This window comes from Chiloscyllium plagiosum, unplaced genomic scaffold (assembly GCF_037043375.1).
Source record: "Chiloscyllium plagiosum isolate Xiang-an unplaced genomic scaffold, Cpla_swu_hap1 HiC_scaffold_35, whole genome shotgun sequence".
NCBI lineage: Eukaryota > Metazoa > Chordata > Chondrichthyes > Orectolobiformes > Hemiscylliidae > Chiloscyllium > Chiloscyllium plagiosum.
The window spans coordinates 14,851,383-14,908,761 of NW_028270173.1; the positions used below are offsets into that span (position 1 = coordinate 14,851,383).

At 44.4% G+C, this 57,379-nt stretch overlaps 1 protein-coding gene and 2 pseudogenes across 3 annotated transcripts; all 3 read right to left on the bottom strand.

The window, feature by feature from the left end:
• Window positions 1-3,273: 3,273 nt before the first annotated feature.
• On the bottom strand, window positions 3,274-23,360 carry LOC122541446 (zinc-binding protein A33-like; annotated as a pseudogene). The gene is made up of 6 exons (XR_015753043.1): window positions 22,373-23,360; window positions 22,214-22,309; window positions 21,886-22,119; window positions 21,333-21,355; window positions 11,216-11,328; window positions 3,274-5,912 (listed from the first exon to the last, which is right to left on the bottom strand). The product of XR_015753043.1 is annotated as a zinc-binding protein A33-like (transcript).
• A 1,217-nt stretch (window positions 23,361-24,577) lies between these two features.
• LOC122545863 (zinc-binding protein A33-like) lies at window positions 24,578-34,179 on the bottom strand. The gene is made up of 6 exons (XM_087979297.1): window positions 32,681-34,179; window positions 32,522-32,617; window positions 32,194-32,427; window positions 31,641-31,663; window positions 29,260-29,372; window positions 24,578-26,694 (listed from the first exon to the last, which is right to left on the bottom strand). The coding sequence occupies exons 1-6, from the start codon at window positions 33,113-33,115 to the stop codon at window positions 26,144-26,146; spliced, it is 1,452 nt and encodes a 483-aa protein (XP_087835423.1). The 5' UTR covers window positions 33,116-34,179; the 3' UTR covers window positions 24,578-26,143.
• A 659-nt stretch (window positions 34,180-34,838) lies between these two features.
• LOC148140094 (zinc-binding protein A33-like) lies at window positions 34,839-45,668 on the bottom strand (annotated as a pseudogene). The gene is made up of 6 exons (XR_015753039.1): window positions 45,106-45,668; window positions 44,921-45,016; window positions 44,594-44,827; window positions 41,939-41,961; window positions 39,482-39,594; window positions 34,839-36,956 (listed from the first exon to the last, which is right to left on the bottom strand). The product of XR_015753039.1 is annotated as a zinc-binding protein A33-like (transcript).
• Window positions 45,669-57,379: the final 11,711 nt, after the last annotated feature.

A 57,379-nucleotide genomic window follows, 5' to 3' on the forward strand; every position in this document is an offset into this window, starting at 1 on the left:
TTCGGGCACATGCCCTTCTTCAGGAATGAGCAGAGAGTGTTCAGCAGGAGAAGATAAAAGGTAGGGAGGAGGGACTTGGAGGAGGGGCGTTGGAAATGTGATAGGTGGAAAGAGGTCAAGGTGAGGGTGATAGGTCGGAGTAGGGTGGAGGCGGAACCTCCAACACACCCCGTCCACCTGGACACCCCGTGCTGGCCTCCTACCTGCCCTCGACCTCTTTATTGCAAACTGCCGCCGCGATATTAACCGCTACCTGAACTCCCACACCCCTCCCACCCACTCCAACCTCTCCCCATCGGAACGCGCAGCCCTCCACTCCCTCCGTTCCAACCCCAACCTCACCATCAAACCAGCTGACAAGGGAGGCGCAGTAGTAGTTTGGCGCACCGACCTCTACACCGCTGAGGCCAAACGCCAGCTCGCAGATACCTCCTCCTACTGCCCCCTTGACCATGACCCCACCCCCCACCACCAAACCATCATCTCCCAGACCGTCCATAACCTCATCACCTCAGGGGACCTCCCATCCACCGCCTCCAACCTCATAGTCCCACAACCCCGCACCGCCCGCTTCTACCTCCTGCCCAAAATCCACAAACCTGACTGCCCCGGACGACCCATCGTCTCAGCCTGCTCCTGCCCCACCAAACTCATCTCCTCCTACCTCGACACGGTCCTGTCCCCATTAGTCCAAGAACTCCCCACCTACGTCCGTGACACCACCCACGCCCTCCACCTCCTCCAGGATTTCCGCTTCCCCGGTCCCCAACGCCTCATCTTCACCATGGACATCCAGTCCCTGTACACCTCCATCCCCCATCACGAAGGACTCAAAGCACTCCGCTTCTTCCTTTCCCGCCGTACCACCCAGTACCCTTCCACCGACACCCTCCTTCGACTGACTGAACTGGTCCTCACCCTGAACAACTTTTCTTTCCAATCCTCCCACTTTCTCCAAACAAAAGGAGTAGCCATGGGCACCCGCATGAGCCCCAGCTATGCCTGCCTCTTCGTAGGGTATGTGGAACAATCCATCTTCCGCAACTACACTGGCCCCACACCCCATCTTTTCCTCCGCTACATTGATGACTGTATCGGCGCTACCTCGTGCTCCCACGAGGAGGTTGAACAGTTCATCCACTACACTAACACCTTCCACCCCGACCTCAAATTCACCTGGACAGTCTCGGACTCCTCCCTCCCCTTCCTAGACCTTTCTGTTTCTATCTCAGGCGACCGAATCAACACGGACATCTACTACAAACCGACCGACTCCCACAGCTACCTGGACTACACCTCCTCCCACCCCGCCCCCTATAAAAACGCCATCCCATTCTCCCAATTCCTTCGTCTCCGCCGCATCTGCTCCCAGGAGGACCAGTTCAAAATACGCACAACACAGACGGCCTCCTTCTTCAAGGACCGCAATTTCCCCCCCCGACGTGATCGACGATGCCCTCCACCGCATCTCCTCCACTTCCCGCTCCTCCGCCCTTGAGCCCCACCCCTCCAACCGCCACCAGGACAGAACCCCACTGGTCCTCACCTACCACCCCACCAATCTCCATGTACAGCGCATCATCCGCCGTCACTTCCGCCACCTCCAAACGGACCCCACCACCAAGGATATATTTCCCTCCCCTCCTCTATCAGCTTTCCGTAGAGACCACTCCCTCCGCGACTCCCTTGTCAGATCCATACCCCCCACCAACCCAACCTCCACTCCCGGCACCTTCCCTTGCAACCGCAGGAGGTGCAACACATGCGCCCACACCTCCCCCCTCACTTCTCTCCAAGGCCCCAAAGGAAACTTCCATATCCGCCACAGATTCACCTGCACCTCCACCCACATTATCTACTGCATCCGCTGCAGCCGGTGTGGCCTCCTCTATATTGGGGAGACAGGCCGCCTACTTGCGGAGCGATTCAGAGAGCACCTCTGGGCCACCCGGACGAACCAACCCAATCACCCTGTAGCACAGCATTTCAACTCCCCCTCCCACTTCACCGAGGATATGCAGGTCATTGGACTCATCCACCGCCAAACCACAACGCGACGGTCGGAGGAGGAGCGTCTTATCTTCTGACTGGGAACCCTCCAACCACAGGGGATGAACTTGGACTTCACCAGTTTCTTCATCCCCCCTCCCCCCACCTTGTCTCAGCCGAATCCCTCCAGCCCGGCACCGCCTTCCTGACCTGCAGTCTTCTTCTTGACCTCTCCGCCTCCACCCTACTCCGACCTATCACCCTCACCTTGACCTCTTTCCACCTATCACATTTCCAACGCCCCTCCTCCAAGTCCCTCCTCCCTACCTTTTATCTTCTCCTGCTGAACACTCTCTGCTCATTCCTGAAGAAGGGCATGTGCCCGAAACGTCGAGTCTTCTGTTCCCTAGATGCTGCCTGACCTGCTGTGCTGTTCCAGCAATAAAGTTTCAGCTTCGAATTGTGACGAGCAATTTCGAAAATAAGACTTATGGGATCGACAGGGGAGATACAGAAAAGACGCTATCCTGTCCTCGGAGTATTATGGAACCAGGAGACACAGTCTCAGCATAAAGAAAAAAAGACAGAGATGTGGAGGAATTTCTTCACTGGGAGGTGGAACATAATGATGGTGGTCTCTCTCCCAGAATGGATGGAGGCTCCATCGTTGAGTTTGTCGACTCATTGAAATCGATGGATTTCAACACATAAAAAAATAAATCAAGGGGTATGGAGATAGTACAAAAAAAGTGTTCAAGTAAATGATCCGAATTGCAGTGCTTGCGAGGCTGAATGGCCTACTCCTGCTCCTAAATCTGTTGTTTTTTGTGTTCTTAAATACTACTTTAGGGTGATTGCGTCCCCCTTTTTGGATTGAAAACTCCCTGGCAAGGGGATTAGTGATTAGGACGCTTTCGACCTCCTTCACCCATGAAAAACATAATACAGTACAATTTGAATAGGTGCTATGTGAAGTATTTAATAATGATTTTCTTTTTTTAAAAAATCAAGTCTGGCAATTGTTGCTGATTTAAGGGATATTTTCGCTGATGTGGACAGTAATGAGAGAACATTAAGCCAGAAATGAAGGTTAACTGTGACTCTATCAATATTCTGCTGGATGTAAACGATACAGTTTTTGTTATCACAGGGAGAAACGCGTTAATTGCCTAACTAACGTGATATGTTGCACATCACATCCAATTCGGTCTTCATTGCATTCTCGTCCCATATAATATTTGAAAATGTTAAAGATAAGTTTGTTATAATATTTTGAAACATAAGTTTCCTTCTCTCTCTTTTTTTTAATAGAATACCCATTTGAACGTGACATTCTAGATACAGACCCGAGCACACCCACTCTCATTTGTCAGTGTTAGTTTACCATACAAGGTGGTTGCTGCAACGCGTGGAGACGGTTCTGGGTAAGTGAAATTGACAGGTTTCTCACCATTGCAGAAAATAACCCCAAAATGATTGAAACACCCAGTGGGCCAGGCAGCATGAGAATAGCTGAGCCCAAAGTGAAGAAAGCCAAATATCACAGCAGCAGCTGGTCTTCCACCTCCTCTTCGACCAAGAGTAAATCCAAGAATTCCTGCTGAAAATCACAACGGTGGGAATCCCAACACCATGAAGAAGGTGAGAATTTGGGAATGTTTGAGGTAAAATTTTTCACAGGGTCTTTTTTTTGCACTCGAGGGTCGTGACATCGCAGGGCGGCCAATAAATGTTGACCAGCCTTAGATGCCCTCCAGAAGGTATTGGTGAGGTGTCTTCTCGAACCGCTGCAGATCCTCTTCTATATTTTGACCGAGAGAGAATTCCAAGATTTTGACCTAGCATTTGACATTGAAGTAATGATGATATATTTCCAAGTAAGGGTGGTTAATTGGCTTGGAAGGGAACTTGCAGATGATGGTGTTCCTATGTATCGAGTGCCCTTGTCTTTCCATATGGAAGTGGCTGTGGGTTTTCAGTGTGTCCTCCAAAGGATCTTTGGTGAATATCTGCAATGTGTTTTGTAAGAGTACACAACTTTGCTTCTGAGCTTCGGTGGAGGAGGGAGTGGGTAGTTGTGGATGTTGTGCTAATCAAAAAGGCTGCTTTATCCTGGATGGTATCAAGCTTCTGACTGTTGGTGGAGCTGCACCCATCCAGGCAGGTTTGGAGTATTCCATCACAGACCTGACTTGTGCCTTGTATGGTAAGGACGTGAGTTCCTAGCCTCTGACATGCTCTTGTAGCCACTGTTTATACGGTGAGTCGAGGTGAGTTTCTGGTCAACGATAATCCCATTGATGATGTTATTCGGGGATCCAGTGGTGCTAACATCATTGAATGCCAAGGTGTGGCGATTAGATTGTTTCTTAGTGAAGATGGTCATTGCCTACCATTGTGTGTTGCAAATGTTACTTGCTACTTGTCAGCCCAAGTCTTGATATTGCCAGATCTTGTTGTATTTGAACATGGACTGCTTCAGTATTTGAACAGTTGTGAGTGGTGCTATACATTGTGAAATATCAGCAACCAGCCCTGCTTGTGATCTTATGATGGAGAGGAGATCATTTACGAAGCAGCTGAAGATGATTGGGCATAGGTCACAGCCCTGAGGAACTCCTGCAGACATGTCCTGGAGCTGAGATCTCTGATTTCCAACAACCATGACCATTCTTCTTTGTGCTAAGTATGACTCCAACCAGCAGAGAATTTCTCCCCCAATACAATTTTGCAAGGGGCTGCTTGATACCACCGTTGGTCAAATGCAGCATTGATGCCAAAGGTAGCACTCTCAGGTCACCATGTCGGAAAACATAAACTCCAGGACACTTATACCACATGGACACTTTTGTTGCACTTTTCGTCTTCCCTCACCACTCTGCCACCACGATTTTCCCAATTATGCTCTGGAGAAATGATATGATGTCCCCCCCTGGAAAGTCTCCACTGATCCTGCAGTGCACTGATTTGGTATCCCCCTGGAAAAACTCCACTGACCCTGCAGTGAAATGATTTGGAATCCCCCGGAAAGACTCCACTGACCCCAGTCTGAGAATCACTGACCGCTTCATCTCGAACACCTTCATGGAGCGCCACCTCCCGCCTGTGGAGCAACATTACAGGCAGGAAGGTCCCCGGGTTCCTGCAGCTCAGCTCATTCTACCTAGTCAGTCCCTTTTCCAACTGAGCTTCTATTTGTTTTTTTTCTCTCCCCTTAATACTTTACCCCAGCCCGACACAGCTCCTTGCTGATCTTTCAGTTCCCAGTTCTGATACAGGGTTTATTCCCGGAATGTTAACCTGGATTCTCTCTCCACCTGTGACTGAGACCGACCCCTATCAGTTGACAGCTGGCAGGAGGCAGGGGGACGGGGTGAAATTATGTCAGTGCCCTTTAACCCTGCAGATTATCAGCGAGGTGGAGATTTTCCCACTGTCATTCCCTCCCGGACTGAAGATGGGAAAGAGCCTCTCAGTGAAAGTGTGGAGATGGGACATGGTGTCCGCATTGTAAAATGACACCGGTCCACCCTCATAGTCCAGGAAAACCCCGATCTTCCGGGGATTCACACTCGGGGAGAGGGGGGTCCGTGAGGGGGAGGTGGCGGCAAAATAACCGCATCCGGGTAACAGCCCCACAATCCAGAATCCGGTCTCCGGGCTCAATCTGATTCTCATTTTCCTCTCCACGGACTCGCGGACCACGCCCAGATACCACCAGGTCTTCTCCCCTACCTCCACCTCCCAGTAATGTCTCCCTGATGTGAATCCCTCTGATCCCAGGCCACCGAGCCAGGAATCAAATCTCTCCGGGGAGTCAGGGAGCGGCTGCTCTGTGTCTCCGAGTCTCACACTAGTCCGGTCCTCAGACAGGATGAGCCGGGGATGCGCTGTGTTCGGATCCAGAGTCAGAGAAGCTGGAGCTGGGGGAGAGATGAAATAATACGGTCAGAGAGGGAAAAGAGAGAGAATAATGGAGGCCATGTGTAGTAAGAATGGGGGGAGGATGGAGAAGGAAGAATGGGGAAGTTGGAAGAAACAGTGGGGTAGGGGTGGTGGAAGACAGAACGGTGTGGTGTGGGTGTACAGAGTGGAGGAAGTGTGCAGAAAGTCAGACGTGTTTAGGGAATTTTGGGGAGCAAACAGAGGTCGATGGCATCTTATAAGAAGAGTGGAGGAACAGAGCGGCAAGAAAGAGTGTTGGAGAAGAAGTGTTATGGTCAAGGCCAGACCACTCAAAACCTTCTTAAGCAGGCAGCCCAAACCATACCTTTGCAATTTGTTTCAGCAATGTACAGCTAGAGAGCTGACCACTCCCCTTTCATTATACAGGTCACTTTTAAAACATGACCACTTTGGCCTGAAGTCTCATCTTTTGTTTATATGTAAACAGGCCTCTCAAAACACTTTTCATCACTCTACCAAACCAGTCTGATCGGATCTCAGCCTGGTTTATTCCCCTCTGAAAAAAAATCAAGGACAGAGTATCCTTGAGCCAAGGAACAGCTTTTAGAAAAAAAAAGAGACTCGTGACAGAAGCTAGAGAGGAGGTGGGGAGGAGGGAGGAAGAATGCAGGAGGAGACGAAAGCGTGAGGAAGGGAGCACTATGAGAGGCAGGAAAATTGAGGAAAGAAAAAGTGGTGAGTGATTGGAGAAGGAAAGTGGCTGAGGGGAGGGAAAACAATAGCATGTGAGTGGAGGAGAGTGAGGTAGGAAGAGTGGGAATGGGGAACAGGGTGGGAATGGGGTACAGGAAGGGGAAACACTGCATTGGAGTTGTGGAGGAATGAGGTGATGGGAAGATGGGGGAGAGGGTGGGAGACTGTGAGTGGGGAGGGGGAGAAGGGTGTGGGAATATGAGAGCAAGGTATACCAGATCATAGTCCAGGACTTGAGGGAAGGAAAAGCAGGCATGGATGGCAGATCTGAAAAAGAGGGTAGAGGAGAGAGGGCAAAGGCAGGGAAAAGAATTAGTGGGTGTGTGTGAAAAGAAGAATGGATGAAGAGTGGGGAGAGGAAATGTGAGGGAAAAGAGGGGGTTGCAAAAAAGGGGAGGAGTTAGCAAGAGTGCAGGAGGTGAGGAGGTACAGTAGGGTGAATGGAGGAGGGAAGGAGAAAGAAGAGCAGGGAGGGGTAAGCAAGAGCAGAGAAAGGGATAAAAAGACTAGGGCATGGGAGAGAGTGATGCTGGAAGAGCAGGGAAGAGTGTGTAGTGGATGGAGTGGGATTGGAGGGGGGGGGGGAGGAGAGATTTGAATCCTCTAGTACAGAGGTCATTCTGCACATTGAATGTGTCTGTCGAAGGAATCATGGTACTTCCCCTTCCCGTCAGCAGATAGTGATGGGAAGCAAATCCTGGCTGTGTAAGTGACCCTCACATCCCACATTAAGACTATTGTGGTGCTCTCAAAGTGGGTAAAATCTGGCTGGTGTGGTTCAAATAGTAGGTGAAGGAGATGGGCATGGATTTCATAATTAATCATGTGAGACCATAAAGCCATAAGATTTTGGAGTGGAATTAGGCCATTTGGTCCATCAGGTCTGTCTGCTATGAGCATGGTCATATGTTTCTCAGACACCTTCCCATTCCTTCTCCCCATATCTTTTGATTCCTTGTACTAATCAAGAACCTCAATAATAATCCAACAACTTGGAGAGGAACGTAAGTTGACAGAAAATTCCAAACACAGGAATGCAGGATGGGTTATCAGAGCTTGAGTTGCTAAAATCTGGAAAGGGTCTTGCATTGGACATAAGGAGACAGCTTCATTAACACTGTGAGCTTGCTTGGGAAACAGTGAGCACTGGTTAAAGAGGACCAGAAGTTGGGCAGAGAAAACAATCTCAGTAAAAAGCAGCAGCAAATCTGGAGATGAGAACAAAACCAGTTGGATTTAGCTCAGGATAAAGCCCCCCACAGTCCACAAATGAGGTGTCAGTGGGGGAGCACTTTGGGACCAACGGCCATAATTCCATTAGATTTAAAATAGTGATGGAAAAGGATCGTCCAGATCTAAAAGTTGAAGTTCTAAATTGGAGAAAGGCCAATTTTGACGGTATTAGGCAAGAACTTTCGAAAGCTGATTGGGGGCAGATGTTCGCAGGTAAAGGGACGGCTGGAAAATGGGAAGCCTTCAGAAATGAAATAATGAGAATCCAGAGAAAGTATATTCCTGTCAGGGTGAAAGGAAAGGCTGGTAGGTATAGGGAATGCTGGATGACGAAAGAAATCGGGGGTTTGGTGAAGGTAAAGAAGGAAGCATATGTAGGGTATAGACAGGATAGATCGCGTGAATACTTAGAGTATAATGGCAGTAGGAGTATACTTATGAGGGAAATCAGGAGGGCAAAATGGGGACATAAGATAGCTTTGGCAAATAGAATTAAGGAGAATCCAAAGTATTTTTACAAAAACATTGAGGACAAAAGGGTAGCTCGGGGGAGAATAGGGCCCCTCAAAGATCAACAGGTCAGGCAGCATCCAAGGAACAGGAGAATCGACGTTTCGGGCATAAGTCCTTCTTCAGGAATGATGAAGCCCTTCCTGAAGAAGGGCTTATGCCTGAAACGTCGATTCTCCTGTTCCTTGGATGCTGCGCATTTTCAGCTCTGATCTCCAGCATCTGCAGTTCTCACTTTCTCCCCTCAAAGATCAGCAAGGCAGCCTTTGTGTGGAGTGGCAGAAAATGGGGGAGATACTAAATGAGTTTTTCGCATCAGGTTTACTGTGGGGAAAAGGATATGGAGGATATAGACTGTAGGGAAATAGATGGTGACATCTTTCAACATATCCAGATTACAGAGGAGGAAGTGCTGGATATCTTGAAATGGGTAAAGGTGGATAAATCCCCAGAACTTGATCAGGTGTATCCGAGAACTCTGTGGGAAGCTAGAGAAGTGATTGCTGAGCCTCTTGCTGAGATATTTGTCTCATCAATAGTCACAGGTGAGGTGCCAGAAGACTGGAGGTTGGCAAACGTGGTGCCTCTGTTTTAGAAGGGTGGTAAGGACAAGCCAGGGAACTATAGACCAGTGAGCCTGACCTTGGTGGTGGGCAAGTTGTTGGAGGGCATCCTGAGGGACAGGATGTACATGTATTTGGAAAGGCAAGGACTGATTCGGGATAGTCATCAAGGCTTTGTGCATGGAAAATCATGTCTCACAAATTTGATTGAGCTTTTTGAAGAAGTAACAAAGAGGATTGATGAGGGCAGAGTGGTAGATGTGATCTATATGGACTTCAGTAAGGCGTTCAACAAGGTTGCCCTTGCGAGACTGATTAGCAAGGTTAGATCTCATGGAATATAGGGAGAACTAGACATTTGGATACAGAACTGGCTCAAAGGTAGAAGACCGAGGATAGTGGTGGAGGGTTGTTTTTCAGACTGGAGGCCTGTGATCAGTGGGGTGAAACAAGGATCAGTGCTGGGTCCTTTGCTTTTTGTCATTTACATAAATGATTTGGATGCGAGCATACGAGGTACAGTTAGTAAGTTTGCAGATGACACCAAAATTGGACATGTAGTGGACAGCAAAGATGGTTACCTCAGATTACAACAGGATCTTGACCAGATGGGCCAATGGGCTGAGAAGTGGCAGATGGACTTTACTTCAGATAAATGCGAGGTGCTGCATTTTGGGAAAGCAAATCTTAGCAGGACTTATACACTTAATGGTAAGATCCTAGGGAGTGTTGCTGAACAAAGACACCTTGGAGTGCAAGTTCATAGCTCCTTGAAAGTGGAGTCACCGGTAGATAGGATAGTGAAAACACCGTTTGGTATGCTTTCCTTTATTGGTCAGAGTATTGAGTACAGGAGTTGGGAGATCATGTTGCTGCTGTACAGGACATTGGTTAGGCCACTGTTGGAATGTTGCATGTGATTCTGGTCTCCTTCCTATCAGAAAGATATTGTGAAACTTGAAAGGGTTCAGAAAAGATTTACAAGGATGTTGCCAGGGTTGGAGAATTTGAGCTATAGGGAGAGGCTGAACAGGTTCGGGATGTTTTCTCTGGTGTCGGGGGCTGAGGGGTGACCTTATCGAGGTTTACAAAATTATGAGGGGCATGGATAGGGTAAATAGGCAAAGTCTTTTCCCTGGGGTTAGGGAGTCTAGATCTAGAGGGCATAAGTTTAGGGTGAGAGGGGAAAGAAATAAAAGAGACTAAGGGGCAACGTTTGCACACAGAGGGTGATACGCGTATGGAATGAGCTGCCAGAGGATGTGGTGGAGGCTGGTACAATTGCAACACTTAAGAGGCATTTGGAAGGGCATATGAATAGGAAGGGTTTGGAGGGATATGGGCTGGGTGCTGGCAGGTGGGACTAGATTGGGTTGGGATATCTGGTCGGCATGGACGGGTTGGACTGTTTCCGTGCTGTACATCTCTCGGACTCTAAGAGAGACTTACACTACCTGGGGTTGTCCTCCATCTTACACTGGCATCCTTTCAGATGGATTCACCAACTCATTCAATACAATACAAGAGCAAAACATGGTACAAAGGGATTTCAGTTGAAAGACAATTTGTCTGATTCTCTTTGTGATGATTCTCTATGATTACAATGTGAGTTTGAGTTACAGTTTGTTCCTTTGTTTTTTCTCTCTCCACGACCCCAGTTCCTGTCACTTCCAATCAAACCCTCTCCTCACTGGAAGCAAAACAGATTATTTGTTACCTGTTCCTCAAGGACCACCCAGCACTTTTCCACATTGCAAATCCATGGAAAACTGACAGGAATGTTGCACTGAAGCCCAAATATCAGATTAGATTGAGACACTGATCAAATTCATTGGACAGGTCAGTCGCTTTACTTCTCAGTCAATGGAATCAGTCTCTCAACCTCACCACCTCCAAACTACCTTGTTACTCACCATTATTGAAGCTATCATATATCTGCTCCTTGTTACAGAATTTGTGATCATGTTAAACATATGAATGTTAATCACTGTTGTTTTGACCCTTGAGCACAAGAGGATCGTCACAGCCTTCAGTGTCTAGAGTAGGCAAAGTTAAAACAAAATTCATCTTGTCCATCCCGTTCAACACCCGTCACCTCCTCATCAGAGTAGCAGAGTAGATTGCTTCTGCAGCCCTTTCTGTTGACTAAACTCTCAATTCCATCCAGTACACTAGCTTTCATGTGACAATGTTTTCCTGCTAATATTGTGATACAAACTGTCAGCTGGATTTGCAATCGGTAAGATGAGCATGTATTTTACCCAGGTTAATGTCATCCATCATTTCTCTCCAAACTGTGTACTGTAAAGGACCTTTGTACTTTCCAATAGACAGGGAGCCATCTGCTGGTGATGTCCAGTTATGCTCGCTAATCCTGTAAATATGAGACAATTTGGTTTAACAAATGTTACAAATGACTTATATAGTCAAGCTTTCAGCAGATTTTATCTTTCAGCAAATGTGGGAAAAAATTAAGTCCAAAAGCCATGACCAAACAAACCATAACTTGGAAATGCAGCAGTACAGGTGGAAAACCATATCCTGTAAAGATAAAAAGCCACACACATCTGATAACATTAATTACTGAGACCTCTCACACCAAAGGAGATTTTAAAAGTTCCGTCTGTGCTCTTGCTGTAATATAAACGGAACTTGTGGAACAAGGAAAAAAAAACACTAGAAAACAACTAAAAACCTCATATGCAACTGGGTAATAGACGGGTCCCACAACCCTCGGAGCATTCTGCTGCTGTACTTCCGGAATCTTGACCATCTCTGATTTCAGTCTGTCCATTATTGGAGGGTAGACTTTCAGCTGCTGAGTCCCTCAGCTCTGGAATTCCCTCCCTGAGCCCTTCCATTTCACATTTCTCCTTTAAAATGCTCTAAAACCTAAACCAGTCATTTGTATTAAAATCGCCGTGTCACGTTTTGCTTTCTAGTTCTCCTGTGAAAATGACTTGAGTCCTCATATTACAGTAAAGGGGCAGTGCAAGTATAGAATTTTCCTGTCATGTTGGTTAACATACAATGCGAGGTGTAGTATAAAAAGAATGACTCTCACGCTCTTGAAAGTGTGATTGCTCAGGCTGGCCAAGATCCATGCAGGGGTTTTTTTTAATTGAAATTCACTCATGAGACATGGACATCCCTTGGCTGGACCAGTACTTATTGCCTGTCATCAGTTTCCTTTGAGAAGGTGGTGGTGAGCTGCCTGCTTGAACCACTGCAGGCCAAGTGCTGTAGTTAGACCACAATTCTGTTTGTGAGTAAAGTCCAGGATTTTGACTCAGCGACTGTGAAGAAATGGCAATACATTTCCAAGTCAGGGTGATGAGTGGCTTGTAGGGGAACCTGCATGCGATGGTTGGATGGCTATTTGAATAGGAAGGGTTTGGCGGGATATGGGCCGGGTGCTGACAGGTGGGATTAGATAGGGTTGGGATATCTGGTCGTCATGGACGGGTTGGACTGAAGGGTCTGTTTCCATGCTGTACATCTCTGACTCTATGTATTTGTTGCCCTGATACTTCTCGGTGAAAGTGGTCATTAGTTTGCAAGGTGGTATCTCCAGATCTTTGAAGAAATTCTGCAGGCATCTTGTCACACAGTACTGCTACTGAGTGTCAGTGGTGGAGGGATAGGATATTTTGTGGATGATGGACTGCTTCATTCTGGATGGTATCAAGCTGCTTGAGTGTTGCTGGAGCTAAACTCATCATGCTGCCAAATGGGCAGGATTTCATCACAATCTTTACTTTTGTGTTAAAGATGGTAGTGTGAAACTATAAACTTCAGAATTTTAGTAGATAATCATGGACTAAAAGATCAACAAAGATAAACTGTTACACACAAACAGATCAGCAATAACTCTATCTGTTTGCAGTAAATTGCTCAGGGACAAAGACAAGCTGTTACATGGGAGATTGAAAGTAATCAGTCATGTGTGGAAAAATAAGGAATCAAGGCTACACAAACAAAACTGTGCTCGATAACTGGCTGCTTTATGCCACAAGGATAAGTAACAGCCGTGCTGAATAATTTAAGGAGTCAATTGCAAGATAGTCTAGGTCTTCAAACAGACAGTTGAGGTCAAATATAACAAGGAACAGAGGACTTCCTTCTGATAAGGAAGCAAATTGCAGACTCAAGCACTCCAAAGAGTAATCAACATTTTGGATCAAAGAATCAAGACAATTATCAACTGTGCCACATCAATGACCTTAAGGATCAAAAAATATGCACAAATTCTTCTTCAGCAGAACTCTGGCGAACAACACTGCACAAGGTTCAAATCCTAGATATTTGGGAATGGGATGGCACAGTGTCTCAGTGGTTAACATTGCTACCTCACAATGCCAGGAACCTGAGGTCAATTCCAGCCTTGGGTGACTGTGTGGAATTTGCACATTCTCAGAATGTCTGTGTGGGTTAATTTTGGGTGCTCTGGTTTCCTCTCTCAGTCCAAAGATGTGCAGGTTAGGTGGATTAGTCATGTTAACTTGCCCATTATGTCCAGGGGTATGCAAGCTAGGCGGGGTAGCCATAGGAAATGTGGAGTTAAAGAGATGGGGTTGGGATGTCCTCCATTGGGCCAGTGTGGACTCATTAGGCTGAATGACATGTTTTCAACCTGTATGGATTCTACATTCCATTCAGAGACAGGAACTGTTCGTTGGACGTCAAAGTGTATGGTGCTGGAGAAGCACAGCCTATCAGGCAGCATCCAAGGAGCAGGAGAATCTATGTTTTGGCCATTCCTGACCGGCTGTGCTTTTTGGGAACCACACTCCTTGGCTCTGATCTCCAGCATCTGCAGTGTTCATTTTCTCCCTCTCAGTTGGTAGGAATCACAGCTAAATTTCACCATTTATCGAGTAATAGCTAAGTGGAGGCTTAAGTTGTTTACTTGAGGGTCCTTATTTTGGTTGCTACATGCAGTAAAGTTTGAATCATTGTTTCAGTATTTCATGTGTGAGAATTCTCAATAATGAGCTGAAGGAAAGGTAACTTGCGGTGACTTACCCACAATAGTGGACAGATTTTGGGGAGTTAGATGAGTTACTTAGTCCAGTATTCCTATCTTCAGGCCTGGTCTTAGCCAAAGTACTTTTATTAGAAGTGTAGTTCAGTTACTGCTCAATGTTAAACCCCATGGTGTGGAAAATGGGGGCTTCTATGAATTTTGTCTCACTTGTACTGAAGTGCAGTGAAAAGCCTTGTTTATGAACAGTACAGACAGATCATAATAAGCAAGGATGAACAGATCAAAAAAAACTTAGAGTCATACAGGTTATAGTGTACAGGATGTGCACGAGGTGAGATTACCATTAACACGATGAGCATGATTTGAGGCTAGAGAGTTAATTCATTGTTCTCATAACAGCCAGGAAGAAACTGTTCCTGAACCTGCTAGGATGGTGTGTGCGTTCAGGCTTTCGTATCTTCTGCCTGATGGAAGAGGCTGTGGGAGATCAATACTGGGGTGTGATGGGTCTTTGATGATGTTGACAGCCTTACAGTGGCAGTGAGCTGTGTCAATGGAGTACATGGATGGAAGATTGACTTCTGTGATGGTGTGGGCTGTGCACGTTCTGTAGTTTCTTACAGTCCTGTACACAGCAATTGCCATACCAGTCCTTTTATGCACCCTGACAGTATGCTTTCAATGGCACATCTGTAGAAGTTGTTGAGGGAACTTATGGACATGCCAAATTTTCTGAGCCAACTGAGGAAGAGGCATTGTTGTGCCTTCTTGACCATTGCACCAATGTGGGAAGTCCAGAACAGATTGTAGGTTATTGTCACTCCAAGGAACCTGACACTTTCCACCCTCAGTTCTGTTGATGGAGGTGGGGATGTGTTTTTTTTAAGACTTGATTCCCTGCAATATTAAAACAGACCCATTGGCCCAACAAGTCCACAACAACCCTCCGAAGAGTAACCCACAGACCCAGGCCCCTACCCTATATTTACTCTGACTAATGCACTTAACACTATGGGCAATTTAGCATGACCAATTTACCTGACCTGCACATCTTGGATTGTGGGAGGAAACCAGAGCACACAGATGAAACCCGTGCAGATTTGGGGGGGGATGCGCAAACGCCACACAGACAGTTGCCTGAGGCAGGAATTGAAACTGGATCCCTAGTGCTATGAGGCAGTAGTGCTAACCACTAAGCCACCGTGCCACCCCAAAGGGCACCCCAAAGATGTTCTCCTCCTTTCTTTCTGAAGTCCATGTTCTTTTGTTTTGCTAACGTTGAGAGAGAAAGATTGTTCTCATTGAACCATGTCACCAAGCCATCTATCTCCCTTCTATGTTTTGACTCGTCGTTGTTACAGATTGGTACTACTATGGTTGTGCCATCAGCAAATTTGTAGATGCCATTCATTTGGAATTGGCAACACCATCATGGATGGACAGGGAGTACAGTACAGGGCTGAGGATACATCCTTGAGGAGCTCTTGTGTTGTGCAGTATTGTGGAGGAAGTGCAGTTGCTTATCTTCACTGATTGCAGTCTTTGGGTCAGAAAGATGAGAATCCACTTGCAAAGAGTGGAGCTGAAGCTGTAGTTATGCAGTTTGAGATCAGTCTGGAGGGGATAATGGTGTTGAAGACCGAGCTGTCATCAGTGAGCAGAAATCTGATGTAGATGTACTTGTTAACCAGGTGTTCCAGGGAAGAGTACAGGGCTAGAGATATGGCAGCTGCTATGTAACTATTATAGAACATAGAACATAGAAGAATACAGCGCAGTACAGGCCCTTTGGCCCTCGATGTTGCGCCGATCCAAGCCCACCTAACCTACATTAGCCCACTATCCTCCATATGCCTATCCAATGCCCGCTTAAATGCCCATAATGAGGGAGAGTCCACCACTGCTACTGGCAGGGCACTCCATGAACTCACGACTCGCTGAGTAAAGAACCTACCCCTAACATCTGTCCTATACCTACCCCCCCTTAATTTAAATCTATACCCCCTTGTAATAGCTGACTCCATACGTGGAAAAAGATTCTCACTGTCGACCCTATCTAAACCCCTAATCATTTTGTACATCTCTATCAAGTCACCCCTAAACCTTCTTTTCTCCAATGAAAACAACCCCAAGTGCCTCAGCCTTTCCTCATACGATCTTTCTACCATACCAGGCAACATCCTGGTAAACCTCCTCTGCACCCGTTCCAGTGCCTCCACATCCTTCCTATAGTATGGCGACCAAAACAGCACACAATACTCCAGATGCGGCTGCACCAGAGTCTTATACAACTGCAACATGACCTCAGTACTCCGGAACTCAATTCCTCTACCAACAAAAGCCAGTACGCCATATGCCTTCTTCACCGCCCTATTTACCTGGGTGGCAACTTTCAAAGATAAGGCAGTAGACAAACTGTAGAGGATCGAGGCAGGCTGGGAGACTGGTATTTATGGGGGCCATTATCAATCTCTCGAAGGACTTCACGATTATTGAGGTCAGAGCCACTGGGCAGTAGTCACTAAGGTACATTGCATGTGCTTTCTTAGATGTGGATGATGGTACAGGGGTAATATGAAGGGACAGTGGGTAGATTGTTGCTTTTCGAGATTGCCATTTGTCTGATCCAAATATTTTTGCCCATTTCCAGCCTATGCCTGGATATTATATATGTCTTGCTGCACTTGGGTGAGGACTGTTTCCTTACTTGAGAGTTCCTTAATGCTACCAAATATTACACAATTACTATCAAACATTACAAATTCTGTCCTTATGATGGAGACTAGATCATTGCTGAAGCAGCTAAAGATGGTTGGGCCCAGGACACCATCCTCAGGATATCCTGCAGAGATATCCTGCAGCTAAGTTGACTGACCTCCAATAACCACGCCAGTCTTCCCATGAGCCAGGTCTGACCCCAAACATGGATATCCATCTACTGAAAAAAATGGGCCATGTGACTGTCTCAGGAACAGGGAAATGGCCACCATCACACAAACTGCCCAAAATCAGGTCAGTGATCATCTCCAGTTCTGAACCAGGTTATATTATGTACAGGTACTTTGATTACAAAACTGTAAGTAAGCTTTATACAATCTGATACTAATCTAATAAGGCCAACATGTACTTGTAAAGGTGAAGGGTGGGACAAACAAACTCGAGACCCTTGATGTAAAAGGATATACAAAGGGATTGGTTAAGAGAAACAAAGGAATCTTATGAGACATACTGATGCTTGATAAAAAAAAGCAAATGGCTCCAGGAATATCGAAAGTGTATGAGGTTGCTTCAAAAACAAATTAGAAGAGCGAACAGCTAACATGAGAAGACACTAAGGGTAACTTTAAGGACACTCCAAAAGATGTTTCCTAAGTTTATCAGGAGCATGAGAATAACTAAGGAAAGCTTAGGGCCTGTTAAAGACCAAAATGGCAATGTATGAAGCCAGAAGATATCGATGTGGTTTTAAATGATTACTTTGCATCTGCATCCACGGTTTAAAAAGATAATGTGGGTCTATAAATCTGGTGGGAACCTGTGATATACTTGAATTAGTTAGCATCAGAGAGAAGAGAGGTATTTGTACTTTTAACAGTCTTGAAAATGAACGAAGCCCTCAACTCAGATGAAAGGTATCCCAGACTGAATCCAGGGTAATTTGGTAAATTGCATCCAAATTGACTGAGTGGAGGAAGCAGAGGGCAATTTTCGGAGGGAAGCCTTTGTCCCGTGGTATATCATTGTGGATAAATCCAAAAAGGTTACCTTTAATTCAGCTACTTAAGAAATCTCACAGTAAAGAACTGAAATAATGACCTAAACTTGCAAGTTAAGCCTCCTAACACAATTTGGCCATTACCTGATGATGGAATCTGATGACCCACTCTGAAAGTGTCCAGGGTTTGATCCTTATGCAGTGCTTCCTTCGAATTTCTGCTACTAACTTGTTCTATTGTTCAATTCCTATGGAATTTCTTCACTTCCAAGTTTGTAGTGTGGCACTACTGATGATTCAATTGATTATTTCATCCCCAAACATTGATTGCATTTCCAAGAACCTCAAGTCTGTATCTTATCAGAAGTAGCTCCCCTGTATCTTGCTTCATTTAGGGTTAGCTGTCTGTTTGAAACACAACTTTTCCTGCAATTATCCCCTTCAAAACTATTTCTGCAGGTAGAATTAATTATCTATTTGTCATAAGACAGATTATCAAGCAATTATTATCTCCCCTCTCCCAGAGGACAGCTTGTTTTTGTCTACTTCTTGTCAGAGATGGTTAATTCACATGTTGCTTTTAATTCCTTCATATCACTTTCTCCTTGCACCATTCATGTCAAGAAACAGCTCATCCCAGAAGGAGTTATTGCTGATTATTTAAATCCATGAACAGTTATTAATACTGTGAAGTTTACATTGTCATAATATGAGAGTTCAATTCTGTGTCCCGTTCTGTTTGTTGAGTACATTAATGCTTTAGAGTTGAATAAAGAAGGTATCATCAGTATATTTGCATTGGCACAAAAGTTGGTAATGTGGTAAATTGCAAGGAGGAAAATGTTACAGTACAGGATGATGAAGATGGTCAGGTCAGATGGACTGAGCAGTGGCAAGTGGAATTTAATTCTTAAAAAAGTGTGAGCTGATGCATTTTCAGACTGTTAACAGGGCAAGGAAGTACACATTAAATGGTTGGAGCTTGGGAAGTAGAGAGGATCAGAGGAATCTTAGGTGTGGATGTCCACATATGATAACACAGCAGGACAGGCATATAAGTAGTTAAGAATGAATCTGGGTTCAGATATTAGTTGAAGCATTGAATACAAGGGCTGTTATGCTGAAGCTGAATAAGAATTTAGCCAAAGCTGGAGTACTGTGTGAAGTCTGGTCATGTCACTCCTGGAATGATGTGAATGCACTGGAGGGAGTGCAGGATGAAGCCTGGGCAGGAGCAATTCAGCTGAATAGAGAGACTTGATAAGGTGGAGTTATTTTCCTGAGAGCAGAAAGACTTGAGGGAGGGTCCCAGTTGAAGTGTGCAAAGTTCTGGGAGGCGTATACAGTGGGAGATGTGGAGTAGAGGGGATATTAACCAGGTCACAGACTGATAGTAAGGCGCTGAAGAGGTGTGAGAAAATCCTATTTTACTGAGAATGTCGATAGTATGGAGAACTCATTGCCTAAAAGGGTGATAGTGGCAAGAACACAAGATATTTAAGAACTATGTGGATAAACACTTGAAGCACTAGAGCATATATTGGTATGGGCCATATGCTGGTAGCTTGGTTTAGAATACATCAATTGTTGAAGGATCAAATGAGAACTGGGGAAAGAGTGGGGTCCATTCAGGTCCATAGTGTTAGTTTATGCACGGAACCAGAGGGTGAAGACATGATTTGAAATGAATACATTGTCTGTGCCATCATGAAAACTGACACAATGTAGTTGTAGAAATCAGGTAAAGAAACAATGATTTAGTTTTAAAAATTAAGAATAGACAGCAAAGGATACTGTGATTGCACTGACTGGCTGAAAGGTAAATAAGTCCCCAGGGCCAGATGAAATGTATCCCAGGCAAAAATCAAGATGGTGGAGGAGTAGGATGCTCCAGCTGGTGCTCTGTCTGTTTCTTTTCTTTTCCTCCTTTTGATTCCATCTTCGGATTTGTTTCCTTTTCTTCTTTCTTCTTGGTTTAGTGGCCTGTGGTGTTCTCTCAGCCCAGTGCCTCGGCCTGATGCTTCAGTGCCTTGTTAGCCCACAACAGGCTCAGATCAGATTGGGAGATTTTTCGGCAGCCCGGTTCGTTCTCTTGGCGTGACCTCTGAGGCAGCTGGTGGTGAGAGTAAGGTGCAGTGTGCACCAAGTGATTGGAAGCTGTGAGTGGGTCCTGTGAATGAAAACTATGTGCAGGTTTCTGACTGGGTGTGTTCTGGAGGCAGCGGGTGGAGATCAGAGGCAGCAGCAGCAGTGGCAATGACACTAGTGCCCAATGCGGGAGGAGTGAGTTGTGAAGGAAGTCCCTGATATCTGCAAGAGCTGACAAATGGCACTAGATAAGGTTAGGATATCCGGTCGGTATGGATGAGTTGGACAGAAGGGTCTGTTTCTGTGCTGTATATCTTTATGGCTCAATGGCATAAGAAACAAGAGCAGGCCATCTGCCCCATTGAGTCTGCTGTGCCATTCAATATGATCATGGCTGACCTTTTATGGCCTTGGCTTTACTTATCTGTACTGGCATCGTAACCCTTAACTTTTTGAACAGCAAAGGAATTATCTATTTGAGCTTAAAAACAAAGAGGAAGCCTCAAGTACTTCACTGGACATGGAATCTCACAGATATTGGGTTGTTAATTAGTGAGGAGGATAGCTTGGGATTACAGGAGGATATAGACAGGCTGGTTAGATTGTCATTCACCACTGATCAGACATTCTGTCTGAGCAAGTGTGAGTTGTTGCAGTTGTGCAGGATAAACCAGGCAAGTGAATGTATGTAGAAAGGAAGGACCCTGGGAATCACAGGATCAGTGGGACCTTGGTGTGTATATCCACTGGTCACTGAAGGTACTCAGATAGGTAGACAAAGTGACTTAAAATGCATATGACATTGTTGTGTTTCTTTGTCGAGACACAGAGCTTAAGTACAGGATGGTAATGCTGCAAGTGTATAAAGTGTGTTTTGGGCCACAGCTCGAGTGTTATGTGCAGTTCTGGAATCCAGATTACAGAAGGGATGTGATTGCAACAAAGAGGGTGTAAAGCGGATTTACCAGGATGTTCTCTGGGCTGAAGAGTTTCAGTTATGAAGAGAGATTAGACGGACTGAAGTTGTTTTCCTTGGAGCAGAGGAGACTGAATGTGGACATGATTATGATGTACAAAATAATGATGAGCATAGACAAATGGTTCCCCTTGACTGAGGGATCAATAACCAGGGGGGCAGATTTAAGGTGTGTATGGGGGATGGGAAGAGTAGGCTGGGAGGGGGTGTGAGGCATGTTTTTTTCACCACAGGAAGTAGTGAAAATCTGAATTCACTGTCAGTAAGAATGCAAAATGTTTGAAACCCTCAAAACATTTCAGAAGCATTTAGACGTGCAGTTGTCCATGGTGTACCAGGCAATGTGCCAAGTGTTGGAAATAAGACGAGAAAAGGGAGGCATTTGTTTTTGACTGACACGGACTCAATGGGCCGAAGGGCTTATTTTTGTCCCTTAATTCTCCATTCATCTTTCTACTTAGTTGCAGTAAGTTTTTTTTTATAACAGTGTGAACCACAAACGGAGTTAAATAACGCTTTATAGCGCCGATAATAACCAGGAAATAACCCCATAATAACCCGTCCCTGAGTTATTGAGCAAACTGCAGAGTTTCAGTAAAGAGCATGTCCTACCTTCTCTTCCGACAAGTTGCCTCCTGAAAGAAAAGAATCACAAACAGTGAGGCTGGCAGTAACAGATTTCAGGAGGAGACAGACAGGCTGCTGAAATTAGCAGACACAACGCGGAAGTGTGAAGTGATAGATTTTGGAAAGAAGATTGAGGAGACGGTAAAATAAACTGGAACTGACCATCAGTCCCGCTCACTAACACAGTGACTCTCACATTTCCACTGTACCAGACACACCCACACATTCTCCACATGGAACTGGAACTGGATTATAATGGGATTTCCAGGAGATAATTAAACTTGGTGGAACATGGAGATAAGAAAACAAGTAAAAACATCACAACCCATTCCAGGGAGAATGTCTGTATTCCCGAGATTCTGCAGACAGTGTGAGAGCGGTTTTTGTACCGTGACAACAGCAGAACCGCTCGGACAACAACCCAGCTGAATTTTCCTCCTGTCCATTTCAATTGAGCAACATGAATTAAACATTTCACATCAGTTATTTTGTAACCGGGCGACGTTTCAGGGAACTGACCCGCACTATATTCCCTCACCTTCAGAAATATCAGCTCGTCTTTTTGCTCCATCTGTTTCTGTAACTTAGAGAGTTTCTCCTGAATATAATTTAAATTCTCCTGAATCTCTCGAAGATTTTTCTCCATTGGTTCTACAACCCTCTCCTCTTCTTCCCTGAGATCTCTGAGTAAACGCTGCTCTTTCTCAGTGAGAATCTGGTGTATTTTAGTGAACTCGGATGTGATGTGGGTCTGCAGACTGCTCGCCTGTTCCTACCAAATGAAAATGTGAAACCTCATTAATGTCCCGCGATAAAGGGAACAAAACTAACCGATATCCCAGAAAATCAGCACAGGGAGAGCTCACCCTCACTTCGGAAATCTTCCGTTTCTGGGTCAGTTCAGCTTGGAGAACCGCCGATCTCTTCTCTGTGAGAGAATTTAAGGCAGATTTCAGTTAAGCCTGGAATTGGAAGAGAAATCGCAGCATGAAACTGTCAGACCTTGAAACTATGCCACAATTCACAGCTTTTAAACATTTCCTCTTTATCTTGTACACTTTAACTCCTTCTTTAATCTGTATGAAGCGGTGCTCTCTGTGTTCCGGTGCAGTGACACACATCACACAGATCAACTTCCTGTCAGTGTCACAAAACAGCTCCAGTTCTCTCTGATGTTTCTCACAGTGAGGTTTACTTTCCTTCTCTTTCGGATCCAGCTTTAATTTTCGAGCCTCCTCGGCCAGATTCGCTAAGGCCCGATTTACCCTGAGGTTTCTTTCCGGAAACACCTCTCGACATTCCGGGCAGGAGTTTATCTCCTTCTTTTCCCAACTCTGGGTGATACAGGAGCGGCAGAAGTTGTGCCCACAATCCAGTGTAACCGGATCGGTGAAGAAATCCAGACAAATGGGACAAATTACCTCCTCGGTCAGTCTCAGGAGCTGCTGTGCGGATGCCATGTTCACTCTCCGCACTTCCTGAATCCACCTGCTTTTAGTTTCGATGTGAAAGAACACATTCAGTTTAACGATCTCACGAGGATTTGCACTCAATACTCAGAGCAATTATTCCAAACCAACCGAGCAGCAAATGTGCCCATTTTGAACCAGAATGGATCCCCCACATCTTGCAGATACAACACTTCGGTGCTCCGATGTCTCTATTTTGGTCACATTAGCAGCTATTACCAACCAATGAGCGTGTGCTGTCACTCTGTTGTGCTAGGCTTCAATATGTCCTGTTGAAAAATTATTTCCAAACGATGTGCCAATAAACCAAACAAAATGCACCTTTTCTACTGTGCCGTGAGTTCCCGAACTGCCTCCGAATTCCTTGATCTGTAGGGCTTTGTCTCACTCCTGTTTTTCCTGACAGTGCAGAGTTTGCTTCCACATATCCCCTCTTAAAGGGGTTAACTCAGTCAACTCATCTGCAGCTACACCAGCAAGGTAACCATTCATCTGCTGTGTCTGTGTGGAAAGGGATACACTCATGCAAACAGACAGGGAGTAAATACCGAGAACAACCAGCACAGAAATATGTTTTCCATCCCTGTGAAATAACAGTTGGGATTGGTTGGTCAGGAGCAATGTATTATCAGTAGGTAGTGACACAGGCCATAGCTTCACTCGTCTATCTTCACACTCTGTGCAGTCATAGAGTCAGAATGTCAGAAATGTACAGCATGGAAGCAGACCCTTCGGGCCAAATCATCCACTCCAAACCCGATATCCCAACCTAATCTGGTCCCACTGCCAGCATCCGGCCCTTTTCCCTGCAAACCCTTCCTGTTCATCTACCCATCCAGATGTCTTTTAAGTGTTGCAATTGTACCAGCCTCCACCACTTCCTCTGGCAGCTCATTCCATACGTGCACGACCCTCTGCATAAAAAAAGTTGCCCAACAGGTCTCTTTTGTATCTTCCCTCCCTCACCATGGACCTATGCCTTCTCGTTCTAGACTTCTCCACCCTAGGGAAAAGACTGAATATTTATCCTATCCATGCACCTCATGATTTTATGACCCTCTATAAGGTCACCCCTCAGCCTCCGATGCTCCAGGGAAAGCAGCCCCAACCTATTCAGCATCTCCTTATAGCTCAAATTGCAACACTTGCAACACCCCTGTAAATCTGTTCTAAACCATTTCAAGTTTCACAATATTTTTCCGATAGGAAGGAGATCAGAATTGCACGTAATATTCCAAAGTGCCGTGACCAACATCCTATACAGCCACAACATGACCTGCAAGCTCCTATACTCAATATTCTGACCAATAAAGGAAAGCATACCAAACAACTTTCATGGTCAGTGCTTGACAACCTCTCACAGCCTTTCTCTTTTTCACTTTCACTTCGTTTTGAAAGTACGAAATACAGAAAACTTTCATTTCAAGAGTCTGACGGCAGCATCCAAGGTTCACTCTGCCTGCTTCTTTGTTTTTCCCTTTTCCCATTTTTATTTTGGCATCATTGGGGAAGTTGGTAGGAAGGTGTTTTGTTTGGGTTGGGAGTATGGCAGAGGCTGGTGAGCCTGGAGCTGTGTCCAGGAGGTGGCTGGCAGATGGGCGAACATGGCAGCCTGAATCAGCGAGTTAGGCCTAGCGCCAAATGATCCGAAGAGAGGCGACTTTGACGTTGAGTGGATCTGTTGTTGGTGGTTTTGAAACAGTTATGGAGTCTCTTTTGTAAATTATTATAAACTATGCAAAATGGTACCAGTGGACAGTGGAAGTTTTTCACTGCATTTTATTGTGTTTGCACTGGAACATATAGGTAATAGTAAAATCATTCATTCAAAATCATTCATTCGTTAAATACAGCTGACTCCGATATATTGAGCTTTAACAGTAATCACCACCTATTGAGACCCTGTTCAGGCTTCAGCAGATTACTGTCCCTCAGGCAGCTGGGTCAGCGACCTTTTCATGACTGAGGTGACCAAATTTCAAACTTTTAAAATGGAAAAACAAAACATGAACCAGTTCTAGTCTCGCACTACCTCCAAATGCCCTCAACTATATACTCACTCGGTCTGTGTCTGACTCTCAATGTGCTCTCTCGTGCCTGAGCCTGTGCAGTTTAACAAGAGTGCTTTAATACTTTGCAAAAAAAAACAAGTAATTACAACATCATGATTTAAGGATGATTTCACTGAAGTAAACAGATGATGAGATTGACCAGAAACCCAGCAACCAATGAATACTTAAATTCGAGTGAACTGGGTTTCATGTTGTTCAACATTCTACAGGAATGGTGTACGTACCCAAATCAATTTATATAGCACATTCAGTACAGATTATCAACAATATTCACAGCAGGAGACATCACATATACATAAGTTCCCTTACCATCAATTTTATTACAGAGTACCCACGTGAACGTGATGTTCTGATTAATATTTACAAACCTGGGCAGATCCATTTGAATGGCCAGCATTATTTAATCACTGACATTATTGTAATAGGTTGAGAATTTTAAGTTTAACAAACTGACAGTGCTATCATAATTACAGGAATCAAACCAATGAGCCATTAATATCAACAGAAAATGATGGAAGTACTCAGTGGGCCAGGCAACATGGGAATTGCACGTGCTCACTGCCTGAGTCCAAACTGAAGAGTGACTTGAATCACAACAGCATCTGGTCTCCCCTCCAGTCTTCTTTGATAAAATCATTGATGAGATGTCAGTGTTGGTATTGCTCAGAACTGAATGCCCAGTCAGCATTAAGAGTCAACTACATTGCTGTGTGTTTAGAAGTGGTGTGGAAGCCAGCTAAACCATCCAAATTTACTCAATTGTTCAAATTTCAAAGGTTTGAACCTCCGTCCACTGGAAACCAAGACCACCTCGTCACTGTGAAGGTGGGCATAACAGTGACTCAAGGAATTCTTGTATTCATTGCCTTCACTTCCCCACCTCTTTCTGGATCTCACTGTCTCTCTCTGTCTTGCAGTGACATGATCTGATGTACCCCCTGGAAAGACCCCACTGACTCTCCACAACCACCTGATGAAAGACCAGTGCTCCGAAAGGTAGTGCTTCCAAACAAACCTTTTGGACTATAATCTGGTGTTGTGTGATTTTTAACTCTCCAATTGTACTTATATTTGTTTCTTCTTTCCCCCAGCCCTACACAGCTCCTTGCTGATCTTTCAGTTCCCAGTTCCGATACAGGGTTTATTCCCAGAATGTTAACCTGGCTTCTCTCTCCACCTGTGACTGAGATCCGCCCCCATCAGTTTAAATTTGGCAGGAGGCAAGCGGACGGGGTGAAATTATGGGATGGATCTGTCAGTGCCCTTTAATCCTGCAGATTGTCAGCGGGGCTGAGTTTTTCCCGCCGTCATTCAATCCCGGATTGAAGATGGGAAAGAGCCTCTCAGTGAAAGTGTGGGTGAAAGTGTGGAGATGGGACATGGTGTCCGCATTGTAAAATGACACCTGTCCAACCTCATAGTCCAGGAAAACCCCGATCTTCCGGGGATTCTCACTCAGGGAGAGGGGGGTCAGTGAGGGGGAGGTGGCGGCAAAATAACCATCTCTGGGATACAACCCCACAGTCCACAGTCCGGTCTCCGGGTTCAGTCTGAATCCCCGTTTCCTCTTCACAGACTCTCGGGCCACTCCCAGAATCCACCAGGTCTTCTCCCCCACCTCCACCTCCCAGTAGTGCCCCCTTGATATGAATCCCTCTGATCCCAGGACAAAAGGCAAGAGATCAAATCTCTCCAGGGAGTCAGGGAGTGGCTGCTCCGTGTCACCGAGTCTCACACTGGTCCGGTCCTCAGACAGGATGAGTTGGGGATGTGCTGTGTTCGGATCCAGAGTCAGAGAGGCTGGAGCTGGGGGGAGAGATCAAATAACATGGTTAGAGAGAAGAGACAATAGAGATGATAATGAAGGCAACGTGTACGAAGAATGGGGAGGAGAATGGAGAAGGAAGAGCCGGATGGGGCAAGGGCGAGCGGAGGAGAAGTTGGGAAGAATGGGGGAATTGGAAGAAACAGTAGGGGAGAGAGTGGAAGGCAGAGGAGTGTGGTGTACAGAGAGGGGAATGTGTGCAGCAAGTCGGAAAAGTGAATGAGTGAAGGGAATAGAGGGGGATGGGACGTTATCGGGAGAGTGGAGAGAGGGACAAGAAAGGGCGTTGGAGAGGAAGCAAGAGAGGAGGGTGAAAGAATGGGGGAGGAGAGGCAGGTGTGGGGAAGGGAGCACTTTATGGGGTGGGAAAATTGAGGAATGGAAAAATGGTGGAATGGTAGGGGAAGGAAGAGCGGCTGAGGGGACGGAAAATAATATCGTGTGAAGGGAGGGGAGTGAGGTAGAAAGAGCAGGAATGGGGAGCAGGAAGGGACAATGCTGCATGGGAGTTGTGCCGAAATGAGATGATGGAAATATGGGGGAGAAGATAGAAGATTAGGAGTTGGGAGTGGGGAGGGGTTGGGCAGGGAGAAAAAGGAGAGCAGAGCAAGGTAGAGGAGATTGTAGAGCAGGACATGAGAGAAGGAAGAGCAGGCTTGGAAGGGATGACGAGTGGGGGTAGATCAGACAAAGGGCGATGGGATTGTAGGGAGAGGTATTAGTGGGAGGGTGTAAAAAGAAGAATGGATGAAGAATGGGGGAGAGGAAATGTGAGGGAGAGGAGAGGGTTTGGAACAAAGGGGAGGAGTTAGTAAGAGTGCAGGAGGTGAGGAAGGGTGGGAAATATTGGGGAGGTTAAGAGGGATCAGTAGAGGAGGGAAGGAGAAAGAAGAGCAGGGAGGGATAAGCAAGAGCTGGGAAAGGGATAAGAAGACAGAGGGAATGGGAGAAAGTGATGCTGGGAGAGCAGGGAAGAATGAATAGTGGATGGAGTGGGATTGGAGAGGGAGATTAGAATAATCTAGTACAGAGGCCATTCAGCACATCGAATGTATCTGTTGAATCATTTTAAGGAAACATGGTACTTCTCCCTCCCGCTGGCAGCTAGTAATGGGAAGGAAATCCTGATCGTGTAAGTGACCCCCACATCCCACATTAAGACTATTGTGGTGCTCTCAGAGTGCGTAAAATCTGGCTGGTGTGGTTCGAATAGTAGGTGATGGAGATGGGCATGGATTTCATAATTAATCCTGTGAGACCATATAACCATGCGACAGTTGAGTGGCATTAAGCCATTTGGCCCATCAGGTCTACTCTGCTATGATCATGGTGATATGTTTCTCAGATCCATTCACCTACCTTTTCCCCATGTCTTTTGATCCCCTGTGGTAATGAAGAATATTGAAGCACATTGTAGAAGAAAGTAAATTGAGAGAAAATTCCAAATTCAGAGGAATGCAGGATGGGCTGTTAGAGCTTGGGTTGCTACAATCTGGAAAGAGTCTTTAAGTGGATATGATGACAACTCTGTTTATACACTGTAAGCTTGTGTGGGAAACAGTGAGTAGCGGTTAAACAGGACATGGGTAAATAGACCAGAAGGTGGGCTTGAGAAGACATTCTCAGTACAAATCAGAAAGCAAATCTGCAGATCAGAACAAAGACTAAAAACAGTTGAATTCAGCTCAGTTGATAAAGCCCATTTCTCTCCAGAAGAGATGCTCACACAACTGGGTTTGTCCCCCATCTTACACTGAAATCCTTTCTGATGGATTCAGCAACTCATTCAATACAATACGTGAGCAAAACAGGGTACAAAGGGATTTAAGTGAAAGACAATTTGTCTGAGTTTCTGTGATGATTTATCTGACTACGATGTGAGTTTGATTTGCACATTGTTCCTTTATGTTTCCTTTCTCCCTCCATGACCCCATGTTACTGTCACTCCCAATGAAACTGTCTCCTCACTGGAAGCAAGAACAGATTATTTGCCACCCGTTCCTCAAGGACCACCCAACATATTTCCACACTACAAATCCATGGAAAACTAATAGAAATGTTGTAGTGAAGCCCAAATATCAGATTAGATCGAGACGCTGGTCAAATTCATGGAGGGATCAGGAGAGCTTCACTGCTCAGTTAGTGGGATCCATCTATCAGCCTCACGATCTCCAAACTGCTTGTTACTCGCTATTATTGAAGTTGTCATATGAAGTTGCCGTGTTTTAGAATTTGTGATCATGTTAAGTATATGAACGTTAATCGCTGTTGTTTTGAACCTTGGACATTTTAAGAGGATCATCACAGCCTTCAGTGACTAGAGTAGGCAGAGTCAAAAAAAAATTAACTATGTCCACCCCAGTCCAATACCGGCATCTCCTCAGAGTAGGGAGTTTCTGCAGCCCCTTGTGTTGATTAACTGTCTAATTTCATCCACATTAGGTGTCTGTTAACACAAGCCCTCAAGTGACAATATATTTTCCAGATAATGTCCTGTTACACGTGTCAGCCGGACTTACGATCAGGAATATTAAACTGTTTTTTACCCGGGTTAATGTCATCCATCATTTCTCTCCAAATTGTGTACTGTAAAGGGCCGTTGTACTTTCCAAGAGACAAGGCGCCATCTGCTGGTGATATCCAATTATTATCGCTAATCCTGCAAAAATCAGACAATTCGTGTTAACAAATTGCACTTTGTTAGAATAAGTTATAAATGATTTATCTGGTCAGGTTTCAGCATGTTTTGTCATTCAGCAAATGAGGTATCTTTGTATCAAAGATGGCACGGTGTGTGGCAATATCATGCACTATTCATCGTATTCCTTTCCTTCTGTACTTGAGTACACGTGACAATAAGATCTTCGAGGAGACAGTGAGGTCTGCAGATGCTGGAGATCAAAGTTGAAACTTTATTGCTGGAACAGCACAGCAGGTCAGGCAGCATCCAGGGAACAGGAGATTCGACGTTTCGGGCACAGGAGAAGGGCCTGTGCCCGAAACGTCGAATCTCCTGTTCCCTGGATGCTGCCTGACCTGCTGTGCTGTTCCAGCAATAAAGTTTCAACTGACAATAAGATCTAAATTGAAACACAAACTCTAGCGCTGTTGAATGAGGCAACACTAAAAATAGCAGGGGCATTGGCAATAATTTTCAATTCCTCTCTAGCCACTAGAGAATTGCCAGAGGAACGATGGACAGTTAATGTAGAACCATTATTCAAGAATGGAGCAAGGGATAAAGCAGGAATCTAAAGGCCAGTCAGTCTGACCACAATGGTATAGAATCTATTTGAATGATTTATGTGCACTTCAAAATGGGAGAGCATGGGTTTATTAAGGGGAGGTCATGTCTGACCAACTTGACTGATTTTTTCAAAAATATAACCAGCAGTCCAGATGAGGGCACTGCATTTGACCAAAGCTACTTGGATTGAGCAAGGCTTTTGATAACATCCTGCATGGGAGACGGACAGTGACATCAAAGTCCTGGAAGGCAAAGGAAATTGGCTGATTGGACACAAAATTGGCTAAGTGGCAGGAAGCAGTGAGTGATGTTTGAGAGATGTGTTTTGTGACTGGAAGCTGGTGTCTGGGGAGAATCCACAGAAATCAGTGTTGTGATCTTTGCTGTTTGTGGTATGTATAACTGAATTAGCTTTGAAAGCAGGAAGTGATCAGTAAGTTTGAGGATGGTAGGAAAATTGGTGGGTTAGAACCTAAGAACAGAAGAATTAGGAGCAGGTGTAGGCCATCTGTCCAATTCAGCCTGCTATCATTCAATATGATCATGGCTTATCTTTTTTGTGATCACAGCTCCACTTCGCGCACTCTCACCATAACCCTTAATTCTTTTGCTGTTCTCAAAGTTACCTGTGTTAGCTCAAGAGGAAGCCCAGCTACTTCACTGGACATGGAATCTCACAAATATTGAGTTGTTAAATAGTGAGGAAGATAGCTTGGCATTATAAGACAATGTGACAGGCTGGTCAGATTGTCTGACCTTGGTGTGCATACCCACTGGTCCCTGAATGTACTAAGATAGGTAGACAAAGTGTTTAAGAATACATATGACAGTTGCATTTATTTATCAAGGCATAGAGTTTAAATACAGGATGGTGATGATGGAACTGTATAAAGTGTTGGTTAGGCCACAGCTGGAGTGTTTTGTGCAGTTCTGGAATCCACATCACAGAAGGAATGTGATTACCCTGGAGAGGATGCAAAGGGGATTTACCAGGATGTTCTCTGGGTGGAAGAGTTTCAGTTATGAAGAGAGATTAGACAGACTGAAGGTATTTTCCTTGGAGCAGAGCAGACTGAATGTGGACATGATTGATTATGACGTACAAAATAATGATGGGCATAGACAAATGCAGACAAGAGGAATGTTTCCCCTTGATGGAGGGATGAGTAACCAATGGTCCAGACTTAAGGGGTGTGTGTGTGTGTGGGGGGGGTTGGGTGAATGGTTGGGGGTGGGGAGGGGAGGAGTAGGCTGGAAGGGGATGTGAGGCATGTTTTTTTCACCACCGCAAGTGGTGAGAATCTGAAGTCACTGGCCAGTAAGAATGCAAGATGTTTATAAACCCTCAAAACATTTTAAAAACATTTAGATGTGCACCTATCATGCCATAGTGTACAAGGCAATGTGCCAAGTGTTGGAAATGGGATGAGAAAAGGGAGGCGTTTGTTTTTGACTGACAGACTCAATGGCTGAAGTGCCTTTTTTTGTCCTCTGAATCTCCGTTTCTCTTACTACTTAGTTGCAGTAAGTATCTTCTTATAACAAAGCTGGAATGTGAACCACAAATGGAGTTAAATAATATTTCAAAGCAGCGACAATAATCAGGAAATAAACCCATAATAACCCATCCCTGAGTTACTGAGCAAACTGTGCAGAGTTTCAGTAAAGAGCATGTCCTACCTTCTCTTCCGACAAGCTGCCTCCTGAAAGAAAAGAATCACAAACAGTGAGGATGGCAGTAACAGATTTCAGGAGGAGACAGACAGGCTGCTGAAATGAGCAGACACAACGCGGAAGTGTGAAGTGATAGATTTTGGAAAGAAGATTGAGGAGAGGGTAAAATAAACTGGAACTGACCATCAGTCCCGTTCACAGACACAGTGACTCTCACACTCCCACTGTACCAGACACACCCACACATTCTCCACATGGAACTGGAACTGGATTATAATGGGATTTCCATGAGATAATTAAACTTGGTGGAACATGGAGATAAGAAAGCAAGTAAAAACATCACAACCCATTCCAAGGAGAATGTCTGTATTCCCGAGATTCTGCAGACAGTGTGAGAGCGGTTTTTGTACCGTGACAACAGCAGAACCGCTCGGACAACAACCCAGCTGAATTTTCCTCCTGTCCATTTCAATTGAGCAACATGAATTAAACATTTCACATCAGTTATTTTGTAACCGGGCGACGTTTCAGGGAACTGACCCGCACTATATTCCCTCACCTTCAGAAATATCAGCTCGTCTTTTTGCTCCATCTGTTTCTGTAACTTAGAGAGTTTCTCCTGAATATAATTTAAATTCTCCTGAATCTCTCGAAGATTTTTCTCCATTGGTTCTACAACCCTCTCCTCTTCTTCCCTGAGATCTCTGAGTAAACGCTGCTCTTTCTCAGTGAGAATCTGGTGTATTTTAGTGAACTCGGATGTGATGTGGGTCTGCAGACTGCTCGCCTGTTCCTACCAAATGAAAATGTGAAACCTCATTAATGTCCCGCGATAAAGGGAACAAAACTAACCGATATCCCAGAGAATCAGCACAGGGAGAGCTCACCCTCACTTCGGAAATCTTCCGTTTCTGGGTCAGTTCAGCTTGGAGAACCGCCGATTTCTTCTCTGTGAGAGAATCTAAAGAAGATTTCAGTTTAGCCTGGAATTGGAAGAGAAATCGCAGCATGAAACTGTCAGACCTAGAAACTATGCCACAATTCACAGCTTTTAAACATTTCCTCTTTATCTTGTACACTTTAACTCCTTCTTTAATCTGTATGAAGCGGTGCTCTCTGTGTTCCGGTGCAGTGACACACATCACACAGATCAACTTCCTGTCAGTGTCACAAAACAGCTTCAGTTCTCTCTGATGTTTCTCACAGTGAGGTTGACTTTCCTTCTCTTTCGGATACAGCTTTAATTTTCGAGCCTCCTCGGCCAGATTCGCTATGGCCCGATTTACCCTGAGGTTTCTTTCCGGAAACACCTCTCTACATTCCGGGCAGGAGTTTATCTCCTTCTTTTCCCAACTCTGGGTGATACAGGAGCGGCAGAAGTTGTGCCCACAATCCAGTATAACCGGATCGGTGAAGAAATCCAGACAAATGGGACAAATTACCTCCTCGGTCAGTCTCAGGAGCTGCTGTGCGGATGCCATGTTCACTCTCCGCACTTCCTGAATCCACCTGCTTTTAGTTTCGATGTGAAAGAACACATTCAGTTTAACGATCTCACGAGGATTTGCACTCAATACTCAGAGCAATTATTCCAAACCAACCGAGCAGCAAATGTGCCCATTTTGATCCAGAATGGATCCCCCACATCTTGCAGATACAACACTTCGGTGCTCCGATGTCTCTATTTTGGTCACATTAGCAGCTATTACCAACCAATGAGCGTGTGCTGTCACTCTGTTGTGCGAGGCTTCAATACGTCCTGTTGAAAAATTATTTCCAAACGATGTGCCAATAAACCAAACAAAATGCACCTTTTCTACTGTGCCGTGAGTTCCCTAACTGCCTCCGAATTCCTTGATCTGTAGGGCTTTGTCTCACTCCTGTTTTTCCTGACAGTGCAGAGTTTGCTTCCACATATCCCCTCTTAAAGGGGTTAACTCAGTCAACTCATCTGCAGCTACACCAGCAAGGTAACCATTCATCTGCTGTGTCTGTGTGGAAAGGGATACACTCATGCAAACAGACAGGGAGTAAATACCGAGAACAACCAGCACAGAAAGAGGTTTTCCATCCCTGTGAAATAACAGTTGGGATTGGTTGGTCAGGAGAAATGTGTTATGAGTAGGTAGTGACACAGGCCATAGTTTCACTCGTCTATCTTCACACTCTGTGCAGTCTTAGAGTCAGAATGTCAGAAATGTACAGCATGGAAGCAGACTCTTCGGGCCAAATCATCCACTCCAAACCCGATATCCCAACCTAATCTGGTCCCACTGCCAGCATCCGGCCCTTTTCCCTGCAAACCCTTCCTGTTCATCGACCCATCCAGATGTCTTTTAAGTGTTGCAATTGTACCAGCCTCCACCACTTCCTCTGGCAGCTCATTCCATACGTGCACGACCCTCTGCATAAAAAAGTTGCCCCTTAGGTCTCTTTTGTATCTTCCCTCCCTCACCATGAACCTATGCCTTCTCCTTCTAGACTTCTCCACCCTAGGGAAAAGACTGACTCTTTATCCTATCCATGCACCTCATGATTTTATGACCCTCTATAAGGTCACCCCTCAGGAAAGCAGCCCCAACCTATTCAGCATCTCCTTATAGCTCAAATTGCAACACTTGCAACACCCCTGTAAATCTGTTCTAAACCATTTCAAGTTTCACAATATTTTTCCGATAGGAAGGAGATCAGAATTGCACGCAATATTCCAAAGTGCCGTGACCAACATCCTATACAGCCACAACATGACCTACCAGCTCCTATATTCAATATTCTGACCAATAAAGGAAAGCATACCAAACAACTTTCATGGTCAGTGCTTGACAACCTCTCACAGCCTTTCTCTTCAAGAAATCTTTCATTTCAAGAGTCTGACGGCAGCATCCAAGGTTCACTCTGCCTGTTTCTTTGTTTTTCCCTTTTCCCATTTTTATTTTGGCATCATTGGGGAAGTTGGTAGGAAGGTGTTTTGTTTGGGTTGGGAGTATGGCAGAGGCTGGTGAGCCTGGAGCTGTGTCCAGGAGGTGGCTGGCAGATGGGCGAACATGGCAGCCTGAATCAGCGAGTTAGGCCTAGCGCCAAATGATCTGAAGAGAGGCGACTTTGACGTTGAGTGGATCTGTTGTTGGCGGTTTTGAAACAGTTATGGAGTCTCTTTTGTAAATTATTATAAACTATGCAAAATGGTACCAGTGGACAGTGGAAGTTTTTCACTGCATTTTATTGTGTTTGCACTGGAACATATAGGTAATAGTAAAATTATTCATTCAAAATCATTCATTCGTTAAATACAGCTGACTCCGATATATTGAGCTTTAACAGTAATCACCACCTATTGAGACCCTGTTCAGGCTTCAGCAGATTACTGTCCCTCAGGCAGCTGGGTCAGCGACCTTTTCATGACTGAGGTGACCAAATTTCAAACTTTTAAAATGGAAAAACAAAACATGAACCAGTTCTAGTCTCGCACTACCTCCAAATGCCCTCAACTATATACTCACTCGGTCTGTGTCTGACTCTCAATGTGCTCTCTCGTGCCTGAGCCTGCGCAGTTTAACAAGAGTGCTTTAATACTTTGCAAAAAAATACAAGTAATTACAACATCATGATTTAAGGATGATTTCACTGAAGTAAACAGATGATGAGATTGACCAGAAACCCAGCAACCGATGAATACTTACTTAAATTCGAGTGAACTGGGTTTCATGTGGTTCAACATTCTACAGGAATGGTGTACGTACCCAAATCAATTTATATAGCACATTCAGTACAGATTATCAACAATATTCACAGCAGGAGACATCACATATACATAAGTTCCCTTACCATCAATTTTATTACAGAGTACCCACGTGAACGTGATGTTCTGATTAATATTTACAAACCTGGGCAGATCCATTTGAATGGCCAGCATTATTTAATCACTGACATTATTGTAATAGGTTGAGAATTTTAAGTTTAACAAACTGACAGTGCTATCATAATTACAGGAATCAAACCAATGAGCCATTAATATCAACAGAAAATGATGGAAGTACTCAGTGGGCCAGGCAACATGGGAATTGCACGTGCTCACTGCCTGAGTCCAAACTGAAGAGTGACGTGAATCACAACAGCATCTGGTCTCCCCTCCAGTCTTCTTTGATAAAATCATTGATGAGATGTCAGTGTTGGTATTGCTCAGAACTGAATGCCCAGTCAGCATTAAGAGTCAACTACATAGCTGTGTGTTTAGAAGTGGTGTGGAAGCCAGCTAAACCATCCAAATTTACTCAATTGTTCAAATTTCAAAGGTTTGAACCTCCGTCCACTGGAAACCAAGACCACCTCATCACTGTGAAGGTGGGAATAACAGTGATTCAAGGAATTCTTGTATTCATTGCCTTCACTTCCCCACCTCTTTCTGGATCTCATTGTCTCTCTCTGCCTTGCAGTGACATGATCTGGTGTACCCTCTGGAAAGACCCCACTGACTCTCCACAACCACCTGATGAAAGACCAGTGCTCCGAAAGGTAGTGCTTCCAAACAAACCTTTTGGACTATAATCTGGTGTTGTGTGATTTTTAACTCTACAATTGGACTTATATTTATTTCTTCTTTCCCCCAGCTCTACACAGCAATTTGCTGATCTTTCAGTTCCCAGTTCCGATACAGGGTTTATTCCCGGAATGTTAACTTGGCTTCTCCCTCCACCTGTGACTGACATCCACACCCATCAGTTTAAATTTGGCAGGAGGCAAGCGGACGGGGTGAAATTATGGGATGGATCTGTCAGTGCCCTTTAATCCTGCAGATTGTCAGCGGGGCGGAGTTTTTCCCGCCGTCATTCAATCCCGGATTGAAGATGGGAAAGAGCCTCTCAGTGAAAGTGTGGGTGAAAGTGTGGAGATGGGACATGGTGTCCGCATTGTAAAATGACACCTGTCCACCCTCATAGTCCAGGAAAACCCCGATCTTCCGGGGATTCTCACTCGGGGAGAGAGGGGTCAGTGAGGGGGAGGTGGCGGCAAAATAACCATCTCTGGGATACAACCCCACAATCCACAGTCCGGTCTCCGGGTTCAGTCTGAATCTCCGTTTCCTCTTCACAGACTCTCGGGCCACTCCCAGAATCCACCAGGTCTTCTCCCCCACCTCCACCTCCCAGTAGTGCCCCCTTGATATGAATCCCTCTGATCCCAGGACAAAAGGCAAGAGATCAAATCTCTCCAGGGAGTCAGGGAGTGGCTGCTCCGTGTCACCGAGTCTCACACTGGTCCGGTCCTCAGACAGGATGAGTAGGGGATGTGCTGTATTCGGATCCAGAGTCAGAGAGGCTGGAGCTGGGGGGAGAGATCAAATTACATCGTCAGAGAGAAGAGACAACAGAGATGATAATGAAGGCAACGTGTACGAAGAATGGGGAGGAGAATGGAGAAGGAAGGGCCGGATAGGGCAAGGGAGAGCGGAGGAGAAGTTGGGAAGAATGGGGGAATTGGAAGAAACAGTAGGGGAGAGAGTGGAAGGCAGAAGAGTGTGGTGTACAGAGTGGGGAATGTGTGCAGCAAGTCGGAACAGTGAATGAGTGAAGGGAATAGAGGGGGATGGGACGTTATTGGGAGAGTGGAGGGAGGGACAAGAAAGTGCGTTGGAGAGGAAGCAAGAGAGGAGGGTGAAAGAATGGGGGAGGAGAGGCAGGTGTGGGGAAGGGAGCACTTTATGGGGTGGGAAAATTGAGGAATGGAAAAATAGTGGAATGGTAGGGGAAGGAAGAGTGGCTGAGGGGAGGGAAAATAATATCGTGTGAAGGGAGGGGAGTGAGGTAGAAAGAGCAGGAATGGGGAGCAGGAAGGGACAATGCTGCATGGGAGTTGTGCCGAAATGAGATGATGGAAATATGGCGGAGAGGATGGAAGATTGGGAGTGGGGAGGGGTTGGGCAGGGAGAAAAAGGAGAGCAGAGCAAGGTAGAGGAGATTGTAGAGCAGGACATGAGAGAAGGAAGAGCAGGCTTGGAAGGGAGGACGAGTGGGGGTAGATCAGACAAAGGGCGAGGGGAGTGTAGGGAGAGGTATTAGTGGGAGGGTGTAAAAAGAAGAATGGATGAAGAATGGGGGAGAGGAAATGTGAGGGAGAGGAGAGGGTTTGGAACAAAGGGGAGGAGTTAGTAAGAGTGGGAAATATTGGGGAGGTTAAGTGGGATCAGTAGAGGAAAAAAGGAGAAAGAACAGCAGGGAGGGATAAGCAAGAGCTGGGAAAGGGATAAGACGACTGAGGGAATAGGAGAAAGTGATGCTGGAAGAGCAGGGAAGAATGAATAGTGGATGGAGTGGGATTGGAGAGGGAGATTAGAATAATCTCGTACAGAGGCCATTCAGCACATCGAATGTATCTGTTGAATCATTTTAAGGAAACATGGTACTTCTCCTTCCCGCTGGCAGCTAGTAATGGGAAGCAAATCCTGATCGTGTAAGTGACCCCCACATCCCACATTAAGACTATTGTGGTGCTCTCAGAGTGCGTAAAATCTGGCTGGTGTGGTTCGAATAGTAGGTGATGGAGATGGGCATGGATTTCATAATTAATCCTGTGAGACCATATAACCATGTGACAGTTGAGTGGAATTAAGCCATTTGGCCCATCAGGTCTACTCTGCTATGATCATGGTGATATGTTTCTCAGATCCATTCACCTACCTTTTCCCCATGTCTTTTGATCCCCTGTGGTAATGAAGAATATTGAAGCACATTGTAGAAGAAAGTAAATTGAGAGAAAATTCCAAATTCAGAGGAATGCAGGATGGGCTGTTAGAGCTTGGGTTGCTACAATCTGGAAAGAGTCTTTAAGTGGATATGATGACACAACTCCGTTTACACTGTAAGCTTGTGTGGGAAACAGTGAGTAGCGGTTAAACAGGACATGGGTAAATAGACCAGAAGGTGGGTTGAGAAGACATTCTCAGTAAAAATCAGAAAGCAAATCTGCAGATCAGAACAAAGACTAAAAACAGTTGAATTCAGCTCAGTTGATAAAGCCCATTTCTCTCCAGAAGAGATGCTCACACAACTGGGTTTGTCCCCCATCTTACACTGAAATCCTTTCTGATGGATTCAGCAACTCATTCAATACAATACATGAGCAAAACAGGGTACAAAGGGATTTAAGTGAAAGACAATTTGTCTGAGTTTCTGTGATGATTTATCTGACTACGATGTGAGTTTGAGTTGCATATTGTTCCTTTATGTTTCTTTTCTCCCTCCATGACCCCATGTTACTGTCACTCCCAATGAAACTCTCTCCTCACTGGAAGCAAGAACAGATTATTTGCCACCCGTTCCTCAAGGACCACCCAACATCTTTCCACACTACAAATCCATGAAAAACTAATAGGAATGTTGTAGTGAAGCCCAAATATCAGATTAGATCGAGACGCTGGTCAAATTCATGGAGGGATCAGGAGAGCTTCACTGCTCAGTTAGTGGGATCCATCTATCAGCCTCACGATCTCCAAACTGCTTGTTACTCGCTATTATTGAAGTTGTCATATATCTGCGCTGTGTTTTAGAATTTGTGATCATGTTAAGTATATGAATGTTAATCGCTGTTGTTTTGAACCTTGGACATTTTAAGAGGATCATCACAGCCTTCAGTGACTAGAGTAGGCAGAGTTAAAAAAATTTAACTATGTCCACCCCAGTCCAATACCGGCATCTCCTCAGTAGAGTTTCTGCAGCCCCTTCTGTTGATTAACTGTCTAATTTCATCCACATTAGGTGTCTGTTAACACAAGCCCTCAAGTGACAATATATTTTCCAGATAATGTCCTGTTACACGTGTCAGCCGATCAGGAATATTAAACTGTTTTTTACCCGGGTTAATGTCATCCATCATTTCTCTCCAAATTGTGTACTGTAAAGGGCCGTTGTACTTTCCAAGAGACAAGGCGCCATCTGCTGGTGATATCCAATTGTTCTCGCTAATCCTGCAAATATCAGACAATTCGTGTTAACAAATTGCACTTTGTTGGAATAAGTTATAAATGATTTATCTGGTCAGGTTTCAGCATGTTTTGTCATTCAGCAAATGAGGGAGAAAATTAAGGGAAAAATTTGTTTCCATAACCAGACTAAACACAACTTGGAAAGACAAAAAGCAATATCCTGATAAGAGATGAGTTACGAGATATCACACACCACAGGAGATGATAAAATTTCAGCCTGTGTTATTGCTGTAACATAAAGAGCTTGTGAAACAAAGATAAAAGCTGAAAATATCTCTTACTTTATTTTGTAATTTATTCCACTTATTCTATGAAGATCTGTAATCTTACATTTTTAACAATTACAAAAATTTACAAAGTAGTAACAGAGAGATGATGTATCTTTGTATCAAAGATGGCACCGTGTGTGGCAACATCATGCACTATTCATCGTACTCCTTTACTTCTGTACTTAAGTACACGTGACAATAAGATCTAAATTGAAACACAAACTCTAGCTCTGTTGAATGAGGCAACACTAAAAATAGCAGGGGCATTGGCAATAATTTTCAATTCCTCTCGAGCCACGAGAATTGCCAAAGGAACGATGGACAGTTAATGTAGAACCATTATTCAAGAATGGAGCAAGGGATAAAGCAGGAATCTAAAGGCCAGTCAGTCTGACCACAATGGTATAGAATCTATTTGAATGATTTATGTGCACTTCAAAATGGGAGAGCATGGGTTTGTTAAGGGGAGGTCATGTCTGACCAACTTGACTGATTTTTTCAAAAATATAACCAGCAGTCCAGATGAGGGCACTGCATTTGACCAAAGCTACTTGGATTGAGCAAGGCTTTTGATAACATCCTGCATGGGAGACGGACAGTGACATCAAAAGTCCTGGAAGGCAAAGGAAATTGGCTGATTGGATACAAAATTGGCTAAGTGGCAGGAAGCAGTGAGTGATGTTTGAGAGATGTGTTTTGTGACTGGAAGCTGGTGTCTGGGGAGGATCCACAGAAATCAGTGTTGTGGTCTTTGCTGTTTGTGGTATGTATAACTGAATTAGCTTTGAAGGCAGGAAGTGATCAGTAAGTTTGAGGATGGTAGGAAAATTGGTGGGTTAGAACCGAAGAACAGAAGAATTAGGAGCAGGTGTAGGCCATCTGTCCAATTCAGCCTGCTCTCATTCAATATGATCATGGCTTATCTTTTCGTGATCTCAGCTCCACTTAGCACACTCTCACCATAACCCTTAATTCCTTTGCTGTTCTCAAAGTTACCTGTGTTAGCTCAAGAGGAAGCCTAGCTACTTCACTGGACATGGAATCTCACAAATATTGAGTTGTTAAATAGGGAGGAGGATAGCTTGGCATTACAGGAGGATGTCGACAGGCTGGTCAGATTGTCTGACCTTGGTGTGCATACCCACTGGTCCCTGAATGTACTAAGATAGGTAGACAAAGTGTTTAAGAATACATATGACAGTTGCATTTATTTGTCAAGGCATAGAGTTTAAATACAGGATGGTGATGATGGAACTGTATAAAGTGTTGGTTAGGCCACAGCTGGAGTGTTTTGTGCAGTTCTGCAATCCACATCACAGAAGGAATGTGATTACCCTGGAGAGGATGCAAAGGGGATTTACCAGGATGTTCTCTGGGTGGAAGAGTTTCAGTTATGAAGAGAGATTAGACAGACTGAAGGTATTTTCCTTGGAGCAGAGCAGACTGAATGCGGACATGATTGATTATGACGTACAAAATAATGATGGGCATAGACAAATGCAGACAAGAGGAATGTTTCCCCTTGATGGAGGGATCAATAACCAGTGGTGCAGACTTAAGGGGTGTGTGTGTGTGTGGGGGGGGTTGGGTGGATGAGGGGGGGGGGGGGGGGGGGGGGGAAGGGAGTAGGCTGGAAGGGGATGTGAGGCATGTTTTTTTCACCACAGCAAGTGGTGAGAATCTGAACTCACTGGTCAGTAAGAATGCAAGATGTTTATAAACCCTCAAAACATTTTAAAAACATTTAGATGTGCACCTATCATGCCATAGTGTACAAGGCAATGTGCCAAGTGTTGGAAATGGGATGAGAAAAGGGAGGCGTTTGTTTTTGACTGACAGACTCAATGGCTGAAGTGCCTTTTTTTGTCCTCTAAATCTCCGTTTCTCTTACTACTCAGTTGCAGTAAGTATCTTCTTATAACAAAGCTGGAATGTGAACCACAAATGGAGTTAAATAATATTTCAAAGCAGCGACAATAATCAGGAAATAAACCCATAATAACCCATCCCTGAGTTATTGAGCAAACTGCAGAGTTTCAGTAAAGAGCATGTCCTACCTTCTCTTCCGACATCCTTCCTCCTGAAAGAAACGAATCACAAACAGTGAGGATGGCAGTAACAGATTTCAGGAGGAGACAGACAACACGGAAATGTGAAGTGATATATTTTGAAAGGAAGACTGAGGAGAGGGTAAAATAAACTGGAACTGACCATCAGTCCCGCTCACCAACACAGTGACTCTCACACTCCCTCCGTACCAGACCCGCACATACTCTCCACATGGAACTGGAACTGGATTATAATGGGAGTTCGAGGAGATAATTACAAAATGAGTATCAACCTCACAGCCCATTCCCCGGAGGATCTTGGTATTACTGAGATTCCGTAGACAGTGTGAGAGCAGTTTTGAACCGTGACAACATCAGAACAGTTCAGACAAAAAACAAGTTTAATTTTCCTCCTATCCATTTCAGGAGTGTATAAGTCCTGCTCTGATTTGCTTTTCCAAAATGCAGCACCTTTCATTTATTGAAATTAAACTCTATCTGCCACTCCTCAGCCCATTTGTCCATCTGAACAGAAATAACTGATGAGAAAGTGACAACAGGATCTTGATCAGACGGGCCAATGGGATGAGAAGTGGCAGATGGAGTTTAATTTAGATAAAATGTGAGGTGCTGCACTTTGGGAAAGCAAATCTTAGCAGGACTTATAGACTTAATGGTAAGGTCCTAGGGAATGTTGCTGGAAAAGCGCAGCAGGTCAGGCAGCATCCAAGGAACAGGCTTATGCCCGAAACGTCGATTCTCCTGTTCCTTGGTTACTGCCTGACCTGCTGCACTTTTCCAGCAACACATTTTCAGCTCTGATCTCCAGCATCTGCAGCCCTCACTTTCTCCTCCTAGGGAATGTTGCTGAACAAAGAGATCTTGATGTGCAGGTTCATAGCTCCTTGAAAGTAGAGTCACAGGTAGATAGGATAGTGAAGACGGCATTTGGTATACGTTCCTTTATTGATTAGAGTATTGAGTCCAGGTTTGGAACATCATGTTATAGCTGTATGGGACATTAGTTAGGCCACTTTTGGAATATTGCATGCAATTCTGGTTTCCTTCCTGTGGGAAGGATGTTGTGAAACTTGAAAGGGTTCAGAAAAGATTTACAAGGATGTTGCCAGGGTTGAAGGATTTGAGCGAAAGGGAGAAGTTGAATAGACTAGGGATGTTTTCCCTGGAGCGTCAGAGGCTGAGGGGTGACCTGATAGAGGTTTATAAAATCATGAGGGGCATGGATAGGGTAAATAGACAAAGTCTTTTCCCTGGCATGGGGGAAGTCCAGAACTAGAGAGCATAGGTTTAGGGTGAGAGGGGGAGATATGAAAGAGACCTAAGGAGCAACATGTTCATGGAAAACGTGGTACATGCATGGAATGAGCTGCCAGAGGAAGTGGTGGAGGCTAGTACAATTGCAACACTTTAAAGGCATCTGGATAGGTTTATGAATAGGAAGGGCTTGGAAGAATATGGGCCAGGTGCTGGCAGGCAGGTGGGACTAGATTGAGTTGGGATGTCTGGTTTGGCATGGACAAGTTGGACCAAAGTGTCTGTTTCCGTGCTGTACATCTCTATGACTCTTAATGTTACCATATCCTGCTATGAACCTGCACTTAAAGATCTCTTTGTTCAGCAACATTCCCTAGGACCTTACCATTAAGTCTATAAGTCCTGCTAAGATTTGCTTTCCCAAAGTGCAGCACCTCACATTTATCTAAATTAAACTCCATCTGCCACTTCTCATCCCATTGGCCCATCTGATCAAGATCCTGTTGTCATTTTCTCATCAGTTATTTCTGTTCAGATGGACAAATGGGCTGAGGAGTGGCAGATAGAGTTTAATTTCAATAAATGAAAAGGTGCTGCATTTTGGAAAAGCAAATCAGAGCAGGACTTATACACTTAATGGTAAGGTACTGGGGCGTGTTTCTGAACATGTAGACCTTGGTGTTCTTGAAAGTAGAGTCACAGATAGATTAGGATAGTGAAGAAAGCATTTGGTATGCCTTCCTTTATTGTTCAGACCACCGATTATAGTGTTGTGAGATCATGTTGCGGCAGTACAGGCCAGTGATGAGTACACTTTCAAAAAATTGCATACAACTCTGCTCTTCTTCGTATTGGAAGGATTTTGTTAAACTTTAAAGGGTTCAGAAAAACGTTTACAAGGATGTTGCCGGAGTTGGAGGATTTGAGCGAGAGGGAGGTGCTGAATAGCCTGGAGGCTTTTTCCTGGAGTGCCTGAGGCTGAGGGGTGACCTGATAGAGGTTTATATAATCATGAGGGGCATGGATAGGATAAATAGACAAGATATTTTTCCCTGGGGTGGGGGAGTCCAGAACTAGAAGACATAGGTATGTGGGTGAGACTAGAAAGATATAAAAGGAGCCCAAGGGGGCAACTTTTTCACACAGAGGGTGGTGCGTGTATGGAATGAGCTGCCAGAAAAAGTGGTGGAGACTGGTACAGTTGCAACATTTAAAAGGCATGAATAGGAAAGGTTTAGAGGGATGTGAGCCAACTGCTGGCAAACAGGACTGAATTCGGTTAGGATATCTGGTCGGCGTGGACATGTTGGACTGAAGGGCATGTTTCCGTGTTGTACATCTGACTCTATAGCCAGGTGACGTTTCACGGAACTGACTGGCAGTACTCACCCTCAGAAATATCAGTTCGTCCGTTTGCTCCATCTGTTTCTGCAACTTTGAGAGTTTCTCCTCAACATAATTTAAATTCTCCTGAATTTCTCGAAGGTTTTTCTCCATTGTTTCTACAACCCTCTCCTCTTCTTCCCTGAGATCTCTGAGTAAACGCTGCTCTTTCTCAGTGAGAATCTGGTGTATTTTAGTGAACTCGGATGTGATGTGGGTCTGCAGACTGCTCGCCTGTTCCTACCAAATGAAATGTGAAACCTCATTAATGTCCCGCGATAAAGGGAACAAAACTAACCCAGATCCCAGAGAATCAGCACAGGGAGAGCTCACCCTCACTTCGGAAATCTTCCGTTTCTGGGTCAGTTCCATTTGGAGAACCGTCGATTTCTTCTCTGTGAGAAAATCTAAGGAAGATTTCAGTTTATTCTGGAATTGGGAGAGAAAATCGCAACAAGAAAATGTCAGACCTTGATACCATGACACAACTCACAGCGTTTAAAACACTCCCCCTTTACCTTATATATTTTAACTCCTTCTTTAATCGGGATGAAACGGTGCTCTCTGTGTTCCGCAGTGACACAAAACACACAGATCAATTTCTTGTCAGTTTGACAAAACAGCTTCAGATCTTCCTGATGTTCCTCACAGTGAGGTTTACTTTCCGTCTCTTTCGGATCCAGCTTTAATTTTCGAGCCTCCTCGGCCAGATTCGCTAAGGCCCGATTTACCCTGAGGTTTCTTTCCGGAAACTCCTCTCTACATTCCGGGCAGGAGTTTATCTCCTTCTTTTCCCAACTCTGGGTGATACAGGAGCGGCAGAAGTTGTGCCCACAATCCAGTGTAACCGGATCGGTGAAGAAATCCAGGCAAATGGGACAGATTACCTCCTCGGTCAGTCTCAGGAGCTGCTGTCTGGATGCCATATTCACACTCAGCACTTCCGGAATCCACCCGCTTTCAGTTTCGATGTGAAAGAACACATTGAGTTCAAAGATCTCACGAGAATTTTCACGCGATACTCGGAGCAATTATTCCAAACCCACACTTGCTACAGATGTGCACAATATGAACCAGAATGGGGGACCCTCCAATCACACGGAATCAATGTTGATTCCATCAGTTTCCTCATTCCCTCTCCTCCCACATCCGTCCCTGTCCTCTTGAACTTTCCTACCTGTTCATCTTCCTTCCCAGGTATCTGTCTACTCTCCGCTCCGACCTATCACCATCACGCCCAACCTTCATCTACCTATCGCATTCCCAGTTACCACTCCCACAACCATACCCTCCTCCCATTTATCTCTCCGTCCCCTTCCCCCCATCCCATTCTTGAAGAAGAGCTTATGCTCGAAACGTCAACTCTCCTGGTCCTCGGATGCTGCCTGATCGGCTGTGTTTTTCCAGCATCACACTTTCTGACTTTAATTCCATCCAGCACACTGGTTGTCTGTTAATAGGAGCTCTCAAACGACAGTGCACTTTCCTGATACTATTGAGATGCAAGTCATAGAGTTATAGAGATGTACAGCATGGAAACAGACCCTTCGGTCCAACCCGTCCATGCCGACCAGATATCCCAACCCAATCTAGTCCCACCTGTCAGCACCCAGCCCATATCCCTCCAAACCCTTCCTATTCATATACCCATCCAAATGCCTCTTAAATGTTGCAATTGTACCAGCCTCCACCACATCCTCTGGCAGCTCATTCCATACACGTACCACCCTCTGCGTGAAAATGTTGCCCCTTAGATCTCTTGCATATCTTTCCCCTCTTACCCTAAACATATATCCTCTAGTTCTGGACTCCCCAGCCCCAGGGAAATGACTTTGTCTATTTATCCTATCCATGCCCCTCATAATTTTGTAAACCTCTATAAGGTCACCCCTCAGTCTCCGATGCTCCAGGGAAAACAGCCCCAGTTTGTTCAGCCTCTCCCTGTAGCTCAGATCCTCCAACGCAGGCAGCATCCTTGTAAATATTTTCTGAGCCCTTTCAAGTTTCACAACATCTTTCTGATAGGAAGGAGTCCAGAATTGCACACAATATTCCAACAGTGGCCTAACCAATGTCCTGTAGAGCCACAACATGACCTCCCAACTCCTGTACTCAATACTCTGACCAATAAAGGAAAGCATACCAAACGCCTTCTTCACTATCCTATCTACCTGTGACTCCACTTTCAAGCAGCTATGAACCTGCACTCCAAGGTCTCTTTGTTCAGCAACACTCCCTAAGACCTTACCATTAAGTGTATAAGTCCTGCTAAGATTTGCTTTCCCAAAATGCAGCTCCTCGCAGTTATCTGAATTAAACTCAATCTGCCACTTCTCAGCCCATTGGCCCATCTGGTCCAGATCCTGTTGTAATCTGAGGTAACCCTCTTCGCTGTCCACTACACCTCCAATTTTGGTGTCATCTGCAAACTTACTAACTGTACCTCTGCTCGCATCGAAATCATTTATGTAATTGACAAAAAGTAGAGGGCCCAGCACCGATCCTTGTGTCACTCCACTGGTCACAGGCCTCCAGTCTGAAAAACAACCCTCCACCACCACAGTGTCTTCTACCTTTGAGCCAGTTCTGTATCCAAATGGCTAGTTCTCCCTGTATTCTGTGAGATCTAACCTTGCTAATCAGTCTCCTATGGGGAACCTTGTCGAACGCCTTACTGAAGTCCATATAGATCACATTTACTGTTCTGCCCTCATCAATCTTCTTTGTTACTTCTTCAAAAAACTCAATCAAGTTTGTGAGACATGATTTCCCATGCACAAAGCCATGGTGACTATCCCAACTCAGTCCTTGCCTTTCCAAATACATGGATATCCCGTCCGTCAGGATTCCCTCCAACAACTTGCCCACCACCAAGGTCAGGCTCACCAGTCTATAGTTCATTGGCTTGTCTTTACCGCCCTTCTTAAATAGTGGCATCACATTTACCAACCTCCAATCTTCCGGCACCTCACCTGTGACTATCAATGAGACAAATATCTCAGCAAGAGGCCCAGCAATCACTTCTCCAGCTTCCCACAGAGTTCTCAGTACACCTGATCAGGTCCTGGGGATTTATCCACCTTTAACCATTTCAAGATATCCAGCACTTTTTCATCTGTAATCTGGACATTTTGCAAGATGTCACCATCTACTTCCCGACAGTCTATATCTTCCATATCCTTTTCCATAATAAATACTGATGCAAAATATTCATTTAGTATCTCCCCCATTTTCTGTGGCTCCACACAAAGGCCGCCTTGCTGATCTTTGAGGGGCCCTATTCTCTCCCTCGTTACCCTTTTGTCCTTAATATATTTGTAACAACCCTTTAGATTCTTCTTAATTCTATTTGCCAAAGCTATCTCATGTCCCCGTTTTGCCCTCCTGATATCCCTCTTAAGTATATTCCTACTTTATTTATACTCTTCTAAGGATTCACTCGATCTATCCTGTCTATACCTGACATATGCTTCCTTCTTTTTCTTAACCAAACCCTCAATTTCTTTAGTCATCCAGCATTCCCTATACGGACCAGCCTTCCCTTTCACCCTGACAGAAATGTACTTTCTCTGGATTCTTGTTATCTCATTTCTGAAAGCTTCCCATTTTCCAGCCGTCCCTTTACCTGTGAACATCTGCCCCAAACAGCTTTCAAAAGTTCTTGCCTAATACCGTCAAAATTGGCCTTTCTCCAACATAGAACTTCAACTTTTGGATCTGGTCTATCCTTTTTCATCATTATTTTAAAACGAATAGAATTATGGTCGCTGGCCCCAAAGTGCTCCCCCACTGACACTTCAGTCACCTGCCCTGCCTTATTTCCCAAGTGTAGGTCAAGTTTTGCACCTTCTCTAGTAGGTACATCCACATACTGAATCAGAAAATTGTCTTGTATACACTTAAGAAATTCCTCTCCATCTAAACCTTTAACACTATGGCCGCCCCAGTTGGTGTTTGGAAAGTTAAAATCCCCTACCATAACTACCCTATTATTCTTACAGATAGCTGAGATCTCCTTATAAGTTTGTTTCTCAATTTCCCTCTGACTATTGGGGGCTCTATAATACAATCCCAATAACGTGGTCATCCCTTTCTTATTTCTCAGTTCCATCCAAATAACTTCCCTGGATGTATTTCCAGGAATATCCTCCCTCAGCACAGCTGTAATGCTATCCCTTATCAAAAATGCCACTCGCCCTCTTCTTTTGCCTCCCTTTCTATCCTTCCTGTAACATTTATATCCTGGAACATTCAGCTGCCAGTCCTGCCCATCCCTGAGACATGTTTCCGTAATTGCTATGATATCCCAGTCCCATGTTCCTAACCATGCCCTGAGTTCATCTGCCTTCCCTGTTAGGCCCCTTGCATTGAAATAAATGCAGTTTAATTTACTAGTCCTACCTTGTCCCTGCCTGCCCTGACAGTTTGACTCACTTCTGTTCTCAGCTACACCCGTTTCACATCGATCTCTTTCCTTGCTATCTCCCTGGGTCGCTCCCCCCCACCTTACTAGTTTAAATCCTCCCAAGCAGTTCTAGCAAATTTCCCTGCCAGTATATTAGTCCCCTTCCAATTTAGGTGCAATCCGTCCTTCTTGTACAGTTCACTTATACCCCAAAACAGATTCCAATGATCCAAAAATGTGAATCCTTCTCCAGTACACCAGCTCCTCAGCCATGCATTCATCTGCTTTATTTTCATATTCCTCCCCTCAGTAGCTCGTAGCGCTGGAAATAATCCAGATATTACTACGCTTGAGGACCTCCTTTTTAAATTTCTACCTAACTCTCTGTAATCTCCCTTCAGAGTCTCAACCTTTTCCCTTCCAATGTCATTGGTTCCAATGTGGACAATGACCTCCTGCTGGCCCCTCTCCCCCTTAAGAACATTCTGCACCCTTCTGAGACATCCTTGATCCTGGCACCAGGGAAACAACACACCATTCTGCTTTTTCTCTGCTGGCCACAGAAACGTCTGTCTGTACCTCTGACTACAGAATCCCCTAACACAATTGGTCTCTTGGAAGCCAACGTACCCCTCGTTGCATTAGAGCCAGTCTCAATACCAGAAACTTGGCTGTTTGTGCTACGTTCCCCTGAGAATCCATCACCCCCTACATTTTCCAAAACAGCATACCTGTTTGAAATGGGTATATCCACAAAAGTCTCCTGTTCTAGCTGCCTACCTCTCTTACCCTTCCTGGAGTTAACCCATCTATGTGACTGTATCTGAGACTTTCCCCCCTTCCTATAACTGCCATCCATCACATACTGTTACTGTTGCAAATTCCTCATTGCTTCTATCTGTCTCTCCAACCGATCCACTTGATCTGATAAGATTCGCACCCAACTGCATTTATGGCAGATATAATCCGCAGTAACTCTTAAACTCTCTTTAAACTCCCACATCTGACAAGAAGTACATATCACTGCAAAGGCCATTTTTGCTCCTTCACAATCTACAGACCCAGAAAGTAACACCGTCTTATTCCTCTACAAACACTGCCCCAGGTTAAATTAACAGTTATGGCTTATATTTTAAGTTTAATCAAGAGACTTATCTCCAAAAACACATAATCAAGAAAGAATCCACTGTATCCACTACTGCAGGCTTTCTCTTGGACAGACTTAAAACCACAATTAACTTATCTGATTATGTGCTGTGAACTTCGCCCAACAGTTCCTCCAAGATTAGATGTGAATTTCACTGTTTGTTAATTTTCCCAGATGCACTCCGATGTCCAGCGATACACGAATTCAAACAGCAAAGGCAGTAACTGTGCAGGTTTTCTCTCTCTCTCTCCTGCACTGTCCTCACCATGTGCTTCCTTTGTCTGCTCTTCTCCCTTTTAAACTGCTGTTGTTTTGACCTTTTTTTTCCAAAGTTCCAAAACAATGCAACAGCATGTAAAACAGTAGTTGCTACTCCTGGAATTCGAGGAAATCACCTCCAACACCTAAAATACATCAAAAAAGGAGCAGCTCTTTCAGCCAGAAATTTTTCCCGTCAGTGTCAGCCAGATTTACAGTCAGGAACATGAGAACGTGTTTTACCCAGGTTAGTGTCATTGATTATTTCTCTCCAGGCTGGGTGCTGGAAAGGGGCTTTGAATTTTCCAATAAATGGGGTGCCATCAGCTGTTGAGAATGATTCATGGTCATCACCGATCTTGCAAATTTTGGACAATTAGTGTCAACAAATTCCACTTTGTTAGAACATGTTAGAAATTATTTTTTGTAATCAAGTGTTCCGCATTTTCGTGTTTCAGCGCATATGGTAGAAAATTAAGTGCTAATTCCGTTTCTATCACTGCGTAAAAATTAACTTGGAAGTGCAAGGGAAGAGGATGGAGTCCATGCCATATAAAGACAAAAAAAAAATCCCTGATGACATGCTCATAATCAAGATATTACACACCACAAGATATAATAAATATTCAGCTTGTGTCCTTGCTGTAACATAAGCAGAGCTTGCAGAACAACGACAGAGATTGAAAACATCTAAAAGCCTCATGTCCAACTGTAAGATATGGGTCCAACAATCTCCAGAATCTGTCTCCTGTACCTTCCCGGTGTCTTGAACATCTGATTTCAGTCACTCCCCCTTTTGAGGTTGGACTTTCAACTGCCAAGATGGTCAGCTTTGGAATTCCCTCCATTTTTAAAATGGAGCATTTAAAATGCTCTAAAACCTACACCAATCATATCAATAAATATGTGTCAAATTTTGCTTTCTAGCTCTCCTATGAAAATGAGTCATAGAGACAGAATTATACAGTATGGAAACAAACCCTTCGTTCCAACTCGTCCATGCCGAGCAGATATCCTAAATTAACCTAGTCCTCATTGCCAACATTTGACCTATATCTCTCTAAACCCTTCTTATTCATGTACCCATCCAGATGCCTTTTAAATGTTGCAATTGTACCAGCCTCCACCACTTCTTCTGGCAGCTCATTCCATACATGCACAACTCTCTGCCTGAACAAAGTTACACAATAAGTCCCTTTTAAACCTTTCCACTCTCACCTTGTACCTATGCCCTCAAGTGTTGGACTTCCCTATCCTGGGAAAAAGACCATGGCTATTCATCCTGTCAATTCTCCTCATGATTTTATTAAACTGTATAAGGTAACCCCTCAGCCTCAGTGCTCCAGGGAATAAAGCCCCAGCCTATTCAGCCTTTTGCTATCTCTCAAATCCTCCAGCCCTGGCAACATTCTTGTAATACGTTCTGCACTCTCTCAAGTTTAACAACATCCTTCCTCTAGCAGGGAGACCAGAATTGAATGCATTATTCCAAATGTTGCCTAAGCAATGTCTGGTACAGCAGTAACATGACCTCCCATCTCCTATACTCAATGCACTGACACTGCCTGTCCAACATCTACTCCACTTTCAAGGAATGATGAACCCACACCCTCAACTCTTTGTTTAGTGACACTTCCCATAACTCTTTAATTAAATGTATGAGTCCGGCCCTGCTTTGTCGTCCAAAAATGCAACAACTCACACCTACCTAAATTAAACCCCATCTGCCACTTCTCGGTCCATCTAACCAAGGTCTCATTATACTCTGCGATAATCTTCTTCACATGTCCACTACCCCACCAATTTTGTGTCATCTGCAAACTTTCTAAGCATTACTCCTGTATTCACATCCAAACTATTTATATAAATTACAAAAAGCAATGGATCCAGCATTGATCCTTGAGGCACCCTGCTGGTTACAGGCCTACAATCCAGAAAACAACACTCCACAACAACTCTGTGTCTCCTTCTTTCAAGCCAATTGTGAATCCAAATGGTTTGTTCTCCCTGAATTCCATATGATCTAACCATGCTAATCAGAGTCTAAATTAGAGTGTGCTGGAAAAGCACAGCAGGTCAGGCAGCATCTGAGAAGCAGAAAAATCAATGTTTAAGGAAGAACATTTGCCTAAAACATCAAGTTTCCTGCACCTTGGATGCTGCCTGACCTGCTGTGCTTTTCCAGCACCACTCTAATCTAGGCTCTAGTTTCCAGCATCTGCAGTACTCACCTTTGCCTAACCATGCTAATCAGTCTACTATACAGAATCTTGTTGAATGCCTTACTGAAGTTCATATCGACTCTGTACTCTGCTCTGCCTTCATTGTCACTGATTCAAAAAACTCACTAACTTAGTGAGAAACAATTTCCCATGTGCAAAGCCGTGTTGACTAACCCTAATAAGTCCATACAAATATTAGACAGACAGACACCTTTCTAAATGCATGCAAATCCTTTCTTTCAGAATTCCTTCCGACAACCTAACCACCACTGATACCAGACTCACCAGTCTATAGTTTCTTGGCTTTTCCTTACTAATTTTTTTTGAATAATGGTACCACATCAGCCACCATCCAATCTGCCTGCACCTCGCCGGTGACTATAGATGATCTAATTATCTCAGCAAGGGGCCCAAAAATCATTTCCCAAGCTTCCCAGGAAGTTCTAGAATACACTTGATCATGTCTCAGGGATTCATCCATCTAAGATGCCTAACTCCTCCTCTGAGATATGGTCATTTTTCAAGATATCACTGTTTATATGCTCTCGCTTCCATATCCTTCTCCATAGTAAGTATTGATGCAAAATACTAGTTTAGTAGCTCACCCTTCCCCTGTGGTTTCACACATAGATAATGTTGTTGGTCTTTAAGGGGCCCTATTGACTTGTAGTTACTTAATATATGTGTAGAATCACTTTGGATTATTCTTAACCTTATTTGTCAAAGCGACCTCATGACCACATTTTGCCCTTCTGATTGTCCTCTCAAATATACTCTGACTCTCTTTGTACTCCTCCAGGGATTCAATTCTAGTCTTCTCCTCTTGTATTGAGCAGAACCTCAATATCACTAGTCATTTAACATTCTCAAATCTACTAGCCTTACCTTCTTGCTAACAGATATGTACATACGTACTGCCTTTGGACACTTACTATCTTCTTTTTGAAGGCTCCTCACTTTCCAAACATCCATTTACCCACAATGGATGCCTAATTTTGCCTATTCCATCAAAATTGGCCTTACTCTAATTTCAAATTCGAACTTTTACACTGAAGTGCAGAATTTTGCTGTTGTATTGGTTAAAATACATTGCGAGATACAGTATTAAATAAAACCCATAGGATTCATTCCTTTAAAATATCACTTTCTGAAGTTGGTCATGGTCAATGAAGGATGTGAAAGTAAGGACTGCTGATGCTGGAGATCAGAGTCAAAGAATGTGGTGCTGGAAAAGCACAGTCGGTAAGGCAGCATCTGAGGAGCAGAAGAGTTGACATTTCAAGCAGAAGCTCTTCATCAGGAATGGTCAATGAGGGGACAATTTTTTTAAAAACTCACTCTTGGAACATGAATATCACTGACTGGACCACCATTCATTGCCTATCATCAGTTGTCCCTGAGAAGTTGGTGGTAAGCTGCCTTCTTGGACTGCTGAAGTCCAATTGTTATAGGTAGACCCATAATTCTGTTAGGGAGCAAATTTCAGGATTTTGACACAGCAACAGTGAAGGAATGGCCATATACTTCCACATCGCAGATGAGTGGCTTGTCAGGGAACTTGCATGCAATTTTGTTCCCATGTATCTTTTGCCCTGTCCTTTTAGATGAAAGTGGTGGTTGGTTTGGAAGGCAATGTCTATGGATCATTGATGAATTTCTGCAGTACATGTTGTAGATGGTGCACACTCTTGCTACTGATGGTCAGTGATGGAATGATTAGATGTTAGTGGACATGCTACCTGTCAAATGGGCTGCTTTGTTCTAGGTGGTGTCAAGCTTGTTGAAAGTTGTTGAATCTACACTAATCTAGCGAAATGGACAGTATTGCATCAAACTCTTGACTTGTGTTTGTAGATGATGGACAGGCTTTGTGGAAGTGAGTTACTTGCTGCAGTATTCCCATCCTCTGGGCTGCTCTTTTAGCCAATGTACTTTTATTGCAAGTCCATTGCAATTTCTGGTCAATGGTAATTCTGACGATGTTGTTGGCAGAGGATTCAGTGATGGCAATGCCATTGAATGTCAATGTATTGTGGGTAGACAGTTTCTTGTTGGAGATGGTCATTGCTTGCCATTTGTGCAGTGTGAATGGTCTTATCAATTTCCAGCCCAAGCCTTCATTCTTGTTGAACGACTTATGCTCAAAATGTTGATTCTTCTGCACCTCGGATGCTGCCTGACCGGCTGTGCTTTTCCAGCTCCACACTCTTCGACTCAAGCTTTGTTATTGTCCAGGTCTTATTGCATTTGTACATGGACTGCTTCAGCAACTGAGGATTCACAAATGATGCTGAAAATTATGCACTCTGGCTTTATGGTGGAGGGAAAGTCATTACGGAAGCAGATGTTAAATAGTAAGGAGGATAGCTGAGATTATAGTCAGACTGGTCACATGAACTGAGCAGGGGAAAATGGAATTCAATTTGGGTAAGTGTGAGATGATGCACTTGTGCAGGATAAATAAAGCAAGTGAGTACATGATTAATTGCAGGACTCTGGGAAGTGCTGAGGATCAGAGGGCCCTTGGTATGCATGTCAACAGGTCTCTTAAGTTTTTAGGACAGATAGATAAAGTGGCTAAGAACATGTATTGGCAGATTGCATTTATTAGATAAGGCACAGAGTTGAAGAGTCGGGTGGCAATTCTTGAACTGTATGAAGTGTTGGCTAGTCACAGTCCTGGTTAGAACTAGGCAGGGTGAATGCCTGTGCATACCAACTGGAGTTGGCAGGGGCAGCATGGGAACTCAGTGCTTAGCAACGATGCTTCCTAGCTATTCATACAGAACAAGTTTGCACAGAGATGGATTCTGTGTGGATCATTTAAGATTGGGTTCCAAAATCAAAAAAGAGAGTTGGATAGGACGTGAGCAGAGAGATCCATTTACAAAATGAGCTTGCATAGAAAATTTAGGTGAGCAGCAGTTAGACTGGAAAGGTTTAAAATTAAACAGTTAAAGAGATCAGATGGTGGGCCCAGTGGAGAATACACACGCAGTAGAAAGTACAGTCATTCCGGTGATCTAAATAAAGCTGAAAGACAGTTGGAATTCAACTCAGAAGAATTCCGGCATCTATCCAGATCCTAATACAGCCATAAACAAAAATGTTAGGTTAGGTGAATTGGCCGTGCTAAACTGCCCATAGTGTTAGGTGCATTAGTCAGAGGGAAAGGAGTCTGGGTGGGTTACTCTTTCGGAGGGTGGATGTGAACTTGTTGGGCTGAAGGGCCTGTTCCCACACTGTAGGGAATCTAATCTAATCTAATCTAATTTAATGTAATCTTAGTTGAAGGGTCAACAACATGGGGGAGTATTTTTAAGATGGAAAGCAGGATTTGAGGAAACATTTATTCACGTGGATGGTGGCAATTTGAAGTTCATTGCTGGGAGTGTAAATGAGGCAGGTAATCTCACAATCTTTAAAAAAGCACATAGATGAGCACCTGAAATGTCATAACATTGAAGTCTACGGCCTAGTGTTGGAAAGTGGAGGGAGTGTAGATTTTGCATAGTTTTGGTGGTACAGAATTGATGGTATGAAGGGAAATACCTTGAGACTTGGGCTGACCCATAAACAAAGGAACTGAATAACTTTTTTTCAACCTGTTTTGCAAATTCACGTTTCATAAAGGAGTGCACAATGGTCCCATCCTCACAACAGCCATGTTATAGAAACATACAATACAGGATCAGCTCTTTGAGCCTGTTCTGCTGTTCAATATGATCATTCTTGGTCATCCAACTCTGTACCCTGTTCCCACTTACACTCCAGATTCTTTGATCTCTTTCGTTCTAAGCAGTATATCTCTATCTTATTGAAAGTCTTAATTGTTTTGGGCTTAACATTTTCCTGTGACAGGGAATTCCACAGGCTCACCACTGAGTGAAGGAAATGATCCTTATCTCTGTCCTAACAGGTCTACCACTTATTATTAGGATGTGCACAGGAAGGTGCCATGAGAAGGGTTGGGAATAAACCAAGGCATCATGGAGGAAAGAGTCAGGTGTTGGCATCTGCTGAAGGTGTCAGAAATGGTGGTGAATGATGCTTTGAATGGTAGAAATCAGAAAGAAAAATGGAAATTGCTGGTGAAACTCAAGAGATCTGGCAGTATCTGAGGGAAGAAAGCAGAGTTAACCTTTCAAGTCTGGTGATGCTTTATCAGAATCCATCAACAGCACTCTGCATTTAAAGCAGTCATTTTCCCATTCCAATCCACAATCAACAACTCAGAAAAATAAACCAAGGCGTGATTACTAGGTCAATGACATGAGCAGGGCACTACTGCCTGCCCATAGCTACTATTCCCTGCTGCTGTCACAGTCTAAGCACGACTGACCCAATGGCCTCATTTTGTGTTGCAACTATATTGTGATTCTGTGTTAAAGTAGTTTGTTGACATTTATGGCACATTATCTCTCAGTTTGACAAACTACAATCATTAACACAGCTCATTTCTGGAATCAGAATTTTGCACCGCTTTTCTCCAGAAAGTTTGCAACCAAAATCAAGTTCAGCCAAGAGCAAAGCACAATGGAGTCTTCACCTTCACCCATCTCATCTTCTCTCTCTCTCTCTCTCTCCAATCTTTCTCCCTACTCACTGTTATCTGTGGATGTTGAACCTGTCAGGCAGGGTGCAGTCACACCAGTTATGTGTTCCCATTCTGAAAACCCTTTGCACTGTTTTAAGACTTGCCCCTTTAAGAAGCAAAACTAGAATATGATCATATTTTCGTGTGTGCTTTCGATTTTGCT

Bases quoted from the DNA above. Each gene is read 5' to 3' on its own strand.
- LOC122545863 (XM_087979297.1), bottom strand. From the start codon at position 33,115: ATGGCATCCGCACAGCAGCTCCTGAGACTGACCGAGGAGGTAATTTGT. The intron at 31,664-32,193 runs GTGAGGGAATAT...CTTTTCTTTCAG, and splicing joins ACGAGCTGATATTTCTGAAG to GAGGCAGCTTGTCGGAAGAG. The intron at 29,373-31,640 runs GTAGGACATGCT...TGATTTTTGCAG, and splicing joins GCAGCTTGTCGGAAGAGAAG to GATTAGCGATAATAATTGGA.